Genomic DNA, 72,089 nt, shown 5'->3' with positions numbered 1-72,089 from the left:
GTTAAGTATCATACCATCATAACATATATGAGAAGATATACCTATATGGTTCCAAATTTGGGTTCCCCTTGGGCACTTATTTTTTCGCCAGTCTTTCGCCAAAACAATATGCTTTTCGCCACTTTATTACTTTTTTCGTTAAATAACATAACTATTTCTATTTTTTATTTTTTTTTCTACCACCCCACCCCTAACCCCTCAACCGTTAGTTTTCCCGTTTGAATTATTTTGAACTAGTTTGAGGGGCCCTTCATAGATTGTTGTACGGTGTGAGCCAAGGCCCCATGTTGAAGGCAGTACCATGGCCTATAATGGTTTACCTTTATAAATTGTTATTTTGAGGGAGAGTTATCTCATCAGCACATATACCACGTCTTCCTATATCTATCATATGGTCCGACCATACGCGTATAGTTTGACCATATGAAAATACGCATATGGTCGTGACCATACGCGTATGGTCCTACATTTGTTGTAATACTCATATGGTCCGGAACATAAGCATAGACAATTCGAATTGAGACGTACATGCATATATTGTATAAGATGAGATGTATGTTCTTAAAAGAGTATACATCTTAGTATGTATTATTTATTCTATTGTTTAAGAAATGGAAACCGAAAATGACTAGTAAATGCTACAACTGTGAGGAGGAGTCTGATTATACAAATATAATAATTAGTATACAGCAACTAAACACCATGATAACTCCCTTGTAATAAAAGAAAAGTGTCTTAAAAGTGGAAAATATGAATATTAATGAAGACATTAAAATGTTATTCCTGGTGTCGTTCGATGCACTGGACAATCTAGCTGGTGATAACATATGATATACACATTTTGTATTTGTCTATCATTGCTAAAGGATCATATTTAGGCTAATGATCTATAATTCATTTCATTGTTGATTTTATCTGAAATTTTATTCACATTTTATGTTCAATGGCAATAAAAATGGGAGGGATTAAGTGTGTGTGTTTTTTTATGTTTTTTTGTTAATAGGTGTCTTTTATTAATCTTCGGAGTTCATCACAAGACATATTATTAACTGTAAAATCAAAAGAAGCATGAAATGAAGTTTAAATGAATATGAGACCCCTGCATAATGTTCTAGACACTGTTTTGTTAAGGATCAAGTTATATCTAAATGAACACTGGAAAGTAGTTGTATAACGCTCTCCAAACAGAATATTTGCATTAAATTAAAAAAAAAGATTCATTTTGATATGTTTTTGATGACTTATTGGGAAAATATGATATTGTCCTTCACTTAATTACAGTTATAAACTAGAAAAAGGTCATTTTTTAAAGTCTAGAATACCTTCAAATTTTCTGTAAAAAAAAACCGGACCATTTGTCTAAAAACCCGGACGAAATCACAGTTGCTCTCGAAAAAACCCGGACAATAACAAACATTGATTTATTAAAAAAAATACAAGGAAATTGAATTTCTTTGTTGATCAAAACATATATAGTATTCAATATAAGACGAATAGTAATGTAAAAAACTGTTGTAATTACGAAATATCCGTTAATTGAACTTATCGCATGTTTTATCACTCGAAAAAGCCCGAACTACACTCGAAAAAAATGGACCAAATCACTCGAAAAACCACGATCCTAGCCGGACACTATACCTACCGTGGTTATGTTGAAACAAACGTTTGTTATTTATTGCATATGATGCATTACAGTCTGTGCTGGCCCAATGTAAAAGTTATTGAATAAATATATAAGAAAGGCATATATCATGTACATATTAAATGATTTTTCCATGATTTACATCAGATAAAGAAATATAGGAAGCTTGATAATTATATAAACATTTCAAAACGGCAGGAGTTTTCCATTACCTTTATATGTTTCTGTAATACATATATGACGTGGCTCTGTTGTTATCATTTGTTATTGCACTATGGTAAATTTTTGTATTCTTGTCTTAACCGTTTGCTAAGATGCTTGGTCTATACGCCATGTTTTTTCCCCTATTTTGGACATTTTTACCTATAATGCCTGTTTGTTTTGTTCACACATCGTTGTAACTATATAATGGAGTTTAATATGACTGTCATACACGTGAGAGATTTACCTAGCTTTAAAATCAGGTTTAATCCACTATTTCTTTACAATTAGTATTCTTATTGTTCTTATTTTGATATGTTCATATATATTTTAGTATGGTTGTAAAATTATGTAAAGCAGTTTCACTAGGTAAAACTTAATTTTGGTTAAATACCGATTAAATGGTAAAATTTTAAAACAAAAGTCATGTCCCTTGTTTAGATTCTTGTTTTAAATTCTAAATCTAAAATAAGTGAGACTGCTGGTATTTTGTGTGTAAATTTGTTAACGTTTTTTATTACTTTTTTTCTTTTAAATAAACGTTTTTATGAACTCTATCTTTCTTCCTGCCTTACACAATGAGATAAAAGTCATCATACAGGGTAAATGAGTCAATACGACAAATAATAGGATGTTGTATGTGTACAAAGGTTAATGTGTATATGAACTTTTGTTCATTACAGGTCCTACATTTTCTGTGGGGGAGGGGGGGGGAGGTAAAGTTGGTTTTTTTTTTGCTTTTTTGTCACTAATCTGCTCCGTTAGCCACAAGTCCGCTGCCCTAGACTAGTAAACATTTATTTGGATTAAATTGTAAACAAAAAATGTTAAGCACACATAAGAATAATTACCGAATATTGGTCTTCGGACTTACAGTTGGAACAAAATTTAGAACAAGAGTTTATCTAAAAAGTAAACTCCCAAAAATCCAATAATCGATTCACATTAAATACAGGCCACAGTAGTATACCGCTTGTCGAAACTCATAAATCGATTGAGAAAAAAAAAAAAAAACAATTCTGGGTTACAAACTACAATTGAGGGAAACATATCAAATATAGGAGAACTACAACAAAACACAAAAAAGTAACGCACACAGAAACGAACTATAATAATATAACAATGGCTATGTTTATGACTTGGTACAGGGTATTTCAAGAAAAAAATGGTGGGTTGAATCTGGTTTTGTGGCTAGCTAAACCTTCCACTTTTATGGCAATGTTGAATATAATTAAAATGACAACATTACATGACAGGACTACAATACAAATTAATGGGAGAACATATAGGGCAGAGAAACACCAAAACAATAGCTATCAAAAGGTATCAGGTTTATAATTTAATACGCCAAACGCGCGTTTCGTCTACACAAGACTAATCAATGACGCTCAGATAAAAAAAGTTCGAAATCAGATTTTGTAATTTGTTATTACCTTGAAGTTCGTAATCACGTTTTTTTTTGTTATTTGTAAAATCTGATTAAAATTCATTATCACAGATTTTGAGGTCACTTGGCCAACCGGGATACATGATCTATTCTCCTCGTTTTGCATCCGTCGCTGTTCATTAACTTTAACGAAAATCTTTTTCACTGAGCATATTTCATTGAAACATGGTATCTTACAGGTTGATTCTTCGAAAAAATGTCCTATCGTTCTGAAATGAAATAATAGGTATATAAAACAACAAAAAATATCAATTCTTACCAAACACGAGTTTACACACATAATAGTTATCAAAAGTACCAGGATTATAATTTTATACGCCAGACGCGAGTTTCGTGCACATAAGACTCATCAGTGACGCTCAGATCAAAATAGTTAAAAAGCCAAAACAAATACAAAGTTGAAAAGCATTGAGGAGCCAAAATTCAAAAAAGTTGTGCCAAAAACGGCTAAGGTAATCTACTCCTGGGGTAAGAAAATCCTTAAAATTTTGTAGACAGAAAATTTATAAAAATGACCGTATAATTGATATTCATGTCAACACCGAAGTGCTGACTACTGGGCTGGTGATACCATAGGGGACAAAACGTCCACCAGCAGTGGCATCGACCCAGTGGTGTAAATAGTTATCAAAAGTACCAGGGTTATAATTTTATACGCCAGACGCGCGTTTCGTGTACATAAGACTCATCAGTGACGCTCAGATCAAAATAGTTAAAAAGCCAAAACAAATACAAAGTTGAATAGCATTGAGGACCCAAAATTCAAAAAAGTTGTGCCAAATACGGCAAATAACCCACATTTAAAAGTAGTACAGTGTATGAATCAACATTAAAGATAATAGTGATATCATTGAATTGAATAAAAAAATAATTATCTTACAAGAGAAGTAAATTGATAGAGGATACTGTAAAGAGGAAACATAATTAGTAATAAAAATGTTAAAAATGCAACGGATAAACAAAAAACCTAGTAAAGACCAACAGAACCAAAAGATTGTTCACGTACTCTCCATACAAAGTATAACCGAATGGTGAAATACCTGAATAAAATCATAAGAAAATATTGAAAACATTGGAACAATCTTCAAAAAGACAAACAGTACAGTGAACTTTTCTCCCAGGTTTCTATCATAGCATATAAAAGCAACTGTAGTTAATACTGTAATTACTAGCCTGTCAAACCTGAGTGGTGAGTTCGAATCTCGTTAACGCGGGTGCGCTCGATTCCAATCTACATTGACTATGATTGTCAGTTTACCTATCGAAGGTCGGTGGTTTTCTCCAGGCACTCCGGCTCCTTCCACCAATAAAAACTGGACGCCATGAAATGCTGTGCTTCAAAGTGGCCTTCAAACACAAAACAAAATCAAAACAAAATCAAATCAAACGCTAACATGACTAAGATACTCGTAGTTTACTGCTTTGTTTTTAATGAACATGTCTGTCGCTGATTGTCAAGCGGCACATGACTTGCACACATAAACATATAAGGTTGTGTCATTCTTGTTGAAATCATTGGTATACATTAGTTTTCTAGCCAATAACTTGAGCAGAAGGATAGTTAAAAATCCATTGAAAAATGTTCACATAGATAGTCATTGTATTATTCTTATGTATGTTATACATTGTTGTCCGTCTAAGTGTTTTTATCATTAGTTTTGTTTATACACTATAAGCAAATGCTTTGAGTTTATTATTTTTTTGACTCGTTCAATATGTTGTAATACTGTAGAATATCATAGCTACAATGGTATGATTTTATCTCATTGTTGAAGGTTGTTCGATAAAAATAGTTGGTAAGTTCCTTGTAAGTTGGTATTTTATTTTATTGTTAACTCTGTGGCAATTTCCTCAACTATATATAGAACTAGTCAATATATTACGGAGACTACAAAAAAAATCAAACCAACAATATACCACACGATGTCGCTACAAAAACGACAACAAAAATGGTTTTATTATTTCCAGTGTGTATAACAGTTGTATCCGTAAAACTAAGTATAGTTTTAATAAACACACACACACATACGGTCCGAGACCACAATTGTCGTCCCTTGATTTTCGTTGTTCACGAATATAGTCCCTATTGTTAACAGTGGGTTACTTGCCAATAATTTTTAAACCCCTTCCAAATTTATTTCTCCATGTTTAATGCCTCAAATTGTAAGTAGTGGGGTGAAATTACACTGTAAAAAAATTTGGGTCCAGAATTTTACAGGAAAGTAGTGATTTGGTCCAGCTGAAAAAGGTTAAAAATTAGCACTTCGGAAGCTGTCAAAAGATTTCAAGACACCCTAAACACAAAATTGTCCATATTTTGAGTTAGAGGCGATGAAGTTTTCTATAATTTTGATATAACTTGTCCCAAAAGTAGTACAACACACTGTAAAAATTTCATTGAGAAAGCGCAGGTGGGATTTTTTTAATTTTCATTTATGTTCTAAAAGAAATGCACTACGAATTAATTGTGTTCTCGGACCTAAGAGGTGAAGTCTGTAAATATAGAATCTGTACTTTGGCAACTTCCCTAAATGATTTGGTGGTGTCAATTTGTCAAATAGCATGAAACTAAAGGATTTAAACTTTTATTTTATAGAATTTCTTCAAAAATGACAAATTTTAGCATTTTATGGTCAAAATAGGCATTTTAAGGCTTTTTCAATATTGATGCAAACATGGCATCCTGACTTTCTATCTGAAAGGTTTTCATGTGTCAATACTTGTGTTTCTATGCCTTTATCTAGTTCTTTTACTTGTTTATGAACTCAGAATCTACAGAAAAGAAGATTATCTCAGACAATATGTACAAAATGTGTTGTATAAATGACCCTTGTCTAACGCCCTGTTTGGATGAAGTCAAAAGTGGGGTTCTTGGTACATAAAATTTGAAGTCCACAATCAAGAGCTCACTAAATTTGTATCAAAAGCACTTTACAATGTCTATTGTACCTGTTCCATCTCACATAATATCTTTCTTTTCTTCTGTAGGATAGCAAGTGGTTTAAATATAAGCCTGTTGAGACTAAAATTGCATTCAAGTTTTTCATTAAAAAGGCAAAATTCTTTGTATCAGACCATACTGTCTGTAAGAAAAGTTAATTGCAAGAGTCTTTCTGTGCTCAGATTTGTTGTATCATGTCACATGAGTATAGAAATGATAAAAAAGACACAATTTTTTATTTCTTATAGCCTCAATATGCATTTTTTAATGTAAATATGTGGCACGGCCTAAATTGACCCTTATTTTTTTCCAGTCTTACTTGGCTTAAGACCCTTTTAAACTAATATGATGTGTTATTTGTGACTTTTCTTTCCATTTAAAGTACATTCAATACATATGTAAGGATTATTTATAACCAAAAAGCTTCACAAATTTAAAATTGCTGGAAAAAATTACATCTTCATGTAAGGCCCCCTTTCATTGAAAAACCTCAATTTTTAGGCCCAGGCTGATATAAATTTGACTTTTGAATAATTATGCTAAGTCTGATAAATCAAATGAGTACTCTATTGCTTTAAGTACATAATAAATGATATATTAGAGCATTTAAAAAGTATTTTTTGGCAATATTTTAATTTTCAAAGCCCAAAATGTTGATAGTTGAAATTATTCAATTTTAACGTCAAAATTTAACACGCAAAGATGAGTATAGAATTTAACATATTGTCTATAATATATATCCTATTGTTATGAAACTTTGCAAGCAGTGTTATAATTTATTAAGCTTTGGTCATACCAAGTTTTTTTCAGATTTGTCAACTCTTTCTATCCTATTAGGTCCGAGACCACAATTGTCGTCCCTTGATTTTCGTTGTTCACGAATATAGTCCCTATTGTTAACAGTGGGTTACTTGCCAATAATTTTTAAACCCCTTCCAAATTTATTTCTCCATGTTTAATGCCTCAAATTGTAAGTAGTGGGGTGAAATTACACTGTAAAAAAATTTGGGTCCAGAATTTTACAGGAAAGTAGTGATTTGGTCCAGCTGAAAAAGGTTAAAAATTAGCACTTCGGAAGCTGTCAAAAGATTTCAAGACACCCTAAACACAAAATTGTCCATATTTTGAGTTAGAGGCGATGAAGTTTTCTATAATTTTGATATAACTTGTCCCAAAAGTAGTACAACACACTGTAAAAATTTCATTGAGAAAGCGCAGGTGGGATTTTTTTAATTTTCATTTATGTTCTAAAAGAAATGCACTACGAATTAATTGTGTTCTCGGACCATACTCCTGCTTGTTTTTGTAATAGTTATTACGGATAATAATCCTTTTTGAAATCTGGATGCTACATATAAAAAAAACATTAAACTTGTTTGAGAACGGCAAAAAAATTAAAATTTGCATAAATCAAATACTGTCACAGTCTGTTGAATCTTGAGCCCTATGACCCCCTGATTTTAACACAAATACATAAATTTAGATCTGTAAAGGTCATTTTAGTCTTTTAGTCAATTTTCAGATTTATCTAATGATGTGAATTCAATACTTTGAAGTAAGTCAATTCAGATCTATCCAGGCTATGTTCAAATTGTTCTGTAGTCGCTATTTAACTGTACACATCAACAAAATACTGAACCGTCTTGAAAACTGTAAACTGAATTGACTGCATGACAATGATCAGCATAATTGACTGTTAAATTTGTTTCATTAGGTTAAGATTAAAATGACTGTTTAAGTCTAAAAGAGGGAGATTGATACCAAGGGGACAGTCAAACATTTGTCAAACTCGTGTTGATATACAAGTACTAGTGACTGTGTTACTTTTTTTTTTTAGGTTAAGATTAAAATGACCGTTTAAGATCTGAATTTATCTATTTGTGGTAATGTACTTGAACTATTGACTGTGTTACTTATTTTTTGCATCACCCATAAATTAGAAATGATTCATGCTTTGACGTACAGATCATTGTAACGTGTGCTACGAAAAAGAGATGATTGGTTTATTATTGAGCCTCCTCATGGGGTTTTTGATTATGTGATTATTTGATTACCAGACCCAATATTTATGATCATTGATTACTTGTTAATTTCAGATTGAATTTTTGATTATCTTATTTAAAAAAAAAACTAAATGATTATGTGGTTACATTGGCAACTATTTGTGGTTATGTGATCACTTGGACATCTCCATGTTGACATCATTAACGCAGGACGCAAAAACCATTATGCGTCTAATAAAAGTAAAAACGGAAATGAGAGAATCATTTTTATGTTATAGTCGACGTAATGGTGAGATATATACATGTTTGTCTTTAAATCTTGTGATTTTGTTGTTAAACTTTTGTTTTAAAGTAGAATACTATAGATCTTAATCTTATACATATATTCATTTCAGATATATGACTGTTAGGGTTTTATACCTTCAGGTATTCAAGGAGAACAACAGGAAAAAAGTTTTTTTCTTTACCATTTCAAAACACTTTTTGTTGAACCATGAAAATAACTAAATATGGCGAAAAGATAATCAAAACAATACAAGCCAAAGACTTAGTAAGAAAAAACTTCACAAAAAAAACCGAGGTAATCTTTGAAACTTTGAAGGATTATATTTACTTAGATCTTTAAAACATGTAATACCAGTAAGATTACGCAAAGTAACTGTGCCACTATTCTACGATGCTGTGAGGATATTCAACACGGAATAATTTTGGGAAAAAACCCTCAAAATGTAAGAATAAAAAGATGTGGAAAGATTGCCAATTAAACAACTACCTACCATATCAAATGATGTAGATTTCATATTTATGTCAGTGTTCAGTCTTCAGCTATGAACATAACCCATACTAAATTGTAAGTTATATTTTGTTCTAACATAAGCGCCATACCGCTTTTGATATCATGTGGTGTTGTAGTGCGAACATGTTATTTGTTGTTCTGCGGTTTGCATGTTGTTCACATGTTAACTATTATTTTTGTTTAGTATGATTTTCTGTAATGAATGTTCATTATCATTTTAGCGATATATTATTTCACATTGTTATAAATCGGCAGGATTGGCTATCCATTAAACCAGTTTCAACCCACCATGTTCTTTAAATGTCCTGTACCAAATCAAGAATGTGGGAGTTGTTATCAAATAGTTCGTTTATATGAATGTCAGAGGTTTGAGTATTGTGTTTTTGTACTTAAGTGTTCCTGTAGCTCATTTGTTTTCCTTTTATTGTTAATGTGTTTCACTCGGTTTGAGTTTGTAACCCGGATATATTTCTTTTCAATCTATTAATGAATTTTGAACACCAGTATACTTCTGTCGCCGTTAATCATAAAAGGCCCCGATATGATAAAGCGTTGAACAGTTCATACAAGAAAACCGACGGCCTGATAAACGTTAAAAAAGATAAACGAAAAACAAATAAACAGTAACCAACGACAATATCTTAAAAAGACATATAAATTATGTACAAATAATATCAACTATTCTCTGGAAACCAAATATAATTAATGGATTCAAATAAAGAAATGTATATATCTACTGCTCACAAAACTGCATGACAAAGATGTTGATGTGTTTGCCCCTGGATAATTAATAAATAATATAAACATTTCACCATTCTTTAAACATAAAGGTCACGTTTTCAATAAAATATTAAATTGTATATTGATTGAGGAAAATAATTCGTGTTCACTTTGTACACGTCTTTTGTTAAAAATAAACATCGTAATTAATGACGCAAAGCCGGTTTATTTAAGTTAATTATCGTTTTGGGATTAATAACGCAGTATATAAACAGTGTCACATTGAATGAGTTCATTCGGTAATTCTCGGATGAATCCGCTACTCTTTATCTGCAGGTACGGAATCGACCGAGTTGAAACGGTTGAGAATGTGTTAAAAGCGTTAGATTTTATTTCTAGCTGATAATCATACACTAACTATGGATGTTTTTACAGTAGTGGTATTTCTCTATAATGTTGGAGTTGCATATCTTCAGGAATGCACCGTCAGAACATTACGTGTAGATGCAGATAAGACTGGGGCTAGAGTAAACGGATATACCTATATCACTTTCTCTAACATTGGCCCGAATGCATGTTACAATGAATGTATCCGAAGAACAAAATGCCGCTCATTTAACTACAACAGTATAACACGAAGATGTGACATTAACAAAATGACTAGTAGCTCAGAAACAGAATTTGTGGACGAAACAAATTGTGTATATGTTGATATGACACAATACAGAGGGGTGAGTAAGATTGTTACTAACAGATTTATGCTCAGGGCATTGATATGGACTATCGTAGAGTTTCAGTAACTTAGGTTATTCTTTATTCTTCGTTTTGTATATTTGTGGTTTTTACTTTTGATTGCATTTGTATGTTTTTTAGTAATTCTTTTTTATTGATGTTCTTTTATTGGGAGGGGTGTTGGTGATTTGCCTTTTTGAGCATGTTTTTGTTTTGTTTAATTGTATCTGTTGTTTAATTGTTCAGTAGATTTTTTCTTGTTTTGGATAAAATTCAAAGATAATATGGATTTACTCAATATGAAATGATTACTTCACCAGAGGGTATCAGCAGCCCAGTAGTCAACACTTCGTTGTTGACATGATTATCAATTATGTGGTCATTTCTATAAATTTCCTATTACAACTAATTTGATCTGAGCGTCAATGATTCTTATGTAGACGAAATGCGCGTCTGGTGTATACAATTATTACCCTGGTACCTTTGATAACTATTGGTAACAATTCTTTGGAAACAATTCACCTTCCTATAACTAATAATGCTAGATTTGTATGACTAAGGTAAAAAAATGTATTTTGACATTTTTTTGCTGCATATTTTATCAAAATAATAAAAGAAAAATATTATTATGTTTCATAAATTGGCACATTAAATAATCTGCATACATAATCAAGTCATGTATGAAAAGAGAGGTCCATGAACATTTGACTGAACTTATTTGTTATAACGACTTTGTATATTTAACTAATTATCACAACTAAGCCAAGTAGCAAACTCTTTAAACCCTTACATAACTCGGGTGAAGCAATATTTCATTATCTGAATTGAAGCATGCCAACAATTGTTCAATATATTTTTATTTTTCAATTTCGTTAAAAGTACATAGTTTGATGGGACTATAGACAACCCAACAACTATAGTATCTGCTGTGTGTAGTGGACTGTGGGCTTTCGATGGATGGTAAACACTTTTTGTTTCTTATATCAGAGTATACATAGTGGCTAATCCTACATAGATGCTTATGCAAGCTAGTATTCTTTTTGGTTTCTTTTGCTGACCAGTTAAATTCACTGATTGTTTTCTTTTTTAGAATAAGAATCACCATAAGTAAATTATACTTTTTTGCATCCTTCATTCGTTCCTGATCTGCTACTGATAAAACAAACAAAACAAAAGAGGTCTTCTGTAATGTATCTCTTCCTTTTGAAGAATTCATCTAATACAATTAGAAAATGTAGATTCATCAGTAAAACTGACAAGTTATAAAGTATTTCAATTTCTTTTTTCTTTTTTACAGTTTTATGTCTTTCAACTTCTCTTTCATCAATTTGCACTTGTAGTCGAAATTTAGAAATCTATAACATGTATAAGAAGACAATAAAAAAGTAAGCTAAGTTGATATAAAGAGCCAGACACTCTACATCGTTTTAAGAACGAATTAGCTAAGTGGTTTAAACGAGTAAACTAATTTGTTTAATAGAGTTGGCCACGTCGTTAATACAACTTTAAGATAAAACATAACCCTGAATCTAGCCGGCGTTCGTACTACGTCCTTTCAGTTTCGTTGTAGTGATAAATTTTACAATATTTCAACCAATAATCTTTTTTTAAAAAAATAATACATCTTAAATCAACTTTATCCAAATCTAGTGATTAGTATAATAACATGGGAGATTGAGGATAACAGAGGGATATCAAACTTCAACATATAGGTGTTAAAAGGCTAATTTTAGTATTATTTGTGTAATAGACATTACAAGAACTTTAACTGTGACACCTGTTAACCGTTAAATAGTAATATTTTCTTAGCAACTGAATGAACTCTCTAGAACTATCGCAATTAATTAGTGCTATTTATCTATGGCCATAAAGTTGCCACTGAAGGACATTTAAAGTTTCTGGTTATTCTAATGTGTTTAACATTCAAAGATAAAGACAGAGTTAATGTATTTTCTGGTCAGTTTTAAGGTTGTTGCTCGATGTGAAAAGTTGGTTACATGTTTGCAATATATAAATATTGTATAAGAACTCGATGTTGTCTTTTGAATTCATATTGAGGTGTAACAATAGGTCAAAATCAAACTAACGACAAAAATACAACGTACGTCATGTTGTGTCCTAAAATATTGTGGGTTCATACATACTACCGATTCCACTTCAACATAAAATATTCTGAATTGCCTTTCTCGTCGATTATATCATTATATAGCGTTGTAGTTTATATCAATTATGATAATAATTTGTTTAGAAATCGGCTTTATGTGCAAAAGCATGGGTTACTGACACTGATTATTTTCTTTGTTTATACTATTTATAGGACTCCTATTATGATCCATGTCCCGGCAGCGATGCTTGTGTTGAGGGAGAATTCTGCCAGACTCTGAAAGATAACATAAATATATGTAATATAGATGTGAAAGGTAAGGTAAATTTTTTTTTATATAGCTATCATTAAAGCTATCATTGCAGTTAAATTATCTATATCATTAAAGTACACTATGGTCGGGTTGTTGTCTCTTTGGCACATTCCCCATTTCCATTCTCAATTTTATTCATTGTTCCTTTTAACGTGTTTTTCGTTCTGTCTTTTGTATATATGTTAGCGGCAATAAGTGAAATTCGGCATTAAGCTTAAATCTTAGGCAATAAGCTAACGCCTAGGCATTAAGTTATTGCCTGAAATTTTCAGGCATTAAGCTTATTTCCTGAAATTTGATGATGATTATTCATCCTATTGCCGAACATAATTTTAGGCAATAAGTGAACTCTGGAATTTATGCATATTTGCCATTATTTGGTGATTTATTATCGATATAAAGTAGTTTCTTATTTATATTTCTAATATTACATGCATAAATATGAATTCATTTGACAGATCTTCAAATTTAGTAAGTTTATTTAGTAATTTTAGCAGTTAAAACATGCTTTTGTAGTATTATAAAGATTTTAAAACAGTGATTGTTTCCAATTAAAAAAGTGGGGAGATTCTTTAGAATAGTTATAATATCTATTTGAATTTTTTTACACTTCACAAGTCGAACTGGTTTGAACCGGTCGAAAGTAGACAAAATTAAGATATGATTTTTGTGCTCACACCATTTTCAAATCTTAAGCTTTTTTATTTGATAAGTATTATCTTTGTTAACAGTTACAAAACTTGTGATAGCAAATTGACACAAATTTCTACCAAGTTTCATATTATTGAATTATTATTTGAAGCGTCTTAATATAAATAACATATTTTTAGTGATTTATTTCTGGTCTCTTGTGGAGAATTGACTCATTGGCAATCATACCACATCTTCTTTTTTAAATTTAGGATGAAACTGTGCCATATAGTATGGTATCATTAAAATTCGAATTTCTTTTCTTTCTTATATTCACACGTATGTTATTCACAGTAATAAAGCGAAGTAGTTGAAGTACTCAGCATTTATATGAAAGATGCACGAGATTTGCCCTCGAACTTGTAAGTATGAAACTGTGACACTTCAAATTCACCTCCCTCAAAGCATTTAATGATTTTACCGATTATATATTCAATTTTATTTGTTTACAATTAGTTTGTTCAATTCTGATATAAAACGTAGTTATATTTTCTTGACGTATGTTTTGTTTCATAGAGTTTTAATGTATAATATTAAAATTATTCATTACCTTTAATTCAAAACTAATAATTATTTTCTAATAAATAATCACTTTATAAATCAAAGTTGTTGGTTAAATTTGATACAATGTTTTCTCATTTGCTATTTTCTTTTACGCGCGGTTAGGACATCCTAGCTAAGCTAATCCTAAGATATCTTCGATGTGCATGCATGGACATGTCGTAAGTCGGTCCTAACTTTATCATTAAATTCTATCCTCAGAATATAGTATTAAAAGACCGATCTTAGGACAGTTTCTATAAACAGGCCCCAGTTCTCATAATGTTATTGTGTAACAAAAATATTTGTATTTAATTGAATACATTTCTTTTATTTACTTGTATTTATATTTTAGGCATTAAGCTTAATGCCTGCACACATTTTTCAGGATTTAAGACTAATGCCGAACAATCATTTAAGCAATAGACTTACTGCCTAGGCGTTAGCTTATTGCCTAGGATTTAACATTAATGCCTAATTTCACTTATTGCCGCTAACATATATATATATTTATCTTAGAAATCTGCAAGTGAAATTGCTTTTACAATGTATGTTGTGATAGAATATGTAGGTGTGGTATGATAACCAAGGAGAAACCCATCAAACAGAATTTAAAAATACAATGAACCAATTCCAAGAAAGTTAAATCACAAAAATACTAAACTTAGAGGAAAATCAATTCGAAAAATCCATAATTACCGTTTATTCAATTGTGAAAGTGTTGAACAAATCAAACGAAAAGTCAACGTCTTGATTTATGACAACAACAAAAATGACGAATAGTACACATAACAGACATCGATAACGTCATTTAATGACTACCAAGCACCCGACTTTAGACAGCCACATTAATTTGTTGTGGGAATACACAGGTTTATGTTGTGTGTTCCGTTGTGTCGTTTGTTTTCTCCTATTTTTGAGTGTGAATTCACATTACTATAAGACGTGTCACGGTACTTTTCTATCCCAAATTCATGTATTTGGTTTTGATGTTATATTGGTTATTCTCATCGGATGTTGTCTAATGCTTAGTCCGTTGCTGTGTGTGTTACATTTTAATGTTGTGTCGTTGTTCTCCTCTAATATTTAATGCGTTTCCTCAGTTTTAGTTTGTTACCCCGATTTTGTTTTTTGTCCATAGATTTATGAGTTTTGAACAGTGGTATACTACTGTTGCCTTTATTTATGAGCGCGCAACTGCTCTGCTCGCCTGTAACAATGGTTCAACGGCACATCCAAAGACGAAACTGTAGAAATAAGTTGGGAATGGTCTTTATCATTAGATTGGTCCAAAAGAAAGAAAAACTTATATAATGAATAGCAAAACACAAAATATCGTTTGGTTTAAAAAATAAGGCGATGTGGTATGATTGCCAATGAGACAGTTATCCACCAAAGTTTAAACGAAGAAGATGTAAACAGTTGCATTTAATTACAAGCATATTAACCGAGATATTGGACAAGAGATAAAGTGTTTTAGATTGTAGAATTATTTCTCGTTACAATAATGAAGATTCACAGTGATAACTTTATTAAACAAGTTATTACTATTACATTATATTGTTCCAACTGAAAAAACTGTTATTGCAGTGGAAAGTAACTAAGACAGATAAGTGTAGTTTTTGTAAGCAAGAAGAATATTATGCTCACTATATTCTGAAGTGTAGATATTTGAATAAATTTTGGCAAAAAATCTATGAACTCTTTAAAAGATGTAAAATAGATTTTGATATTAAATTGCAACATCTGGTATTTGCATATAAAATCACAGATAGTAAATATTATTTTTTGAATTATATACTAACAGTATAAAGTTTTTTTCTATTTATTAGTCATGCTATGTATTCGAGCAGAGAACAAAAACTGTTGATGTCTTTAGTATTTTTGAAAATGAATTTAATAAAGGAATAGATGCATATAAATCAAGATGTCCAATGTTATTGTCAATTAGAAAGAATTTTTAGCATTGATAAATCTCTGCATAAGAAAATTATACATCCTTTATATTATTTTTTAAAAGTTAATAAGTTGGATCAGCTGTTTATTTCCCTGGACAATCAGTGGAGTATAACAGGGTAAATCAAGATAAGCTTGGACTCTTGGTGAAATTTGTAACAAGCAAGATTAGAGGAATAAATATTATTATGTTGTTAAAAAAAGTTTATCAAGCTAGTTATAACTAACATTTTAATTGTCTTGATTTTATTGCTTTTTGTAATTAAATATGTATAATGTCATATATACAATTCAAAACTCATAAACTGTTGGCTTTTATTTAATCAAATTTAAAATAATCGATGTCTTTACGTTTTGTTTATCCTGTTACCAATCAATAGAGAATCTTTTGTTTTGATAAGAATAATAAATGTACCGTACGGTTATATATCCGTACACACAGCAGTAATATTTGGCAAAAATATCTTTAACACATTTTTACAATTGCTATCGCCAACAAAACTAAAATAAAATGCAGAATAGACAAATTTAAACGGGAAATTTCTTAAACGATATTCCCTAAGTGTAGGAGGAGGAAAATCCGATTTGCGGGAGGGAAATGATATCTTCCTGTGGACAAAAAAGTTTCCGTCCAAAATTAAATTTATAAATCTTGTCAAAAAGTGCCTTTTTTCTTGAATAAGTATAATTGATATTTGACGAATGCCTATTCAAATTATGTGAAATTTGTCGTATGCATGCATGGTTTTAAACTTAATCTTTGCACTACAAAAGCCTGGAAAGATAATTATTTGCAAAACAAACCCCAGTTATTCGAAATTCTCCAAAAGTATGACTATCTTGACAATTTCTCATTTGTATTTAAGTATGAAGTTTACTCGAAAAATCCTCGACATTCTGAATATGGTCTTAAAAATTCTAGATAAGTTCTTGATATTTGAATACTGTCTTGAAATTTCTCGACTGGATTGACATCTTCTGAATATTTTGAATGATGTTTTTTTTACATGACAATTCTGAGTTTTACAATTCTTGTCCAATATACATAATATAATTTTATCTTCATTTCTCTTTATAAAACGTATTGTTGTTTCAAGTTACACTTGTTACAATTTTTTTTAGATATAAATATGTCTATGACTATCTTGACAATTTCTCATTTGTATTTAAGTATGAAGTTTACTCGAAAAATCCTCGACATTCTGAATATGGTCTTAAAATTTCTAGATAAGTTCTTGATATTTGAATACTGTCTTGAAATTTCTCGACTGGATTGACAACTGATGAATATTTTGAATGATGTTTTTTACATGACAATTCTGAGTTTTACAAATCTTGTCCAATATACATGATATACATAATATAATTTTATCTTTATTTCTCTTTATAACACGTATTGTTGTTTCAACTTACACTTGTTACATTTGTTTTAGATAAAAAATATGTCTATGAAATTTAAAGTTTTAGCAATACAAATGTTAGTATGTTGATATAAACCAATCTAAATGTGGGTTTGTGAATAATTACAAATGGGGATCCCTAAATCTTATAAATAATTGCTTAATGATTTTTACCAATCAAACTGTAGTCATATTTTATTCTACATGCATAATATTCAATGTATGCTAAATAAACAATTATTGAACATGTAACAAAATGTATTTTTATACATAGTAAAAGGATAGTTATTGTATCCTTATTCTTCCAAGATTTAGTATAGTCCTACTAACTATACAAATCCTTGATTTAACAGAAGAAAATGTGTGCAATGTCATCCGTTGGAATATATATTAAATATTACACATAAACAGGATTTTCCCCATGGAAAAAAAATGAATTTTCTTCATCAAAGTTATGATGTGAAATAATTTAGCATAAAAACGAATTGGTCAATTTCCAAAAGGTTAAAAGAAAATTATTATCTACTCTAGGAAAATTTGAAAACTGTATTTATCATGTTTATAGAGGGTCCAAAAATTATTTCTCTAAAATGTATACTGTTGTGATAGTGTAAAGACATCTTTAAGATCACCAAGAATGTGTCTAGATATACCTGTATTCAGACAACTTAAAGACTTTCAAGTATGTGTCAAGCACAATTCAGACATTACTAAGACTGTCAAGAATATGTGAAGACATATTCAGACATTTTATAGAATGCAAAGAATATGTCAAGACTGATCGAGACAAATTTAGGACAGTCAAGAATTGGTCTATACTAATCATATGTGTTACATATTTGTTTTTTGTAACGTTTTTTTTTTAACTTAATAAGGCCGTAAGTTTTCTCATTTGAATTGTTTTACATTGTCATTTCGGGGCATTTTTTAGCTGACTATGCGGTATGAGCTTTGCTCATTGTTGAAGGCCGTACGGGCACCTATTAATGTTAATTTCTGTGTCATTTTGGTCTCTGGAAGATAGTGGTCGCATTGGCAATCATACCACATCTTTTTTTTATAATCAAGACTCTTATCAGATGATGCAGATAGTGTCGAGAAATGTTTAGACAATATTTATATACTGTCAAGACACAGAAAAATCAAGTACCTTATTAAACAAATTCATACTATGTTAAGAATTTAAAAATCATACAGACAAAGAAAGAATGTCGAGAAAAAAATGAAACTTCAGATAAAAATTAGTCATTTCAGTCTTTTTGACCTTTGTAGTGTTGCGAAAATTTGTTTCCAAAGTTCAGAGCTGTCTTCTAATTTGACCTTACTGACCTTACAAGTTATCTGTGACGATCATAGTGATGAACTGATAGAGCGTCTGGATGGGGTTTACAGAATAGATGATAATAGGATAAACGCGCTGAAAAAAAACGAAATAAAAAAATAGAGAAAAATTAAAGTAAAATCTCAAAAATAGTGAACTCCAAGGAAAATTCAAAAAGGAAAGTCCTTAATCAAATGGCAAAATCAAAAGCTCAAACACATCTAACGAATGGGTAATAACTATCATATTCCCGACTTGGAAATGAAAATGGTGGAATAAATCTGGTTGTATAGCTAGCTAGACCTCCTTCTAGTATGACAGTCTCATACTATTCAATTATATAGACCATTGAAAATTAAACTAATAAGAAATAAGGAACAAACAATGATTTTAGAAAAGGGAGAAGGTTTGGTACCAGTAAAACTTTGAATCCCGCTGCATTTGTTTGCACCTGTCCTAAGTCAGGAATCTGATCTTCTGTTGTTGTCGTCTGTTTATATGGTTCACAATTGTTTCTCGTTTCTTGTTTTCATATAGATTAGACCGTTGGTTATCTCGTTTGAATTGGTTTACACAAGTATTTGTTGGGCTGTTAATAGCTTGCTGTTCGGTGTGAGCCAACGTTCCGTGTTAAAGGCCGTACTTTGACTCTACTTTAATAAACTGGTACTTGGAAGGAGAGTTGTCTCTTTGGCACTCATACCACATCTTCCTTTATAAACTAAATAATAGGGTGCTAAAATTTAAAGAATTGATTATAATCGGATTCTAAAACAAAAACAAAAAATAGATAATAATTGTCAAAATACATAAATGATTAAAAACATGGTGTAAACAATTAAAGAATGCAAAAATGAGAAACCCCATCTTGACCCTAGTAAATCTAAATTGAATAGCATAAATATTCTCAAAGACCAAACAGCCTATTAATTTCTACCTGTGATTTTTTCTTACACTTTTGACGAAAGATATTTCATATTTTTAGGAATAAAATATGAGAAAAAACTTGGGGTTACCGACTTTGTTTTGTCACCATGGCAATCCCAGTTTTGTGTGTTTCTGCAATATGTACAATTTTAGGTTGTTGTTTATATTTTCAAATAATTCAATAACACCGAACCTACAAGCATAATTCTTTTCTACATTGAACTGTAGATTTGTATCTATCGATTTTAGATTGTAGAGTTAAAGATTCTTGGTGGTTACATTCTAAAAGTAAACATACGAATGAAAAATGTTTCCATTATTAACTACCAATAATTTCTTCTAAACAGTTCAACAAAGAAAGTCATTTCTGTTATCTTTTAAATAAAGTCACTAAAACGTTATGTCACTGACCTTTTAAAAATGTTATGAGTAATTTTCATGTTTTTTTCATGTTTTTTTCATTTGTTTTTTTTTTTTAGAAAAAGAGTTTGTTTTTCTATAGAACACTGAATCTGACATCAAAGTACAAGTTTCCAGTAATTTTCGCAAATTAGTATTACATGACCTTTGAAACATATTTAAACTATTGTAATAGCTGTCACTGCAGCAATATAGATCTATTCTATTATCTATAGGATAACATGTATACATAATACAAGAAAACGCATGTATGCATCAGTTTTTGTCATTTTATAAACCGAGCATCTCAGCTTCCGGGAACACCTTCCTTGAAACGTCATATTTTTTGAAATCTCCTTTTACTCCGCTTTAAAAATTATTTGTTATTTCTCCTCCTTCTCTTTGAAAATATTGAAAGTAAAAAAATGAAAATGGCAGATGACACTGCCACTGCTATTGTGTATACGGTAACCTTCTGTGTCATTTGGTCTCGGGTGGATAGTTGTCTCATTGGCAATCATATCACATCTTCTTATTAGAATTTAAGACTATGTAGTGTTTAAGGACGGAGTAGTTTATACCATGCAACTTTCTGACTTAGTCGGGCGTGTAAAAGCTATTCCATCTCATTTGTAGATGCATAATTTTTAGATATAAAAAATCGAATGAAGTTGAAATGAAAGGTAGACATAGACAATTAATTTTTAAATGTTACATGTTAATGGCAATTTTATTAAAAGCGATTTAACGGGCCTTGAATACAGTAAACACATAGAACAAATCAACAGGAACAGACGTCTACAGGTCTATATTTACAATTTAACAATTTTCATTTGAACTGAAAGAAATAATCTTCCATCGCAAACAAAAAGTATTTCTCAGAAGAGCATGAATGTAAAAGATTACAGTTTTATGAATGGGGGAAAAAAACAACATATCGAAAAAAAAAATTCAATCTTTCCGGTCTTTGTAGCTTCTTGTCTTTTGCGTTTAGTTTTTTCAATTTCTACTGAATATTTATAGCAACGGTATCTCATTTTAACTTTACCTAAGTTATTTTGACGCGTGCATCATATTAGAATCCATAAAATATACGAAATGGGACGTTCGTATCTGCCACATTTTACCGATCTCGACAAAACACCATAATCCAGTTGCATTAGCTTATGTGCATATACAAATGTCATATTAGTATGTTTCTTTATTTTTTTGTCTTTCTTGTACCCATTTTACCCAGGTAGACAAATCATCATAGAGCTTTCATAACATAATCAAGTTGCTTTAGCTTATGCACATAAACAAACGTCATATAAGTATTTTCCTTTACTTTTTGTCTTTCTGTGCCATAAAATGATCATTATTGATATTCTTATTCTTAAATCAATTCACTGATATATCAATTCTACATTACATTTTACAACATGCATTTCAATTTACAGAATGCTTGAATGATTGGATATCATTTTCGAATCACTGTTATTTGTTTGTGTATACGAAGATGTCTTGGGAAAATGCAAAGGTAATTAATAACAATATAAAATTATGGCTCGCTGTAGAGGTACATATCTAAAATGATGTACCCGAGTAAGGGTTATATAAAATGAAAACATAGTTTACAGGAATAACACGGTAGGTATCGCTAAATCAAAAACAAAGTTCAGGTCATATTCGAGTTTTTATAATTTTGTTACGTGTCATGCTGCTTATGACATGTGACAAAATTTGGCAATACTTAACATTAATTTGTAGTAATTGATATCATTGGGTTTTATTGTTGGTCACAACCGTATAGATATGTTGAAGGTTGTTCCTAAAATACGTGTTTTGAGCATAGAAACATACAGGTTGTTTTACTACAACTGTGTCGATACGCTGCTCAGTCCACATATGATACAGTGCTTTTGTATTCGCCGTTTCAAAATCCAAAGGATCATGGTTAATGTCAAAGATATTGACCCGAAAATATCGTCACTTCATTGGCTAAATTTGTATTGTTTACTACGCTATTATACAAAAAACACGTTTTGATAAACGCTTTTGAAAAATATTACCCATAATAAATTTGGTAACGTAGCTTTTTAATTGCGCAAAACTAATATTTTAATTCTAAGTCAAATCTGACATTTGATTTAGCAGTTACGTTTCAGTTGTTTTGATTTCTTATATGCTCTCTGTATTGGCCTGTTAAAATTGTGGTCATTAGTGAAATTGATATCAATAATCCTAGAAATACTACTCCTATGTTTGGTTGAACTGCTGTTCTGTCTTATCCTTGTTTTTTGTATCCGTTTTTTGACAATGATTTTGTCAATTTCTCTCCGACTTATAGGTATCTCCTGTAACTTTTATCATAAATAGTAAACAAGTTTTTTTTTCCGAAAGTTTTAAATAATCCGATTTCTTATAACGTATTACCAATGTTATTTCAACTGATCGGGCGGAGCTTACGTTTAATTTGCATAAGAACAGGCTATTAGAAAATGTGTGTGATTAGGATCATTGTGGTTGTAAATATCACTGATTTATAATCACCTATCAGTGTCATCAAACATTTGTGTCAAAGGAATTAAAAAAAATAATGACTGGACATTTCATTGATGAGTTTATCCTAAAACACCTATCTATAGATAGACTGGTTTATTTTTAAGCGAACCGGACAAACTCCGCCCAGTCAAGTGAAATAAATTGAGTACTTTTGTGTCCGACAATTGTATATCTGTGTTTGTAATATACACTTCTCATTCATGACGAGAACAAGTTATCAATAAATGCAATGCATATGTTGTACAAAGTAGATCAGCAACACATACAAGAGAGATGTAGCTGTAATATTAACTGAACTTTTAAATAGTGTTCTATTGTAAGGGTGTATTTGGCTACTTGAGGATAAAAAAAAGTTTTTTCAAACTGATTTATATTCAATAAAAGTGTGGTTCAATTTATTTTTAAATTTTTATATTTTTGTCGAAGGATCAAGGTAATTTTTTTGTCTATTTTTTCCTAAATTACACGAGCAAAACTAATGTACGTAAAAGTGTCTGCTACTACCTAAAGTGTTAAACAAAGGCAGCAGTAGTATACCGCTGATCAATAGCCATAATTTGATTAAGCAAAAACAAATCCGGGTTACAAACTGAAACAAATCAACTATTAGAGGAACATTACAGAAAAACACATTCACTGAACTGGAACTAAAGTAAACTTCAACACAAATAGAAACTGATTGTGTAATAACAACTGTTATATTCATGACTTGGAACGTGACATTTTATGAAAAAATGGTACATAAAATTGTAACATCCAATATTAGTACATGTATTAAATTATTATATGATATAGAAAAATAACTAAAAAATGACCTATGTTAAATTGATATGAGTAGCCAACTGGATAATGAATATAGAATACAATTCAACAAACCGAGGGTTGTTATTGTGGGAAGGGATTTTTTTTTACTTTATTTAAGCAGTGACTATCAATATTACAATCGGTCGCCAATTTTAATGGCAGCAATATATCTAAGTGTTATCGTTATGACAGAGATCTTATATCATGCATAATCGTTACAGATCTTACTAGTGTAATGTGATTCCAGATCAGCTATGACAGAGAAATGTTAACATATGTTAATGTTTGTTGTAGGTTCAATGCCAGACAGGAGAGGGGTACTTGGTGAAAATTGAAAATAGTGAGGAGAACACATGGATTAAGTCAATAGTTAAAGGTATATCTTGTAATTATCATATAATGAACCAGAACTGACATATTTCTGTCTCGTTGACATATCTGTTCATTTCATTTTATTCAAATAACCAACACTAATGTCGGAACCCATTTAAAGGTAAGAAAATAGCACCAGATCTAATATCAAGCTTACTACTAGACGTATAAATAAGGTAAAGTAACAAAAATACTGAACTCCGAGGAAAATTCAAAACGGAAAGTTCCTAATCAAATGGCAAAATCAAATATATGTTACCATTTGCGAGTATAGTCTTCAGGAACCGAGGATAGACCGTCGGAAAGAGACAATAAATGGCTGACCCGTGCTAGCAAAAGACACTCTTGTAGATGTCGAAAAAAGAGTAGGCTTATGCCGCTACAAGGCAATACTCGCACCCACAACTTGAAAGGGATTACTTGTTTCCCAATCCACTTTAAAAAAATATGTTTAAAACTAAACTAATGTATGTTGAGTGTTCAGCGCGAGAAACATGTCATTTAGAATTTATTCAAACCACACCATAGCCCTCTTCCTCTTTCACTCTTACCCATGTCAACATTCAGAATTTTTTCATCTTTCAAGTCTTTAAGATGTCAGTTGAAGCGAGATGATTTCAGCTTCCCAATTGTGAACTTTTCATTTCTATGTAGTGCCTGCATACGGAGTATATATCTGCCAATTGATATGATATTCCCGCGCTTTTATTTTCTAGCTCGATTTCCTTGATGAGGATTGATGCTCACAAGGAAGCTATCAAACCAAGAGTTCCAAATGGTGAAATTGAAAACATCCCTTCGTAAATTTTACGGATGCCATCACGAGTTGGTTGACCGTTATGGAATAACCGTTTCACAGATGATACGTTTCTTACGTCGTAACTACAATCCCCTCCCTTTTTCATGAATGTGACCTACCGAATAAGACTTTTAACCGGGTTTGTAATAACATGAGCAACACAACGGGTGCCACATGTGGAGCAGAATCTGCTAACACTTCCAGAGCACCTGAGATCACCCCAGTTTTTGGTGGGGTTCGTGTGGCTCATTCTTTAGTTTTCTAGTTGTCAGTTTATTTTCGAGTTATCTTTGAGGGTATCTTTGGCCCTTCTTTTGAAATGATTAAAATTCTTGTTCTATTATGTTATTCAATGAGCGGGAAATCCGGGATTACCAATGTAGAGTATTTGAATAAAAGGTTTAATTAAACAAAAACAGCTGAAGAGCTTTATATCACAAAGGACCTCGCAAAACAGCCAAATCAATCAATTGCTTGCTTAAGGTATTAATTAGCCGTCCCTTTTTGCTCACCTTTCCAAAAGGGTCAAGTGTAATTTTGTAATCTTTTTGCAACCGCCGTTCATTGTCGTCCGTCGTCGTCTGTAGTCTGTCGATGTTTATTGTCGTCGTCCGTCGTTAATCTTTACAAAAATCTTCTTCTCTGAAACTTAGTCTCAGACAAATATAACTAAATTTGGTCACAATCATCATTAGGGTATCTAGTTTTAGAAAGATGTCTGATTACACCGTTCGCCAACAAACTATTCAAAATGTCTATCATTAAACGCATTTTGTTGCTTATATTTCTGATTTTTCCACGGTAAAATAACGTATTTAACATTCTTTGAAAATTTCAGAGAAATTTCAGAGAAATCAGACAACCTGCTGTCCCTGAACTGCTAAATTTTGCAGTTTTTGGTTCTTATAAAAATATTTTTATACATAGAGATTAACTAAATACAGCAACAATATTCACATGGTTCAGCAAATTACAAATTACAAATAAGATAGTTCGACCAAAACTGTCAATTGACCCCTTATTGAGCTATTGCCCTTTATAGTAATTTTTAAACAATTTTTCTTAAATTGTTGTAATTTCTAGACAAAGTTTTCTCCACTAAAACTACTGGGCCAATTAGAATAACAATTGGTTTGCAGTAGACCATATATCCTGATTGAATGTATTCGATAACTCTGCCATTTAACCATCATAGCTAACATTGGTAAACATAGAACATATGGGTTTACTATAGAAGTTTATGAATAAATTAAAAAAAATAAACCATTTTTAATGGTCAAGACATGAAAAATAATTTGAATAATGATAAAGGGTCTTCAGTAACTATTGTAAATAGTTATTAGAAGATGTGGTATGAGTGCCAATGAGACAACTGTCCATCCAAGTCACACTGTGTAAAAGTAAACTATTATAGGTCAAGATAATGTCTTCAACACGGAGCCATGGCTCACACCTAACAGCAATAATTAAGAGGCCCAGCAATTAAAACAATTCCAACGGGAAAACCAACGGGTTAGTTTATATAAAAAACAAGAACCACATGAACAAATGACAGCCACTGAACATTAAGTTCCTGGCTGACTAAAATAGAATGACCTGCTTTTAATTTAATTTCAGACCAAATTAAACCAAACTTTGTCTCAATCATGACTATGGTATCTAATGCTATTTATTATGATAATTTAATCTTATTTTAAATGATTTCCTTAACCACTGTAAATACAGGTGCGCAATACAGGCTCTTGAGAGCCTCTAGTATTAGATAGGGGAAGGGGTAGCATGTTTTTCTTTTTTTCTAAAATGGCTTTTTTCTAAGTTTAAAAAAAATGGTTGAATTTTGTATTGTTGATTGACAGAATACCCCCTCCCTAAAAAAGATAAAAAAAAATAATGGTTTGTGCTTTGCTAAATGATAGAACATTCTCATTCAGTTTTTATGATATGCTTTGCTTGTTAGATGTGAGACAATTAAGTGCATGGTTTAATGTAAAGGCAAACATATGCTAAATGTTTCTAATAACATGAAAGTGATATTATGTAATTATGCATAGCATTGCTTAAAAATGAATGAATAGAGACGTGGATATTATGAACAAATAAACCCAACTACTTAAAACAAAAATAAATTTAAATATTGTGATATTATGTAGACACGTTTCTAAGATTATTAAAAATAGTTAAAGACCTATACATATTGGCTTCTAGATATACATGTGAACCTTTTTTATGACTCGGGAGCTTGAATTTTTCATTTTTCCTCCGTCCGGTCGTTCGTCTCATCTCCTTTTCCACACTCCTGCTTCATTTCGCTCGTATATGTAACAATGGTTTAGATTTTAAGGAGAGAAATTTATGTTTTTGCTGAAAAATTATTACACCAGGGTTTTCGATATAACAAACTAGTCAAAACATTTACTAAATTTTATCATCGGTATAAGGACGTCATTCGTAAATATAGCTCCACATGCAGACTTCCTATACGTTCAGGTATTTCACATTCATTTTTTATGGAAATATTCTTTATAAAGCACCAAAATGTCAGTATTCACCTCATAGCTAACAAATTCTTTAAATAGACTTATTGAGAAGCGATATAGTTACGATACTGTTGTCAGGTCATTAAAGACTGCATATTTTGGCGTTAATAGTGATTCACTTGTAGGGTCTTTGCATCAGAACTAAACACATTTATTTAAAATCAGTTGTTGGCATGACACGGGTTATGTTCTTCCCATTTATGTTATAATGGTATGATACTAAACCCCTAACGGGAAGAGTTATGTCTCATATTCATATGATGAAGACATAATCTTTCAATCAGTTCAATTGTCTGGAGCTGGCATGTTAGTTAACTGCTAGTAGTCTGTTGTTATTTATGTATTATTGTCATTTTGTTTATTTTGTTTAATGTCTTTGGTTACATCTTCTGACATCAGACTCGGACTTCTCTTGAACTGAATTTTAATTTGCGTATTGTTATGCGTTTACTTTTGTACATTGGTTAGAGGTATAGGGGAGGGTTGAGATCTCCTAAACATGTTTAACTCGGCCGCATTGTTGCGCCTGTCCAAAGTCAGGAGCCTTTGGCCTTTGTTAGTCTTGTATTTTTTTTAATTTTAGTTTCTTGTGTACAATTTGGAGTTTAGTATGACGTTCATTATCACTGAACTAGTATATATATTTGTTTACGGGCCAATTGAAGGACGCCTCCGGGTGCGGGAATTTATCGCTGCATTAAAGACCTGTTGGTGACCTTCTGCTGTCTGTTCTATGGTCGGGTTGTTGTCTCTTTGACACATTCCCCATTTCCATTCTAAATTTTATTAATGACAATTATACGCAATGCTGAGTACCACAACACACGAACAGAGTTCGAATTTGGGTTTTGAGTCATTTACTTTTCTACAGTTATGTACCTTTTAATCAATTTGAAAATTTAAACCTCTAAATTGCATAAAGTCTCCTGCAGCTCGAATCAATTTTATAAAATTTTGTGAAACATTTCTCATAAAATGATAGAGATGTTATGTGCAGGTTTGCATCTGTTAAAAAATAAATAGAGATGTGGGTATTATGAAAAATCCGACAACACAAAAAAAAGCCTGGAGATTTTCATAGAATAAAAACATGTTTCTCTAATTCTCCGTCAACTTTTCCCTTTCTGTACCCATTGTATAAGAAAATTAAATCAACGTGTGGTTCGTTTGATCTCATTTCTTCATTGGTTAAAATCAAAGTATGACGTTGAATTTTCTTGCTTTTCTCCGAATTTCTATTGTGAGGGCATGAAAAAGGTGACCACGTCTGATGACGTCACATAGAAAGGACAAATCTTTTTTGCCGAAAATTCGAAAAGAAAGGATAAATATCCACCACCAAATCTTGTGTAATACGATATTTATCCACTCTCGAAAGTTAAATTTTAATTATTTAAAACGCTCGACGAGCCTCGCGTTTTATTTTAAATATGTAACTGTTTCGAGTCGATAAATATCGTATTACACTCGATGCAGTGGTAGAATCCAAATGTCTCATTTTGTTTAAGACCTCTATATATATTTTTTCTTGACATATAATGTTTTTACCTTTTTAATTTTACTTATTGGGTTGTTGTCGCATTGACATATATTACCTATAATCATTTTTTATGCTACTAACTTTTTTTTTAGATGAAATATGGATAGGATTGAATGATCGTCAAACAGAAGGACATTGGGTTTGGGATTCTGATAATTCAACACTCACGTATAACGATTGGTCCCCTTCTGAACCAAATGGTGGAGAAATAGAAAGCTGTTGTATGTTTTGTAATGCATCATGCTCGTTAAGTAGTTACAGATGGAATGATGCTCGTTGTTATTATGAATATGGATATGTGTGTGAGAAACTGTTGTAAAGAAAGGTATTTCATTTAGCCTCAACATTTCGTAACCGTCCATTTTGGACTCTTTCCGTCCATTGTAAGTCAGTTTATTACATTAGTAAATAACTGTATAAGATGTTCTCCCCACTGTTTCAAATTACCACCTTTTTAAAAAAACTGTTATAAATTGATTATAAGCAAATAAGGGAATTTAAAAATGATACATTATAGATTTTGTGCCCTTATTTTCTGACGCATTTAATTGAAAATGTGTAGGGAAGGGATTCTCTCTTATTTCATACATTTAAAACAGGCATCTTTTTTAATTTTAAAAACTATAAAGAAAGAAAAACGTCATTTTGTGAGATTTGTTCACCTATGACTTTTTTTTTTAAAATATATGCAAAATAATCAATAAAAAAAATCAGCGGGCAATTGTGGATTTTTAAAGTATATCCAAATATTTCTTTATTTCCTATTTATTGATAAAAATCTAGAAAATACCAGATTTCTGACAAAAATTCATAACAAGTGTAGTATAACTTCTTAAGAACATGTGTGAAATGTCATTTTAATTTTAAAACAGATATGTTCTTTAAAGATTCCTATGGTCATTCAAGAATTTAAGAATCATTAGGCTTTACCATTTGAGTTTGAAAATTCAAGAAGAGTCGGAACCACCATAGTCATTGAGTTTTTATTTAATTTCTACAAATACACGCACTTGTTATATACAGTTATTCATGTGTTATGGTAAAGAAAATAAATCACCGCCTTCATTTATTAGATTTGATTTTGGTAAACGTAATCTGTACGATGTTTTACGTTTGAAGTTAGATTCAAAACAAACCGGAGATAGCTATATAATATAGTTGATTGCTACCTTAGTTTGCTATTAATAAGTATTGAAATGTGCATTGTTATTAAATGTAATATCAGTATTTAGTTCAAATATAATCATAAATCAGTCCTAGCTCTATCTTATTCATTCAAATGTGACGTCATTTTTCATTTTTTGATGATCTGTTTTACAAATTCAAATGTGGCGTCATTTTTTGTCATTTTTTTCAATTTCAAATATGACGTCACTTGGCGTTGAGGTTTGGACTCATTCGGATGTGTCTATTTTTTGTGTTGCATTTTGTCGGGTTATGTAATGTATTTCGGTTGTTTCCTGTAATTACATTGTGTAGTTAATACTTACAGTTTTGTCATGTATATCTTTTGTATAGTCATTTTATAAAATTTACTGTTTGTAAAGGTATAAATTATTCTTAATAATAGGTCAATCTGGTACCTAACTGAAAACCCTGACCGTTTTTGGCACAACTTTTTTGAACTTTTGGTTCTCGATGCTGTTCAACTTTGTACTTGTTTCGGCTTTCAAACTTGTGTATCTGGGCGTCAGTTGTAAGTCTTGTGTTGACAAAATGCACTTCTTGCGTATTAAAATTTTAAACTTGTTGCCTTTTGTTAGCTTTATTCGTGTATTTCTATGTCAATTGTGTTCTCCTATTTATTTATATTGTAGTCCTGCAATGTTGTGTTGTCATTTTAATGTTATATTTCACATGGCCATAAAAGAGGGAGGTTTGGCATGCCACAAAACCAAGTTCAACCCATCATTTTTTCCTTTAAAAATGTCCTATATTATAGTTCGTTTCTATGTGTGTTACATTTTAACGTTGTGTTTCCGTTGTGTCGTTTGTTTTCTCTTATTTTTGAGTTTGAATTCACGGTACTTATCTATCCCAAATTCATGTATTTGGTTTTGATGTTATATTTGTTATTCTCATAGGATTTTGTCTAATGCTTAGTCCGTTTGTGTTACATTTTAATGTTGTGTCGTTGTTCTCCTCTCATTTTTAATGCGTTTCCCTCCGTTATAGTTTGTTACCCCGATTTTGTTTTTTGTCCATGAATTTATGAGTTTTGAACAGCGGTATACTACTGTTGCCTTTATATATGGGAAAATTTTATGGGGAGACAAAAGCCCGTGTCTTTGAAGTATCTATCTATATTGAAATCATATGTGAACATATGAAAAAAGAAGTCTTTACTCGACGACTTGTGTAAAGAGAGAGCAACATGCTACTCATGTTTGGTGGAATCATCGCAGACCTGTTGCATGGCTAACCCGTCCCTATCCAGGTTTTAAAAGGGTTTACTTTTTGTTTGTTCTCATCCTGGAATTGCAGGTGCAGGTTGCTTTTGGCAATGTATATATAACCACATATAACGTATATATATATAACAACATAAAACATAAAAACAGTCAAAGTTATATCAGCATGAAGTAACAAATTAGAATCTCATATAGAGCATGCAAAGAAAGAAAAATAGAAGCAAAACTAACAGGCAGTAAATTATTTTTCTATTAAATATAACTGACGTCATTAAAAGTTTAAAAATATAAAGATTGAAATATGGTTACTATTTAAATCAATAGATTTCTTTTATGGGAATTAACTCAAAAGTTTTGAACTCTGATATATACTTGGTGATCTAGATATATCAAGGGAAAAAATATTTTCAACAAGTATTGATTTACCTCATTTCTGGAAAAGATTTGTAAAAACATATATCACTTTTCTACGTCTACTTTCTGTTTTTGTTTGATGTATTTATATGTGTATTCATCTAAAGCATGTAACGAGTATGAAGTCTATTGCAACTGATTTATATTTAGTTCGTTACTATGTTTTTCTAAAATGTTTAACATTTCACAGCGGTTTTAAACTTTTACCTAAATTATTCATCACTTATTTTTATTAATAATGTATTTACAAATACACAGATCAAATTTACTCGTTCATTGTGTGTTAATTTGTGTTACTATATTTTTTTTATGAGTTAAGCCATTCCAATCGATATTGATTTGATAGTGTGTCGTTCTTATTGAAAGAATGGCAGCAGCCTTATAGTATTACAGTTTTGAAGTTTATTCTGCATATGCACTTCGTTAATACGTGTTTTTTTTTATTTTACCCTTCCACAAATGAACTGTTTTATAACTCGTGTAAACATTCCATTCGTGTTAATTTCACCTTCAATGATAGAATTGTAATGCTTTATGATATTTAATGTTTATTTATTTAGTTTATATTTCGTTTCTCTGTTTTTTTTTAAATATATAAGCTTCGATAAGAGTTTGGTTTAACTATAAATGTTCATTTCTGTTCTCGTACTATGAGTAACAAAATTATTTATTTTATAAAAAAAACCGTTCTCCATTACTGTATATCTTTTAACAAAATTATTTTCATTTACCAGTGTAAATTATTTTGTTGTACGTGGCATTGTGCTTAAGATTTTGGTTAACTCTCTGAAATTGTTTAACATCAAACCTCTTACTGTATTGAGTTTGTATCTACATTGTGTCATTGGTCGAATTTATTTGTTCGATGTGTGTTCACTTGTTTATTGTATTATGTCTTTTGATTGAGTTAAGCCCTTTTAATTGATATTTTATAGTGTGTCTTTCTATGTTGTACTGTAACACGACTATTGTTTTGTTGGGTAAGGGTAAAGGTTTGTACCTATCAAAACGTTCAAATCCGTTGCATGTTTGCACCTGTCTTAATAGTTATCAAAGGTACAAGGCTTATAATTTAATACGCTAGACGCCCATTTCGTCTTCATAAGACTCATCAGTGATGCTCAGATCAAAATAGTTATAAAGCCAAACAAGTATTAAGTTGAAGAGCATGGGGGACCCAAAATTCTAAAATGTTGTGCCAACAACAGCTAAGTCAGGAACCTGATGTTTAGTGGTTGTCGTTTGTTGATGTGTTTCCTAAGTATTTCTCGTTTCTCGATGATTTTTATACGGATTCGACCGTTGGTATTCCCATTTCAATGATTTTACACTAGTATTTTTTGAGACAATTTACAGCTTGCTGTTCGGTGTGAGGTCCGTGCTGAGGATCGTACTATAACCTATTATTGGTAAACTTTCACAAATTGTGACTTGGAGAGAGAGACCTGTCCATTGTTCTTTCATATCATAGCTTCTTATTTCTATTATAACAAAATCCATTAAGAGATTATTACAATGATAAATAACGAGAAAATAAAATATCAAAAAGCATAGTTTATTGACGTTGTTTTTTAAACACGCAGTTTAATGAGGTATCAAATGTAATAATACTTGATGCATGCTATTGTAGTTATTTCTTTTGTAAATACTTTTCTTAAGTTTTCATATTCAAAGTTTCCAAAGATTCTAAATGTGTACTTGTTGTTTTCTGTTTTCTTCATTTTTTTGTTGTTTTTGCTTTGACATATTCCCCATATCCGTTCTAAATTTTATTGGCAATTAAGATAATAAGTAATATGCATTCTATGTTTTTATTTACTTTTAGGTTTCAATAAATAGTGAGTATTTTAGATAACACATGAAATTTGGGATTTATTGCAATAGTTATATCCAAGTTAATATTCTGGACCTTCCCGTTCCTATCCTAAAAGTACAATTTCAAATTACAAAATCGTGTTTTCAAATATTGGTAGATTGATTGCATTTGTGATTTATGTGATTAAATATTTAAAAGCGACAGTAGTTTCTATGATTTCAGTTTGTTTACACAACACAAAAAGAATTAATTCTTTCTATTAGTTCAAGGGCCCTCTTTTGTTACATTGATCTGTTTTTCATACAAAGTCGATTTTAATTTGTAACAAGCATTTGTTAATTGTTGCATACGATGCATTACAGTAGTGGCTGGCCCAAGTCTAAAAGTTATTGAATAAATATAATAACAGAAGCATAATATCATGTATATATTGAATGATTTTTTCATGATTTACATCAGATAAAGAAATATAGGAAGCATGATAATTATATAAACATTTCAAAGCGACCGTAGTTGTCCATTGCCTTTTTGTGTTTCTTTAATACATGTATGACGTGGCTCTATAGTTATTATTCGGTATTGCACTATGGTATATTTGTGTATTCTTGTCCTAATTGTTTGCTAAGATGCTTAGTATATACTCCATTTTAAGCTTCTTTGTTACATATTTGTTTGTTTTTAGAGTGATTGAGATTATAACACAATGATTGCGATATCCCTATTTTTGACATTTTCACCTGTTATATCTGTTTGTTTTGTTCACACATCGTTGCCAATATAATGGAATTTAATATGACTATCATACAGGGAGAGATTAAAGCTAGCTTTTAAACCAGGTTTAATCCACCATTTTCTCCATAAGAAAATGCCTGTACCAAGTAAGGAATATGACAGTTTGAGATTTTGCTGCTTTTTTCATTTGATTAGGAACTTTCCTTTTTGATTTTTCCGGAGTTCAGTATTTTTGTGATTTTACTTTTTGCATATATACCTGCAATGTAAAACAAAAATGTTTTTAAAAAATCATTGTATATTGTTTTCTGTGTGTAAATGTCATGCCATGCATCAAGAGTCCTTAATCGGGATAATTAGTATTCCTATATTTCTTATTTTGATATGTTTATATATATTGTAGTATGGTTGTAAAATTATGTAAAGCAGTTTCACTAGGTAAAACTTAAGTTTGGTCAAATACCGATTAAATGGTAAAATTATAAAAAAAAATATGTCCTTTTTTATATTCCTAAATAAGTGAAACTGCTGGTATTTTGTGTGTGAATTTGTTTAACATTTTTTATTACTTTTTTTTTTCTTTTAAATAAACGTTTTAATGAACTACAAGTTTCTTTCTGCCTTACGCAATGAGATAAAAGTCATCATCCGCTGGCCAAGACAAGTACACATTTATTTGGATTAAAGTATATGTAAAACATATTAAGACATATAAAAAATTTTTTCGGACTAACAGTTGGACAAAAAATTAAAACAAGAGTTTAATATCTAATAAACAGCTGCGCCATGAGCGCATGATACGCCAGACGTCTTGTTTGGAAGTTTTATGCAATAATCATCAATAGTTTCTGAGAAAGTTTTAAGCAAAAACAATTTTTGAGACACGGCGGGACATGTGAACCCCCCCCCCCACCACCCTGTTTTTTTTTTACAAAAAAATAAATATCACTGAAATATAATTTTGAATCAAACCAAAAAGTATACAGATCTTTAGATTAATATAACATAGAAGTGTGTACAGTTTCAAGCAATAATCATAAATTGTTTTTGAGATACGGCGCGACATGTAAAAAAAGCCATCCCCTTTTTTACAAAATACTCAATAACTCAAAAATAAAATTTTGAGTCATCACCAAAAAGTATACAGATGTTTAAATAAATATATCAAAGAAGTGTGTAAAGTTTTATATGCAATAATCCTAAATCGTTTTTGAGATACGGCGCGACATGTAAAAACTCCCTCCCCCTTTTTTACAAAATACTCAATAACTCAAAAATGAAATTTTGAATCATCACCAAAAAGTATACAGATCTTTAAATTAATATAACAAAGAAGTGTGTAAAGTTTTAAGCAGTAATCATAAATCGTTTTTGAGATACAGCGCGACATGTCAAAAAACCCTCCTCCTTTTTTACAAAATACTCAATAACTCAAAAATGAAATTTTGAATCATCACCAAAAAGTATACAGATATTAAGATTAATATAACTAATAAGTGTGTAAAGTTTAAAGCAATAATCAAGAATTGTTTTTGAGATACGGTGCGACATGTGAAAAAAAAACACACCCCTGTTTAGTTACAAAGTGCCGTAACTCAAAAAGTTTAAATCTGATTTTCACCAAAAAGTATACAGATCATTTGACCATTATAAGAAACAACTATATTAAGTGTCATGAAATTTGGATAAGTCATTCTCAAGTTACGGTGCGACATGTTTACGGACAGACGGACAGACGGACAGACAGACGGACGGACACCGGGCATTTGTATACCATAATACGTCCCGTTAAAATTTTGACGGGCGAATAAAAACTCCTTCCACAAAAATCCAATAATCGACTCACATTAAATACAGGCCACAGTAGTATACCGCTTATTGAAATTCATAAATCATATGAGAAAAACACCCAAATCCGGGTTACAAACTAAAACTGTGGGAAACCCATCAAATATAAGAGATCTACGACAAAACACTTAAAAAAACACACACAGAAACGAACTATAATATATCAATGGCCATGATTCTGACTTGGTTCAGGACATATTAAGAAAAAATGGTGGGTTGAACCTGGTTTTGTGGCTAGCCAAACCTCTCGCTTTTATAGCAATGTTAAATATAATAAAAAACTACAACATTACACATGACAAAACTACAATACAAATAAATGGGAGAACATATAGGACAGGCTACATCCAAATTATAGCTATCATAAGGTACCAAGGTTATAATTTAACTAGAACACACCCGCGAAATCGCGGGCGTTCAGAGCGTAGTTTAAAGTATGTAAAGTGAAAGAATTTTGTAAAATATTGAATGACTGGAGAATTTCAGCAAAAGTATCATAAGTCATATACAGGTTATTTGGGACAGGAAAATGTGTGTTTTTTTTTATCCCTCCTCCTTTATTTCCAAAATTCCCAATTTTTGGTTTTCTATCAATTTCAATATGAACATAGTTTTCATTTAGTATGTTATGAACATTTAAGTAAGGAGCCTGTAATTCAGTGGTTGTCGTTTGTTTAAGTGTTACATATTTGTTTTTCGTTCACTTTTTGTTCAGAAATAAGGCCGCTAGTTTTCTGGTTTGAATTGTTTTACATTGTTAGTTCGGGGCCTTTTGAAGCTGAGTATGCGGTATGGGCTTTGCTCGTTGTTGAAGGTCGTACGGTGACCTATAGTTGTTAATTTCTGTGATATATTGGTCTCTTGTGGAGAGTTGTCTCAACATGGCAACCATACCACATCTTCTTTTTTTGTAATCAATGAATTTTGTAAAAGATTTAATGACTGGAGAATTTCAGAAAAGGTATCAAAAGTTCACATGAATATTTTTAGCGCTTATCTGTATATTATGAACAATCATTACTATATAAATATAGTGTATTTACTTTCAATTCTAAGTTTGCTAATCGATCCATGGTGGTCATTGACATGGTATACAGACCCTCTCTCTTTAATAAACTCTGTGACCGCCGTGGATAGTAAACTTGAAAATGATAGCAGATAGAATTCTGAAAATACACTTTATTCTTTGTATATGTATGTTCAAAGTATACAGAAAAACGCAAACCGGAAGTCTAATCTGACTTAAAATTTTGTCCAATGACGGGACAATATCCGGATGCTTTTTTTCTCGTTTTTCTCCCAAAATAACTCAATCTGAATAATCATATGAATGGATGACAAATGCGACTATGCACTGTACCTATAGGACACAGAGGGGTGTTGATTAATTTATTGTGGAAAGGAGAGAAGCGACACCAAAAATGAGGTCTTCTCGTTTAATAGTATAGATACGCCTGACGCACTTTTCGTCAAGACTAATCATTGAAGCTCATATCAAAAAGTTCGGATGCCAAAACAAGTGCGAAAATGTGAAGAGCATTAAGTAAGAACCCAAAGTTAAAAAAAAAAACTGTGCCTAATAAGGCTAAGGCTATCTGCTTATCTTGACATCCTTAGTATTAAGAATAATTCATACTTTTGCAAACAGTAAATCTATAAAGACCATCACTGCATGAAATGATGCATTTAATTGGATATCTAATCCGTATCAAAGCTAATATAATTTTCAAATTTCAAAATTGTATATTAATTTAAACAATTTGTAAATATATAATTTACACTACATTTACCTTTGATTTAATTTAACCAATAAATTCCTGAATTTTAAACCCAATTTAAAGAAGTCTTTAAATTTGCTAAAATCTCAAATTTATTTATTTTTTTAAACTTCAGGAAATGTCTTGGAATTTAAAATTTAAATTGCAATTTCTTTTGATTAAATTAGAAATTTAAAGCCTAAAATAAATTCTTTAATTTTCTGATTTAAACATTTCATTATAAATAAAATTTCACGTTTACAAATATAATGATCTATATAAATTTCTGATTTTCTAAATTTGGAAATTTTTGTTACATTTGAAATTTAAACACTGATAATTTCTAAATAAATCACATTTATACTGATTTGTAAGCCACAATAAATTGTGATATTGTTTCGATTTAATTCGTTGCAATTAATTTCCATTTGATATATTCATTCTTCGTTGTTGATTTTTGTTTGGCTTTTCGTTCGTTCGTGTGTTGTTATTTTGTTATCTTTTATTGCTATTTGTTTGAGAGGGGAGGGAAAAGGATGCTTATACTTGTTAAAGGCCGTACAGTGACCTATAATTGTCAATTTCTGTTTCATTTGGTCTCTTGTGGAGGGTTCTCATTGGCAATCGCACCTCATCTTCTTTTTTTATATATAAAATGTATTAATGGTTTGATGTTGTACAGATCTATGAAAACGAGATTGTTTATGTTGTTGATAGTAACTTCATACAGCTGCCGAAACGACAGTCTGGTCATGGTCTCACCATCAAGGTCGCTGTAACCTCAACTTATAAAGTTTCAAGCCTTTAGTTCGACCAATTGGACATTGGTACCTATATATAGGTACATTATGATTTATGTCATTATTTGTTACAGCTTCCCTCAACAGGTCAAATAAAAGCTGCATTTTGTTAAACAAATTTATATTAATTTAAAAAGATACCGACACATAAACCTCTGCAAAGCAATTAAATCAACAAGAAGACTAATGATTATGATCCTAAAAAAGGGACGAAAGATGTCAAAGGGACAGTCAAAATAGGTCTGTAAAGATGCGACTAAAACATTTTGATCAAATGAACCAGAATGAGCAAACAAGATCACCAAGTTACAACGATAATCGCCATCAAGATGTAAAACTGCACCATAGTGCCGGTACTTTACAAATCTGTTTTGCAATCTAAAACATTTTTATTTATTTACTTGGGAAAGGAACTAGCAATTCCGTAGACCTTTATACATGCAGAAAAAATAATGTAACATAAATATAATATTTTATGTGGTTCTACTTTATTCAATCACAGTTATATTAGTTATATGTAAGTAGTGTTACATATTTGTATTCACGTTCTTATCTCAATAAAACAGAATATAATATGTATTTGTATGCGACACAATATCAAACAGAACAAAAACAAACTATATTATATACATTGGACAAAATGAAACTAATTCTTTGTAAAAAAGTTAAAACATGGCTTTAAACTGACGTTTATCTGAAATGATTAATTGCCGTATTTTGATATTAACTTAAGAGCACAAGATACAATTAACTATTTAATTGAATGGGAAAATATAACTTTTTTGCGTGCAAATTGTCGTAAAAAATCCCCGTTGGTTAAAAATTGTATAAATGGCCTTAAGCAAACATCCATTCCGATCCCTTTGGTGTTTTTTTGGGCACATTCTGATAGATGACTCTCCAAATGTCCGTTTTGATTTCAACCGTTTCCCCTGAGCATTAAGCATTCTGTAATACTTCTTGTCTAATTTTTGAATGAGGTGCCTAAATTCTGAAGATACCTACCACAGAGGACGTGTGACAAAAACTGAGTCCTCCGAATCGGAATCTTCTGACGACATATTCTCTATTAGTAACGTCTTCATGATCCGTTCCTCCTCTTTTGGGTCAATCTTTTTTTCTTTCACGGTTTTTCTTCTGTTGACAAGTTTCTAAAAAAAACACACAATAAAAATGTACATGTACATTATATGTTGTACTCGATAGGAAGGTTAAATAATGGAATAAATGATTCATGATTTGACGTACAGATCATTGTAACGTGTGTTTGGGAAAAGAGATGATTGGTGTATCAATGAGTCTTCTAATGGTTTTTTTTTAATTATTTGAGTACTTGGTCGTTTTTATAGTGATTGTTTGATTACCAGACCCAATATTTCATGATTATTGATTACTTGTTTATTTTGGATTGAATTTTTGATTATCTCATTAAAAAAAAATAATTAATGATTATGTGGTTACATTGGCAAACATTTGTGATTATGTTATTACTTGGACACCCCCATGATGGGCCTCATTAATGCAGGACGCAAGAACCAACATGCGTCTAATAAAAGTTAAAACGGAAAGATAGAATCATTTTAATGTAATAGACGACATAATGATCAGATATATATATATATATATATATATATATATATATATATATATATATATATATATATATATATATATATATATATATATATGCTTGTCTTGCTTTGAATCTTGTGATGTTTTGTTAAACTTTTGTTTTAAAGTAGAATACTACAGATCTTATAGTCTTCTATTCTTACATTTATTCATTTTAGATATATGATTTTCATTTTTTAATACATTAATATAAGGTATACGATGTGAATAATAGGAAACAAATTATTTTCTTTACCCTTTTGAAACCCTTTTTAGTCGTACAATGAGAATAACTAAAAATGACGAACAGACAACAAAACATTAAATAGAAGGCCAGACACTTAGTACGACAGACTTCATCCCAAAAGCCGAGGTAATCTTTGAAACCGTGAAAGGATTATATCTACTTAGATCCTCTTAATAGTTATCAAAGGTACCAGGATTTTAATTTAATATGCCAGACGCGCGTTTAGTCTACATGAGACTCATTAGTGACGCTCAGATCAAAATAGTTATAAGGCCAATCAAGTACAAAGTTGAAGAGCATTGAGGACCAAAAATTCCAAAAAGTTGTGCCAAATACGACTAAGGTAATCTATGCCTGGGATAAGAAAAAATTTTAAAAAGTTTTATAAACAGGAAATTTATAAAAATGACCATATAATTGATATTCATGTCAACACATTAGTGCTGATACCTGGACTGGTGATACCCTCGGGGACGAAATGTCCATCAGCAGTGGCATCGATCCAGTTGTGTAATAGTTATAAACATGTACATACCAGTAAAATTACACAATAACGCAAAGTAGTTGTGATATTATTCTACGATGCTATGGGCACCTATTTTGGAAAAAAAAGCTAATAATAAAAGAATAAAAAGATGTGGAAGGGTTGCCAATCAAACAACTACCTACCAGAGATTAAATGGTGTATATATAAATAACTATTTACCATGTATATAAACAAACTCATCATAGATACCAGGACTTAATTTTATATATACGCCAGACGCGAGTTTCGTCTACAAAAGACTCATCAGTGACGCTCAAATCCAAAAAAGTTAAAAAAAAAAAAAAAAAAAAAGGCCAAATAAAGTACGAAGTTGAAGAACATTGAGGACCAAAATTCCTTAAAGTTTTGCCAAATTCAGCTAAGGTAATCTATGCCTGAGGTAGAAAAGCCTTAGTATTTCTAAAATTCAAAAATTTTGTAAACAGTTAATTTATAAATGTAACCATATCAATGATAATTCATGTCAGCACAAAAAGTGCTGACTTCAGGGCTGGTGATACCCTCGGGTAAATAAATCTCCACCAGCGGTGGTATCGACCCAGTGGTTGTAAATAAACTCATCATAGATACCAGGACTAATTTTTATATATACGCCGGACGCGCGTTTCGTCTACAAAAGACTCATATATATCACTGTTCGGTGTTCAGCAATGCACACTGCCCATGCTGTATTGTAAGTTATATTTTGTAAGTTACGTAACGCGTCACAGGTTTTGTTATCCTGTGATGTTTAATTTGTCGTTGATGGAATATGTTCGTTGATGTTACGCATGTGGTATCGACTATTATACTATTTATTTGTGTGTTTCTCTGTAATGAATATTCTTGCGTGTGTTTGTGTTGTGTTTCTGCCACGTAGTATTGTCATTTTATCAATATATTATTTAACATTGTTATAAAGCGGAGGGTTGGCTAGCCATTAAACCAGTTTCAACCCCCATGTTCTTTAAATGTACAAAATGAAGAATATGGCAGTTGTTGACAAAAGTTCGTTTCTATGAATGTTATCGGGTTTTTTGTGTGGTTTTTTTTTTGCACTTCAGTGTTCCTGTAGTTCCTTATCCTCTTATAGTTTATGTGTTTTTCTCGGTTTTAGTGTGTAACCCGGATATATTTTCTTTCAATCAAGTTATGACATTTGGACACCGGTATACTTCTCTTGCCTTTAATCACAAGAGGCCCCGACATGTTAAAGCGTTAAACAATTCATAAAAGAAAACCGAAGGCCTGATTAATGATAGAAAATGTACGAAAGAAATAAACAGTAACCAACGACAACATTTTAAAAATAAATATAAATTATGTAGAAATATTATCAACTATTATCTGGAAACCAAATACAATTGATGGATTCTAATAATGAAATGCATATACCAACCGCGAACAAAACTGCATGACAAAGATGTTAATGTGTTTGCCCGTTGATAATCAATAAATATGACAAACGTTTAAACATAACAGTAACATTTTCGATAAAATATTAAATAAGCATTGTTATCAATGACGCAAAACCAGTTTATTTAATGCAAGTTATCGTTTTGGGGATAATAGATAGATAGTGTATTCTCATAAAACCATGCAAGTACAAATGTTACAGAGAAGTTAAAGAAATAATATACATAATAACAAAAATAAAATGCATTAAAAATAATTAATAACGCCGTATATATACAGTGTCACATTGAATGTGTTCATTCGGTAATTTTGGGATCAATTAGGTAGTAGTCTACTCTTTATTTTAAGGTACGGAATCGACCGAGTTGAAACGAATGTGTTAAAAACGATAGATTTGATTTCAAGCTGATAATCATACACTAACTATGGATGTCTTTACAGTAGTGGTATTTCTCTATAATGTTGGAGTTGCATATTTTCAGCAATGCACCGTCAAAACATTACGTGTAGATGCAGATAAGACTGGGGCTAGGTTAAAAGGATATACCTATATCACTTTCTCTAATATTGGTCCGAATGCATGTTACAATGAATGTATCCGAAGAACAAAATGCCGCTCATTTAACTACAACAGTATAACACGAAGATGTGACATTAACAAAATGACTAGTAGCTCAGAAACAGAATTTGTGGACGAAACAAATTGTGTGTATGTTGATATGACACAATACAGAGGGGTGAGTAAGATTGTTACTACAGATTTATGCTCAGGGCATTGATATGGACTATCGTAGAGTTTCAGTAACTTAGGTTATTCTTTATGTTTCGTTTTGTATATTTGTGGTTTTTACTTTTGATTACATTTGTATGTTTTTTTAGTAATTCTTTTTTATTGGTGTTCTTTTATTGGGAGGGGTGTTGGTGATTTGCCTTTTTGAGCATGTTTTGTTTTGTTTTATAATGGCATCTATTGTTTTATTGTTCAGTAGGTTTTTTCTTGTTTTGGATAAAATTCACAGATAATATGGATTTACTTAATATGAATTGATTACTTCACCAGAGGGTATCACCAGCCCAGTAGTCAACACTTCGTTGTTGACATGATTGTCAATTATATGGTCATTGCTATAAATTTCCTATTACAACTAATTTGGTCTGAGCGTCACTAATTCTTATGTAGACGAAATGCGCGTCTGGCGTATAAAATTATTATACTGGTACCTTTGATAACTATTGGTAACACATTTTTATTAACAATTCATCTTCCTATATCTAATAATGCTACATTTGTATGACATAGGTAAAAAAAAACATTTTTTACATTTTTTGCTGCATATTTTATCAAAATAAAAAGAAAAAATATATTATTATGTTTCATAAAAATTGGCATAAATAATCTGCATACATAATCAAGTCATGTATGAAAAGAGAGGTCCATGAACATTTGACTGAACTTATTTGTTATAGCGACTTTGTTTATTTAACTCGTTATCACAACTAAGCCAAGTAGCAAACTCTTTAAACCTTTAAATAACTCGGGTGAAGCAATCTTTCATTATCTGAATTGAAGCATGCCAACAATTTTTCAATATATTTTTATTTTTCAATATCTTAAAAAGTACATAAATGCTTATGCAATCTAGTATTCTTTTTGATTTCTTTAGCTGACCAGTTAAATTCACTGATTGTTTTCTTTTTTAGAATAAGTATCACCATAAGTGAAATATACTTTGTTGAATCCTTCATTCGTTCCTGATCTGCTACTGATAAAACAAACAAAACAAAAGAGGTCTTCTGTAATGTATCTCTTCCGTTTGAATCAAAAAATGTAGATTCATCAGTAAAACTGACAAGTTATAAATTATTTCAATTTCTTTTTTCTTTTTTACAGTTTTATGTCTTTCAACTTCTCTTTCACCTTGCACTTGTAGTCGCTATTTAGAAATCTATAACATGTATAAGAATACAATAAAAAAGTAAGCTAAGTTGATATAAAGAGCCAGACAATCTACATCGTTTGAACGAATTAGCTAAGTGGTTTAAACGAGTAAACTAATTTGTTTAATAGAGTTGGCCACGTCGTTAATACAACTTTAAGATAAAACATAACCCTGAATCTAACCGGCGTTCGTACTACGTCCTTTCAGTTTCGTTGTAGTGATAAATTTTACAATATTTCAACCAATAATCTTTTTTTTAGAAAATAATATATCTTAAATCAATGTTATCCAAATCTAGTGATTAGTATAATAACATGGGAGATTGAGGATAACAGAGGGATATCAAACTTCAACATATAGGTCAAAATCAAACTAATAACATTACGACAAAACGAAAGGCGCAAAACAACAAAAACACAACGTACGTCATGTTGTGTCCTAAAATATTGTGGGTTCATACATACTACCGATTCCACTTCAACATAAAATATTCTGAATTGCCTTTCTCGTCGATTATATCATTATATAGCGTTGTAGTTTATATCAATTATGATAATAATTTGTTTAGAAATCGGCTTTATGTGCAAAAGCATGGGTTACTGACACTGATTATTTTCTTTGTTTATACTATTTATAGGACTCCTATTATGATCCATGTCCCGGCAGCGATGCTTGTGTTGAGGGAGAATTCTGCCAGACTCTGAAAGATAACATAAATATATGTAATATAGATGTGAAAGGTAAGGTAAAATTGGTTTTTTATATAGCTATCATTAAAGCTATCATTGCAGTTAAATTATCTATATCATTAAAGTACACTATGATCGGGTTGTTGTCTCCTTGGCACATTCCCAATTTCCATTCTCAATTTTATTCATTGTTCCTTTTAACGTGTTTTTCGTTCTATCTTTTGTATATATATATTTGTCTTAGAAATCTGCAAGTGAAATTGCTTTTACAATGTATGTTGTGATAGAATATGTAGGTGTGGTATGATAACCAAGGAGAAACCCATCAAACAGAATTTAAAAATACAATGAACCAATTCCAAAAAAGTAAAATCACAAAAATACTAAACGTTGAGGAAAATCAATTCGAAAAGTCCATAATTACCGTTTATTCAATTGTAAAAGTGTTGAACAATTCAAACGAAAAGTCAACGTCTTGATTTATGACAACAACAAAAATGACGAATATTACACATAACAGACATCGATAACGTATTTAATGACTACCAAGCACCTGACTTAAGACAGTCACATTAATTTGTTGTAGGAATACACAGGTTTATGAGCGCGCATCTTCTCTGCTCGCCTGTAACAATGGTTTAACGGCTCATCCGAAGACGGAACTGTAGAAATAAGTTAGGAATGATCTTAATCATTAGATTGGTTAAAAAGAGAGAAAAAAAAACTTATACAAAGAATAGAAAAACACAAAGAACAGTTTGGTTTAAAAATAAGGCGATGTGGTATGATTGCCAATGAGACAGTTATCCACCAAAGTTTAAACGAAGAGGATGTAAACAGTTGCATTTAATTACAAGCATATTAACCGAGATATTGGACAAGAGATAAAGTGTTTTAGATTGTAGAATTATTTCTCGTTACAATAATGAAGATTCACAGTAATACGTTTATTAAGAAAGTTATTAATATTACATTATATTGTTCCAACTAAAAAAACCTGTTATTGCAGTATAAAGTAACTAAGACAGATAAGTGTAGTTTTTGTAAGCAAGAAGAAGATTATGCTCACTATATTCTGAAGTGTAGATATTTGAATAAATTTTGGCAAAAAATCTATGAACTCTTTAAAAGAAGTAAAATAGATTTTGATATTAAATTGCAACATCCGGTATTTGGATATAAAATCACAGATTTTTTTGAATTATATACTAACAGTATTAAGTTTTTTCTATTTATTAGTAATTCTATGTATCCGAGCAGAGAACAAACACTGTTCATGTCTTTAGTATTTTTGAAAATGAATTTAATAAAGGAATAGATGCATATAAATCAAGATGTCCAATGTAATTGTCAATTAGAAAGAATTTTTAGCATTGATAAATCTCTGCATAAGAAAATTATACATCCTTTATATTATTTTGTATAAGTTAATAGTTGGATCAGCTGTTTATTTCCCTGGACAATCAGTGGAGTATAACAGGGTAAATCAAGATAAGCTTGGACTCTTGGTGAAATTTGTAACAAGCAAGATTAGAGGAATAAATATTATTATGTTGTTAAAAAAAGTTTATCAAGCTAGTTATAACTAACATTTGAATTGTCTTGATTTTATTGCTTTTTGTAATTAAATATGTATAATGTCATATATACAATTTAAAACTCATAAACTGTTGGCTATTATTTAATCATATTTAAAATCATTGATGTTTTCACGTTTTGTTTATCCTGTTACCAATCAATAGAAGATTAAATAACAAAACCTTTTGTTTTGATAAGAATAATAAATGTACCGTACGGTTATATATCCGTACACACAACACTAATATCTTTAACACATTTTTTCAATTGCGATCGCCTACAAGACTAAAATAAAATGCAGAATAGACAAATTTAAACGGAAAATTTCTTAAACGATATTCCCTAAGTGTAGGAGGAGGAAAATCTCATTTGCGGGAGGGAAATGATATCTTCCTGTGGACAAAAAAGTTTCCGTCCAAAATTGAATTTATGAATCTTGTCAAAAAGTGCCTTTTTTTCTGGAATAAGTATAATATGATATTTGACGAAAGCATATTCAAATTATGTGAAGTTTGCCGTATGCATGCATGGTTTTAAACTTAATCTTTGCACTACAAAAGCTCAAAAGTCTGAAAAATCAATTTTTGACTTTATTTGCAAAACAAACCCCAGTTATTCGACATTCTCCAAAAATATGACTTGACACTTTTTCATTTGAATATAAGTATGAAGTTTACTCGAAAAATCCTCGACATTCTGAATATGGTCTTAAAATGTCTTGATAAGTTCTTGATATTTGAATACTGTCTTGAAATTTCTCGACGGGATTGACATCTTCTGAATATTTTGAATGATGTTGTAAATTTACTTGGCAATTCTGAGTTTTACAAATCTTGTCCAATATACATGATATAACTTTATCTTTATTTTTCTTTATAAAATGTATTGTTGTTTCAAGTTACACTTGTTACAATTTTTTTTAGATGCAAATATGTCTTTGCAATTTAAAGTTTTAGCAATACAAATATTAGTATGTTGATATAAACTAATTTAAATGTGGGTTTGTGAATAATTACAAATAGTGATCCCTAAATCTTATAAATAATTGCTAAATGATTTTTACCAATCAAACTGTAGTCATATTTTTATTGTATCTCCCTCATGCAAAGCTCTGATTCCTGTCACGGATTTGGCTATACTTTTTGGAACTTTTGGATTATAGCTCTACATCTTTTATATAAGCTTTGGATTTTACATATTTTGGCCACGAGCATCACTGAAGAGACATTATTTGTCGAAATGCACATCTGGTGCAGAAAAATTGGTACCGGTAATGTTATCACTACCACTGGGTCGATGCCTCTGTTGGTGGACTATTAGTCCCCGAGGGTATCACCAGCCCAGTAGCCAGTACTCCGGAACTGGCATGAAAATACGGATTTTTTTGTGTTAATAAAGGAGTAGGGGCTTGAATGGCCTAAAATGGCCCCAGATTTACAAGATAATAAAAATTCTAACAGAGCAGATTTTTCTCCATAAATTATTAGAATATGAGTAAATGATTTAAAAAAAATGTTTTTGTTTAACTAAAAAATGTTCAATGACGTCACAATGGTAGGTGCAAATGACGTCATTATTGGGAAAATAAGCAAAAATACCAAAAATTTGATGGTTTTTCTAAATTTTGACCACCGCACCATGCTTGCACCAATTAGAAATTTTAACATTTTGACAAGTTCATACATATCAAACTTCGGATTAAAAATCTTTTTGGTGCAAGGTTGGTGCGATAGTTTATTTTATATTTTTCATAGCCAAGCGGAGCAATAAAAAGCTGAAATTTGCCGTCCAAATTGGACCTTTTCATCTTACAAAGTTTAGTTTATACATTCTTATGCCTATAGAAACTTATTTTTTTGGTTTATGAATGAAAAGTGTATTCCTGATTATATTTCCGTAAGTTTATCTAGTTGAATTTCTTTAAAAAATCGGACAGCAATGAACTTCATGTGTAAGGCAGTCACTAACAACTTTGAGGACATTTTTTTTAATTATGAAATTTTAGATAGACCTTAAATATAACAAAATCTGTACATTTCTGATGTTTTTGCTAATTATAAATTCAAAATTTGTTGTTTGAATGGGGCAATCTTCTCTCTCTGGTATTAGGGTCAGATCCATGATTTATGTAGCAAAAAAGGGGGGGGGGGTTATTTTACTTAAATTTCCATATTTGGCGAGAAACACGAGATTTATTTCGAAAATGAAACTATCTATATTCCAATTAGATGTGTCTTTGTGGGTAATGTGCATAGAGAACAAGTTCTATAAAATTTGATGGTAAAAAACGGAAACGGCATAAGGTAGACTATCCATATATTCGTATAAACATGTATATATAATTATATAAGAACGCCTGAGCCTGTGACAACTCTACAACAGATTTATCCATTGTATCACCAGCAGTGATGGTGATACATGGCTGTGTACATTCTGTATATACAACTCGTCTAAACATCAACCCAACAATGTAAGATCTGTAAATTTGCAAATGTATATATATATATATGGTTGTGTACTATCCATGCATAGAAACAAGAGCCTGAAGTCTGTAAGCATACTACACGTCTGTTACCTTTTTAAAGGTTATGTTTTGAATAGTATTATAATCATGCGTAAAAAGGAAGTGTGAATTTTTAAATGTGACCCGGCTTTGTTGTTAATCCCCATTTGTGGGCATTATGTTTTCTGTTCTATGCATCTGTTCGTCCGTGCGTATGTCAGTCTGTTCGTTCGATTGTCCTTGTGTCTTGCTTCAGGTTTAAGTGTTTGGTCAAGGTAGTTGAATCTGACATCTGACTCAGACTTTTTTTGAAGTATATTTTACTGTGTGTATTGTGTGTTTGATTTTTTTCTACTTTGCCTAGAGGTAAAGGGAGAGGGGGTTTGAGATCGCAAAAAAAACATGTTTAAATCTGCCGATTTTTTGGGCCTGTCCTAACCTAGGATTTCCTGGCCATTGTTAGTCTTGCCATTTGGGCTTCCATGAACTAAAGACACATTCTTGTTTTCAATAAATTTGACGAATATATAATGAATATTGTCATGATGATCAAAGACCAAGTCATACGACACTAAGATTAGTAAAGGCGAAAAGTAAACTAGTCACATTGACAAAAACTATAATAAAACAAATAATGTATATATACATATAATGAATATAGAAAAAATCTAAGAATACAGATTAATTTGATATTATAGCATGTTCCATTTTGTAATTCTATAGAATGATACGGTTATAAGTCTGGACGACTGAAATAGATAATAAGAATAAGATGAATTTCGAAAAGACAACCCTAACGATCCCTTTACATAAGTCTAGAGGGGGTGTACTTCAATACGTAATTGATGGGGGTGCCGCTGTTTTGTCACCTTACCCAGTTTTACATTTTAAAAATATATACCTTTTCATAAATTGCGTAGGAAAAAAAGTTATATCATATATATCTGATAGTTTTCTTAACTTTTCACTTATTCAAGCTTAAAAAGGTGTAAATAGAAGTGCCTCCCTTCAACTCCAATCCCTTCCGGAAACATAACTACTGTCATGGAAATCCACTGACTTTTGAAGACACGCTTTAATGCATGTGTCTGTATCTATTTATTTAAGATAATCAATATTAAGATTTCTTAGAGCTAAATGTGTCTTTTCTTTATATTATTCTTCTTGTCGCTGATAAGTGAGACCCAACCCAGCATCAGATGCACAATCTGTATTTATCAGCAATACCCGGTGTTTTGTTTTGTTTGTTGGTGTTTCAATATTGCTTTCCCCCTTAATATTTACCTTTGAGTTCGTTTCTTTTTACGATTTACAACTTAAATTGCCTTTCTGTTTCAATATATTTAAAATTAAATCTTGTAAATAGAAAACAAATCGCGGTTGTCATGGGCACAGATATGTTGCTAGGGAGAAGCAACAGTGAATTTGGAAAAAATGTAATATTTAAATAGTGTACAAGTGTGAAGCTCACTACATGCGAAACAGGTTCCATTTCAAATATAGATATATTAAAGCTGTATAATAATCATATTTGATGAGTTTAACGCCGCCATTTTAGTGGTTGCTAGGCAACAAGATAAACGAGCTAGACCCAAAATTCGATTATTTTCAGAAGGTCTATGGTATAGACTTACAACATGACAAATTAAATGAAATTTGGGGGTGGGGCCAAAAATGGCCCTTATAGCCCCTAGTCCTTTGCTGTTACAAAATGTTAAAAATCATTATGAATTAAGGAATGTATCTCCCTCATGCAAAGCTCTAATTCCTTTCACGGATTTGGCTATACTTTTTGGAACTTTTGAATTATAGCTCTACATCTTTTATATAAGCTTTGGATTTTACATATTTTGGCCACGAGCATCACTGAAGAGACATTATTTGTCGAAATGCGCATCTGGTGCAGAAAAATTGGTACCGTTAATGTTATTATTCTACATGCATAATATTCAATGTTAGTATGTATGCTAAATAAACAATTATTGTACATGTAACAAAATGCATTTTTATACAAAGTAAAGGATAGTTATTGTATCCTTATTCTTCCAAGAATTAGTATAGTCCTACTAACTATACAAATCCTTGATTTAACAGAAGAAAATGTGTGCATTGTCATCAATATATATTAAATATTACACATAGACAGGATTTTCCCCATGGAAAAAAATGAATTTTCTTCATCGAAGTTATGATGTGAAATAATTTAGCATAAAAAAAATTGGTCAATTTCCCAAAGGTTAACAGAAAATTATTATCTACTCTGGGAAAATTTGAAAACTGTATTTATAGAGGGTCCAAAAAATTATTTCTCTAAAAATGTATACTGTTGTGATAGTGTAAAGACATCTTTAAGACCATAAAGAATGTGTCTAGGTATACCTGTATTCAGACAATTTAAAGACTTTCAAGTATGTGTCAAGCACAATTCAGACATTACTAAGAATGTCAAGAATATGTCAAGACATATTCAGACATTTTATAGAATGCAAAGAATATGTCAAGACTGATCGAGACAAATCTAGGACAGTCAAGAATTGGTCTAGACTAATCATATGTGTTACATATTTGTTTTTCGTAACGTTTTTTTTTTTCTTAACTTAATAAGGCCGTTAGTTTTCTCGTTTAAATTGTTTTACATTGTCATTTCGGGGCATTTTTTAGCTGACTATGCGGTATGTGCTTTGCTCATTGTTGAAGGCCGTACAGGGACCTATTAATTGTAATTTATGTGTCATTTTGGTCTCTGGAAGATAGTTGTCGCATTGGCAATCATACCACATCTTTTTTTTTATAATCAAGACACTTATAAGATGATGCAGATAGTGTCGAGAAATGTTTAGACAATATTTATACTGTCAAGACACAGAAAAATCAAGAACCTTATTAAACAAATTCATACTATGTTAAGAATTTTAAAAATAATACAGACAAAGAAAGAATGTCGAGTAAAAAAAAATGAAACTTCAGATAAAAATTAGTCATTTCAGTCTTTTTGACTTTTGTAGTGTTGCGAAAAGTTCAGAACTGTTTTCTAATTTAACCTTACGGTTCTTTCTCAAGTTATCGTAGTGATGAACTGATAGAGCGTCTGGATGGTGTTTATAGAATAGATGATAATAGGATAAACGCGCTGAAAAAAACGAAATAAAAAATAGAGAAAAAAAATTAAAGTAAAATCACAAAAATAGTGAACTCCAAGGAAAATTCAAAACGGAAAGTCCCTCATCAAATGGCAAAATCAAAAGCTCAAACACATCGAACGAATTGGTAATAACTATCATATTCCTGACTTGGAAATGAAAATGGTGGAATAAATCTGGTTTTATAGCTAGCTAGACCTCCTACTAATATGGCAGTCTCATACTATTCAATTATATAGAGCAATGAAAATAAAACAAATAAGAAATAAGGAACAGACAATAATTTTAGAAAAGGGAGAAGGTTTGGTACCAATAAAACTTTTAATCCCGCTGCAATTGTTTGCACCTGTCCTAAGTCAGGAATCTGATGTTCAGTGGTTGTCGTCTGTTTATATGGTTCATAAGTGTTTCTAGTTTCTTGTTTTCATATAGATTAGACCGTTGGTTATTCCGTTTGAATTGGTTTACAAAAGTAAGATTTGGGCTGTTAATAGCTTGCTGTTCGGTGTGAGTCAACGTTCCATGTTAAAGGCCGTACCTTGACCTATACTGGTTTACTTTAATAAACTAATACTTGGAAGGAGAGTTGTCTCATTGGCACTCATACCACATCTTCCTTTATAAACTAAATAATAGGGTGCTAAAATATAAAGAATTGATTATAATCGAATTATAAAACAAAACAAATAGACAATAATGCATAATTGATTTTAAAAATGGTGTAACAGATTAAAGAATACAAAAATGAGAAGCCCCATCTAGACCCTCTTAAATCTAAATTGAATAGCATAAATATTCTTAAAGACCAAACAGCCTATTCATTTCTACCTGTGATTTTTTCTTAGACTTTTGACGGAAGATATTTCATATTTTTAGGAATAAAATATGAGAAAAAAACTTGGGGTTACCGACTTTGTTTTGTCACTATGGCAATCCCAGTTTTGTGTGTTTCTGCAATATGTACAATATTAGGTTGTTGTTTATAATTTCAAATAATTCAATAATACCAAACCTACAAGCATAATTCTTTACCACATTGAACTGTAAATTTCTATCTATCGATTTTAGATTGTAGAGTTAAAGGTGCTTGGTGGTTACATTCTAAAAGTAAACATACGAATGAAAAATGTTTCCATTATTAACTACCAATGATTTCTTCTAAACAGTTCAACAAAGAAAGTCATTTCTGTTATCTTTTAAATAAAGTCACTAAAACTTTATGTCACCGACCTTTTAAAAAAGTTATGAGTAATTTTCATGTTTTTTTCATGTTTTTTTCATTTGTTTTTTTTTTAGAAAAAGAGTTTGTTTTTCTATAGAACACTGAATCTGACATCAAAGTACAAGTTTCCAGTAATTTTCGCAAATTAGTATTACATGACGTTTGAAACATATTTAAACTATTGTAATAGTTGTCGCTACAGCAATATAGATCTATTCTATTATCTATAGGATAACATGTATAATACAAGAAAACGCATGTATGCATCAGTTTTTGTCATTTTATAAACCGAGCATCTCAGGTTTCGGGAAAACCTTCCTTGAAACGTCATATTTTTTTAAATCTCCTTTTACTCCGCTTTAGAAATTATTTGTTATTTCTCCTCCTTCTCTTTGAAAAAAAATTTTGAAAGTAAAAAAATGAAAATGGCAGATGACACTGCCACTGCCATTGTGTATACGGTAACCTTCTGTTTCATTTGGTCTCGGGTGGATAGTTGTCTCATTGACAATCATATCACATCTTCTTATTATAATTTAAGACTATATAGTGTTTAAGGACGGAGTAGTTTATACCATGCAACTTTCTGACTTAGTCAGGCGTGTAAAAGCTATTCCATCTCATTTGTAGATGCATAATTTTTAGAAATAAAAAATCGAACGAAGTTGAAATGAAAGGTAGACATAGACAATTAATTTTTAAATGTTACATGTTAATGGCAATTTTATTAAGAGCGATTTAACGGGCCTTGAATATAGTAAACACATAGAACAAATCAACAGGAACAGACGTCTACAGGTCTATATTTAACAATTTAACAATTTTCATTTGAACTGAAAGAAATAATCTTCCATCGCAAACAAAAAGTATTTCTCAGAAGATCATGAATGTAAAAGATTACAGTTTTATGAATGGGGGAAAAAACAACATATCGAAAAAAAATTTCAATCTTTCCGGTCTTTGTAGCTTCTTGTCTTTTGCGTTTAGTTTTTTTCAATTTCTACTGAATATTTGTAGCAAGGTATCTCATTTTAACTTTACCTAACTTATTTTGACGCGTACATCATATCAGAGTCTATAAAATATACGAAATGGGACGTTCGTATCTGCCACAATTTACCGATCTCGACAAAACATCATAATCCAGTTGCATTAGCTTATGTGCATGTACAAATGTCATATTAGTATGTTTCTTTATTTTTTTGTCTTTCTTGTACCCATTTTACCCAGGTAGACCAATTATCATAGAGCTTTCATAACATAATCAAGTTGCTTTAGCTTATGCACATAAACAAACGTCAATATAAGTATTTTCCTTTACTTTTTGTCTTTCTGTGCCATAAAATGATCATTATTGATATTCTTATTCTTAAATCAATTCACTGATATATCAATTCTACATTACATTTTACAACATGTGTTTCAATTTACAGAATGCTTGAATGATTGGATATCGTTTTCGAATCACTGTTATTTGTTTGTGTATACGAAGATGTCTTGGGAAAATGCAAAGGTAATTAATAACAATATACAATTATGGCCCGCTGTAGAGGTAAATATCTAAAATGATGTACCCGAGTAAGGGTTATATAAAATGAAAACATAGTTTACAGGAATAACACGGTAGGTATCGCTAATCGACAGGAACTGCTGACAAATCAAAAACAAATCTCAGGTCATATTCGAGTTTTTATAATTTTGTTACGTGTCATGCTGCTTATGACATGTGACAAAATTTGGCAATACTTAACATTAATTTGCAGTAATTGATATCATTGGGTTTTATTGTTGGTCACAACCGTATAGATATGTTGAAGGTTGTTCCTAAAATACGTGTTTTGAGCATAGAAACATACAGGTTGTTTTACTACAACTGTGTCGATACGCTGCTCAGTCCACATATGATACAGTGCTTTTGTATTCGCCGTTTCAAAATCTAAAGGATCATGGTTAATGTCAATGATATTGACCCGAAAATATCGTCACTTCATTGACTAAATTTCTATTGTTTACTACGCTATTATACAAAAAACACGTTTTGATAAACGCTTTTGTAATATATTACCCATAATAAATTTGGTAACGTAGCTTTTTAATTGCGCAAAACTAATAGTTTAATTCTAAGTCAAATCTGAGATTTGATTTAACAGTTACGTTTCAGTTGTTTTGATTTCTTATATGCTCTCTATCTGTATTGGCCTGTTAAAATTGTGGTCATTAGTGAAATTGATATCAATAATCCTAGAAATACTACTCCTATGTTTGGTTGAACTGCTGTTCTGTCTTATCGTTGTTTTTTGTATCCGTTTTTTGACAATGATTTTGTCGATTTCTCTTCGACTTATAGGTATCTCCTGTAACGTTTATCATAAATAGTAAACAAGTTTTTTTTTTCGAAAGTTTAAAATAATTCGATTTCTTATAACGTATTACCAATGTTATTTCAACTGATCGGGCGGAGCTTACGTTTAATTTGCATAAGAACAGTCTATTTGAAAATGTGTGTGATAATTAGGATCATTGCGGTTATAATTATCACTGATTTATAATCACCTATCAGTGTCATCAAACATTTGTGTCAAAGGAATTAAAAAAAATAATGACTGGACATTTCATTGATGAGTTTATCCTAAAACACCTATCTATAGATAGACTGGTTTATTTTCAAGCGAACCGGACAAACTCCGCCCAGTCAAGTGAAATAAATTGAGAACTTGTGTGTCCCACAATTGTATATCTGTGTTTGTAATATACACTTCTCATTCATGACGAGAACAAGTTATCAATAAATGCAATGCATATGTTGTACAAAGTAGATCAGCAACACATACAAGAGAGATGTAGCTGTAATATTAACTGAACTTTTAAATAGTGTTCTATTTTAAGGGTGTATTTGGCTACTTGAGGATAAAAAAAAAGTTTTTTTCAAACTGATTTATATTCAATAAAAGTGTGGTTCAATTTATTTTTAAATTTTTATATTTTTGTCGAAGGATCAAGGTAATTTTTTTGTCTATTTTTTCCTAAATTACACGAGCAAAACTAATGTACGTAAAAGTGTCTGCTACTACCTAAAATGTTAAACAAAGGCAGCAGTAGTATACCGCTGTTCAATAGCCATAATTTGATTAAGCAAAATCAAATCCGGGTTACAAACTGAAACAAATCAACTATTAGAGGAACATTAAGGAAAAACATATTCACTGAACTGGAACTAAAGTAAACTTCAACACAAATAGAAACTGATTGTGTAATAACAACTGTTATATTCATGACTTGGAACATGACATTTTATGAAAAAATGGTAAATAAAATTGTAACATCCAATATTAGTACATGTATTAAATTATTATATGATATTTGGTCCTTAGAAAAATAACTAAAAAAAGACCTATGTTAAATTGATATGAGTAGCCAACTGGATAATGAATATAGAATACAATACAACAAACCGAGCGCTGTTATTGTGGGAAGGGATTTTTTTTTTACTTTATTTAAGCAGTGACTATCAATATTACAATCGGTCGCCAATTTTAATGGCAGCAATATATCTAAGTGTTATCGTTATGACAGAGATCTTATATCATGCATAATCGTTACAGATCTTACTAGTGTAATGTGATTCCAGATCAGCTATGACAGAGAAATGTTAACATATGTTAATGTTTGTTGTAGGTTCAATGCCAGACAGGAGAGGGGTACTTGGTGAAAATTGAAAATAGTGAGGAGAACACATGGATTAAGTCAATAGTTAAAGGTATATCTTGTAATTATCATATAATGAACCAGAACTGACATATTTCTGTCTCGTTGACATATCTGTTCATTTCATTTTATTCAAATAACCAACACTAATGTCGGAACCCATTTAAAGGAGAGAAAATAGCACCAGATCTAATATCAAGCTTACTACTAGAGGTATAAATAAGGTAAAGTAACAAAAATACTGAACTCCGAGGGAAATTCAAAACGGAAAGTTCCTAATCAAATGGCAAAATCAAATGTATGTTACCATTTGCGAGTATAGTCTTCAGGAACCGAGGATAGACCGTCGGAAAGAGACAATAAATGGCTGACCCGTGCTAGCAAAAGACACTCTTGTAGATGTCGAAAAAAGAGTAGGCTTATGCCGTTACAAGGCAATACTCGCACCCACAACTTGAAAGGGATTACTTGTTTCCCAATCCACTTTAAATGAATATGTTTAAAGCTAAACTAATGTACGTTGAGTATTCAGCGCGAGAAACATGTCATTTAGAATTTATTCAAACCACACCACGGCCCTCTTCCACTCTCACTCTAACCCATGTCAACATTCAGAATTTTTTCATCTTTCAAGTCTTTAATATGTAAGTTGAAGCGAGATGATTTCAGCTTCCCAATTGTGAACTTTTCATTTCTATGTAGTACCTGCATACGGAGTATATATCTCCCAATTGATACGATGTTCCCGCGCTTTTATTTCCTAGCAAGATTTCCTTGATAGAGGATTGCTGCTCACAAGGAAGCTATCAAAACAAGAGTTCCAAATGATGAAATTGAAAACATACCTTCGTAAATTTTACGGATGCTATCACAAGTTGGTTGACCGTTATGGAATAACCGTTTCACAGATGATATCAGATATGTTTCTTACGTATACAATCCCCTTCCCTTTTCATGAATATGACCTACCGAATAAGACTTTTAACCGGGTTTGTAATAACATGAGCAACACAATGGGTGCCACATGTGGAGCAGCATGCTTACACTTCCAGAGCATCTGAAATCACCCCCAGTTTGTGGTGGGACTCGTGTTGCTCATTCTTTAATTTTCTATGTTGTTTCTTGTGTACTTTTATCTGTCTATTTGTCTTTTTCATGGCGTTGACAGTTATTTTCGAGTTATGAGTTTGACTGTTTCTCTGGTATCTTTGGCCCCTCTTTTGAAATGATTAAAATCCTTGTATTATTATGTTATTCCATGAGCGGGATATCCGGAACTGTCAATGTAGAGTATTTGTACAAGAAGGTTCAATACACAAAAGGAAGATTAGAATTGAATTTGGGGTTATCGTACAACATTTTTGGAGTTGTTTTTTTTTTATATCAAAATTTTGTGTTTTTCTTAATTTACCATATTTACATGGACTATACTCATCTAGTATATATAGATGCAACAAATACTGATTTGGCAGGAGATGCACACAAAATAGGATGTTTTAATTATTTTATCTGTTTTTTGTGCATTTTTCCTATGATGTGTACTTCTTCATGATTTCGACATGAGTATCATGATAAAGAAAATATATTTGGTAAGTATATTCACAATTGACATGCGCCAGTGCGAGGAAAAAGGATCTTCTTTCCCTTTAATTCCCAAAATTGCACATGATTTTTTTTCTCTCACAGAAACACATGAGTTATTTGATAAATAAAACACTTGTCATTGTTTAAAACTTTCAGTAATAAAAATTACGTTTAGCCTTTTTGAATGTTTCACTGATTGTGTGAAAATTTTAACAGAAAATGTACAAAACACTAGTCTTGATGAAATTGCAGCAGCAATATCTGCAGAATTATTGATAACTTTCCTCACTATATATTCACAAGGATATAACTAACATATTGTCCATGCTATTCTGATCTGAGTTCTTATTCATACATATACTGGCATGGCTGGTGCTGTTCCAAGTTGTCTTCTTTTTCTGTTTCTTTTGAAGTATTTGTTTAACCTATTCAGTCACTATAAAGGGTTACAATTCTTATTTAGGCGCAACACATAAATAGTGACCAAAAAGGTACCGCTTTCACATGAGAGAAGCTAGGAAAAAAATAAATGTACACATTTTCAATATTTTTGTAGGACTTAATACTATCAATATCATATGAAATTAAGGAGATATGTAGTTAGAGACTTCTGCTGAATAGAAATGTTTGGGTTCACTTGATACCTGTTTTCAAATTAGTCCATATTGAAGTTTGAAGGGTCCCAAATTAAAATATGTTTGATTTCAACTTGATTGATTGACTTGATATGACAAATTCACATAAAAAAATTGGTGTTTTTTATATTCTTAATATACATTGTACATCTGTGGTCATATCAGGCTGTGCATGGTGAAGCATTTTATTGCCTTTAGGTTTGTACATTTTTTTTTGTCATGAAAATAAATTTGTAGTTCTGTTGTGAAGTCGTTAACATGAGAATACCCAAATTGCACCTATATTGTCAGTTTTGTTCACCAAGTTTTTTTATAACCAGACAAAAGTTTATTCTGTGCTTATTTTTTTTAGACTATCCTTGTTTACAATATAGTTGCACCAATTTAATTTTGAGTCCATGCAGTCATAGAAAAATGGGTTTGAACTGACCTCCAAACAATCCATGATTCTGTAATGAGGTCAGTACCCAAATTCCATACATCATTACATGTTATTTCAAATCCTTAAAACTGGAATATAAACAGATGTTTTGTTTAAATTCTTCAAATATTTCGAACAATTTGACATTATTCCATGCTTCAACTTTTATTTTTTGAAGAAAAGGATGCTAGTAACAAACTTAATTTGCTCATTTTAAAAGGATGATAATTAAATAACTGCACATGGTGAAAACAAAATTCTTAAATTTCCACAGCTTTTTTTTTTTGTTGAATAGGTGTAATTTTGGTTACTGGGTGCAGTTTTGGTACTGTGATGTTATATAACCATAAGTGTCACTGTGTGTATTGCTAAATAGGTTGAAATGTGAACCTGATATTGTGATAAGTACTCTGTAGGGTGAAAATGTTTTTTGGTCAGGTTTAAACTGATGCATAAAATATACAGGTGACTGTTGCAGCTTGAATTTTTTAGGATGTAGCCCACATACATGACATACTCCCAAGTAACATGCCCTGTACATGTATATACCTATCAAAGTCATGGTATTATCATGGGTTATCATATGAACTCCATCTTCCCATAAAATCCTTTTCTGGACAATATGGGAGCATACAATATATACAGTTTGTACTCAAATGTACTAGCCAGACTCAAGTCTCCAAGTCTCCTTTTATGATTAAACTTAGAGAGAGAAAACAAAACAGTTTCCATCTCCTGGGACCTTATCTGATAAAGTGATCTTGAGAAATAGCTTTTTTCTAAATTTAAAAAATGATTGAATTTTGTATTCTTGATTGACAAAATACCCCCTCCCCTAAAAAAGATAAAGAATAATGGGTTGTGCTTTGCTAAATGATAGAACTTTCTCATGCAGTTTTGATGATATTCTTTGTTTGTTACATGTGACACAATTTAGTGCATGGTTTAATGTAAAGGCATGTGTCCATTGTCTGAAAACAATGTTGACCTCTAAATCGCCTAAATACTATATATATTGCAAATAAATCAGGCAAACACATGCTAAATGTTTGTAATAAAATGAAAGTGATATTATGTAATTATGTAATTATGTATAGCATTGCTTAATAATGAATGAATAGAGACGTGGATATTATGAACAAATAAACCCAACTACTTAAAACAAAAATGAATTTAAATGTTGTAATATTATGTAGACACGTTTCTAAGATTATTAAAGATAGTTAAAGACCTATACATATTGGCTTCTAGATACACATGTTAACCTTATTTATGACTCGGGAGCTTTAATTTTTCATTTTTCATCCGTCCGTCGTAACAAACTAGTCAAAACATATATTAAATTTTATCATCGGTATAAGGACATCATTCGTAAATATAGCGCCACATGCAGACTTCTTATATGTTGAGATATTTCACATTCAATTTTTTATGGAAATATTCTTTATAAAGCACCAAAATGTCATTATGGACCTCATAGCTAACAAATTCTTTAAATAGACTTATTAAGAAGGGATATAGTTACGATACTGTTGTCAGGTCATTAAAGACTGCATGTTTTGGCGTTAATATTGATTCACTTGTAGGGTCCTTGCATCGGAACTAAACACATTTATTTAAAAACCAGTTGTTGGCATGACACGGGTTATGTTCTTATCATATATGTTATCATGGTATGATACTAAACCCCTAACGGGAAGGATTGTTTCTAATATTCATATGATGAAGACATAATCTTTCAATTAGCTTAATTGAAGTCTGGAGCTGGCATGTTAGTAAACTGCAAGTGCAAATGTAGTCTGTTGTTATTTATATATTATTGTCATTTTGTTTATTTTCTTTTGGTTACATCTTCTGACATCAGACTCGGACTTCTCTTGAACTGAATTTTGATTTGCGTATTGTTATACGTTTACTTTTCTACATTGGTTAGAGGTATAGGGGAGGGTTGATATCTCTTAAACATGTGTAACCCTGCCGCATTGTTGCGCCTGTCCCAAGTCAGGAGCCTCTGGCATTTGTTAGTCTTGTATTATTTTTAATTTTAGTTTCTTGTATACAATTTGGAGTTTAGTATGACGTTCATTATCACTGAACTAGTATATATAGTATATATATGTGTTTAGGAGCCAGCTGAAGAACGCCTCCGGGTGAGGGAATTTCTCGCTGTATTGAAGACCTGTTCGTGACCGTCTGCTGTTGTCTGTTCTATGGTCGGGTTGTTGTCTCTTTGACACATTCCCCATTTCCATTCTCAATTTTATTAATGATAATCATACACAATGCTGAAAACCACAACATACAGACATAGTTCGAATTTGGGTTTTGAGTCATTTACTGTTCTACAGTTATGTACCTTTTAATCAATTTGAAAATTTAGACCTCTAAATTGCCTAGAGTCTCCTCCAGCTCAAGTCAATTTTGTAAAATTTTGTGAAACATTTCTTATGAAATGATAAAGATCTTATGTACAGGTTTGCATCTGTTAAAAGATAAACAGAGATGTGGGTATTATGAAAAATCCGATTACACAAAAAAAAAGCCTAGAGATTTTCATAGAATAAAAACATGTTTCTCTTATTCTTCGTCAACTTTTCCCTTTCTACACCCATTGTATAAGAAAATTATATCAACGAGTGGTTCGATTGATCTCAGTTCTTCATTGGTTAAAATCCAAGTATAAAGTTGTATTATCCTGCTTTTCTTCCGAATTTCTATTGTGAAGGCATGAAAAAGGTGACCAAGTCTGATCACGTCACATAGAAAGAACACATTTTTTTTGCAGATAAATCGAAAAGAAGGGATAAATATCCATCACCAAATCTTGTGTAATACGATATTTATCCACTCTCGACAGTTAAATTTTAATTATTTAAGACGCTCGACAAGCCTCGCGTTTTATATTTGAAAATGTAACTGTCTGGAGTGGATAGATATCGTATTACACTCGATGTAGTGGTAGCCTCTAAATGTCTCATTTTGTTAAAGACCTCTATATATATTGGTTTCTTGACATATATATATACCTTTTTAATGTGACTTAATGAGTTGTTATCTCATTGACATATATTACCCATAATCATCTTTTTGTCTACTTTCTTTTCTTTTATAGATGGAATGTGGATAGGATTGAATGATCGTCAAACAGAAGCACATTGGGTTTGGGATTCTGATAATTCAACACTCACTTATAACGATTGGTCCCCTGTTGAACCAAACGGCGGAGAAACAGAAGGCTGTTGTGTGTTTTTTGACGCTAAATACACATGGAGTGATTGGCCTTGTGATACAAAATTTGGATATGTTTGTGAGAAACTGTTGTAAATAAAGGAATTACATTTAGCTACAACATTTTGAAACCTTCTATTTTGGACATCAGTAATAACCGTATATAATGTTCGCTTCTTTGTTTTAAATTACAATCTTTTAAAAAAACTGTTATAAATTGACAAAATACAAATAAGGGAACTTTAAAATGATAAATGATAAATAAAACTGTGCCTTTTTTTTAAAGAAGTATTCAATTAAAAATTTGGACGGAAATGATTTTATCTTATTTCATACAATTAAAACAGTCGTCATTTTTATTTGGAAAACTATAAAGAAAGAAAAACGGTATTTTGTTAGATTTGTTCATCTATGGCTTTTTTATAAAAGTATATGCAATATAATCAATAATAAAGAGTTTAGCAGGCAACCAGTTTTTTATTGCCACTTTATTGATAAAAATCTACAGAATACCGAATATCTGATAAAAAGTAATAACAAGGGAAGCACAACTTCTTAAGCACATGTGTGAAATGTTATTTGAATTTTAAAACAGATATTTTCTTTAAAGATCCCCTTTGGTCATACAAGTATTCAAGTATTTAAGAATCATTGGGCTTTAACTTTTGAGATTCAAAAAATTGCGTCGAAAGATCCATACTCATTGAGTATTTATTTAATACCTACAAAAACAGACACTTGTTATAAATCTATAGAGGTGAATATTTTATGGAGACAAGAGCCCGTGTCTTTGAAGTATCTATTTATATTGAAATCATATGTGAACATACGCAAAAATAAGTCTTTACTCGACCACTTGTGTAAAGAGAGTGCAACTATTTCTCCTCGGTAAAAGAACAATTGCAACAACTGTTTGATGGAATTATCGCAGACCTGTTGCACGGCTTAATTTTCGTCCTTATCCAATATATCGTTTTTGTATAAATTGATAGTTTGTTCACATCCTAGAATTGCATGTACAGGTTGCTTTTGGCAATAGATATAACCATACATATAATATAAAAACAGTCAACGTTTTATCAGCATGAAGTACCAAATCAGAATTTCACACAGAGCATGCAAAGAAAACAAATTAGAAGCAAATCTAACAGACAGTAAATTAGTTTTCTATCATATAATTCATCATTAAAAGTTTAGAAACAAATAGATTGAAATATGTTTACTATTTCAATCAATAGTTTTCTTTTATGAGAATTAAATAAAAAGTTTTGAACAATATATATACTTTGTGATCAAAATATTTCAAAGAACAAAATATTTTCAACAAGTATAGATTTACCTAATATTTGGAAAAATTTGTAAAAACATATATCACTTCTCTACGTCTAGTCTGTGTTTTTGTTTGTATTTTGTATATGTATTTCTATGTGTATTCATCTAAAACATGTAAAGAGTATGAAGCCTATTGCACCTGATTCATATACAGTTCGTTCCTATGTTTTTTTTTCTAAAATTGTTTAACATTTCACAGCGGTTTTATACTTTTACTTTAGTTATTCATCCCTTATTTTTATTATCTATGTATTTACATTGTATCACAGATCAAACTTACTTGTTCATTGTGTGTTAATTTGTGTTACTACATTTTTCTAGCTATTCTAATTGATATTGATTTTATAGTGTGTCTTTCTATGTTGTGATGTTATACTATTGTTTCAGAAAAGGGAGATGGTTTGGTACCATTAAAACGTTTAATTCCGCTGCGATTGTTTGCATCTGTCCTAAGTCAGGAAACGGATGTTCAATGGTTGTCGTCTGTTTATATGTTTCCTAAGTTTTCTATATAGATTAGACCGTTGGGTTTTACCGTTGAATGGTTTTACATTAGTAATTTTTAGGGCCCTTTATATCTTGCTGTTCGGTGTGAGCCTAGGCTCCGTGTTGAAAACCATACCTTGACCTATCATGGAATACTTTTACAAATTGTGACTTAGATTGAGAGTTTCTCCTTCGCACTCATACCACATCTTCCTATATCTCGCTAAAAACATTTTTCTGATTACTTCATTTATGCCAATTTCGTGGCGAGAAGATAGTTGAAAGACATGGTTGTTCTAGAGTCACTTGCCTTTTAAAAGCAGTTTTTACTGTAAAATGATTATATGATATTTACCACCATATTAAAAACTACCAATTTAATCTTATTTCATTTCGATGAGGTAACCACAATGTGTGAGTATTTATAAAGAAAGTTTGAAAAGATATCATGATCTTATTTGAACTTAAGCTCAACTGACCTTTCATTTTCATCCAATGTCAAAGATTATTGATTGTAAAAAATTATTTAGTTTAAATTTCTCTTAAAACTGCCGATATGATAGATGAACGCTTTTATATTGTCAAGTTGTAACATTAATATTTAATATTTACCCGCTTATTGAAAGAATGGCAGCATCCTTATAGTATTACAGTTTTGAACGTTTATTCTGCATATGCACTTCGTTAATACGGTTTTTTTTAAAATTTAACCTTACACAAATGAACTGCTTTATAACTCGTGTAAACATTCCATTCGTGTTTATTTGACCTTCAATGATACAATTGTAATGCTTTATGATATTTTTAAATATTTATTCATTTAATTTATATCTCGTTTCTTTGTTTTTTTAAATATATAAAAAGTTGGTTTGAGTTTGGTTTAACTATAAATGTTCATTTCTGTTCTCGTACTATGAGTAACAAAATTATTTATTTTATGAAAAAAAATCCGCTCTCCGTTACTGTATATCTTTTAACAAAATTATTTTCATTTACCAGTGTAAATTATTTTGTTGTAAGTGGCATTGTGTTTTAGATTTTGGTTAACTTTCTGAAATTGTTTAACGTCAAACCTCTTATTGTATTGAGTTTGTATCTATATTGTGTCATTGGTCAAATTTATTTGTTGGATGTGTGTTCACTTGTTTATTGTATTATGTCTTTTGATTGAGTTAAGGCCTTTGAATTGATATTTTATAGTGTGTCCTTCTATTTTGTACTGTAACACGACTATTGTTTTGTTTGGTAAGGGTAAAGGTTCAAATCCGTTGCATGTTTGCCCCTGTCTTAATACTTATCAAAGGTACAAGGCTTATAATTTAATACGCTAGACGCCCGTTTCGTCTTCATAAGACTCGTCAGTGATGCTCAGATCAAAATAGTTATAAAGCCAAACAAGTATTAAGTTGAAGAGCATTGGGGACCCAAAATTCTAAAATGTTGTGCCAACAACAGCTAAGTCAGGAACCTGATGTTTAGTGATAGTCGTTTGTTGATGTGTTTCCGAAGTATTTCTCGTTTCTCGATGATTTTTATACGGATTCGACCGTTGGTATTCCCATTTCAAAGATTTTACAATAGTAATTTTTGAGACAATTTACAGCTTGCTGTTCGGTGTGAGGTCCGTGCTGAGAATCGTTCTATAACCTATTATTGGTAAACTTTCACAAATTGTGACTTGGAGAGAGAGACCTGTCCAGTGTTCTTTCATACCATAGCTTCTTATTTCTATCATAACAAAATCCATTAAGAGATTATTACAATGATAAATAACGAGAGAATAAAATATCAAAAAGCATAGTTTATTGATGTTGTTTTTTTAAACACGCAGTTTAATGAGGTATCAAATGTAATAATACTTAATGCATGCTATTGTAGTTATTTCTTTTGTAAATACTTTTCTTAAGTTTTCATATTCATAGTTTCCAAAAGTAGATTTTTCCGGAGTTCTGTGTTTTTGTGATTTTACTTTTTGCATATATACCTGCAATGTGAAACAAAAATGTTTTTAAAAAATCAGTGTATATTGTTTTCTGTGTGTAAATGTCATGCCATGCATCAAGAGTCCTTAATCGGGATAATTAGTATTCTTATATTTCTTATTTTGATATGTTTATATATATTTTAGTATGGTTGTAAAATTATGTAAAGCAGTTTCACTAGGTAAAACTGAAGTTTAGTCAAATACCGATTAAATGGTAAAATTATAAAAAAAAAATATGTCCTTTTTTTATATTCTTAAAAAAGTGAAACTGCTGGTATTTTGTGTGTAAATTTGTTTAACATTTTTTTTACTTTTTTTCTTTTAAATAAACGTTTTAATGAACTATAAGTTTCTTTCTGCCTTACACAATGAGATAAAAGTCATCATCCGCTGGCCAAGACAAGTACACATTTATTTGGATTAAAGTATATGTAAAACATATTAAGACACATAAGAAATTTTTAGGACTAACAGTTGGACAAAAAATTAAAACAAGAGTTAAATATCTAATAAACAGCTGCGCCATGATCGCATGATACGCCCGACGTCTTGTTCGGAAGTTTTATGCAATAATCATCAATAGTTTCTGAGAAAGTTTTAAGCAATAACCATTTTTTAGACATGGCGGGACATGTGAAACACCCCCCCCCCCCCGGTCTTTTTTTTTTAACAAAAAACTAAATATCACTGAAATAAAATTTTGAATCAAACCAAAAAGTATACAGATCTTTAGATTAATATAACAAAGAAGTGTGTACAGTTTCAAGCAATAATCATAAATTGTTTTTAAGATACGGCGCGACATGTGAAAAAAGCCATCCCCTTTTTTACAAAATACTCAATAACTCAAAAATAAAAATTTGAGTCATCACCAAAACGTATACAGATGTTTAAATAAATATATCAAAGAAGTGTGTAAAGTTTTATGCAATAATCCTAAATCGTTTTTGAGATACGGTGCGACATGTAAAAACTCCCTCCCCCTTTTTTACAAAATACTCAATAACTCAAAAATGAAATTTTGAATCATCACCAAAAAGTATACAGATCTTTAGATTAATATGACAAAGAAGTGTGTTAAGTTTTAAGCAATAATCATAAATCGTTTTTGAGATACAGCGCGACATGTCAAAAAACCCTCCTCCTTTTTTACAAAATACTCAATAACTCAAAAATGAAATTTTGAATCATCACCAAAAGTATACAGATATTAAAAATTAATATAACTAAGAATTGTGTAAAGTTTAAAGCAATAATCAAGAATTGTATTGAGATACGGTGCGACATGTGGGAAAAAAAACACTACCCTGTTTTAGTTACAAAGTGCCGTAACTCAAAAAGTTTAAATCTGATTTTCACCAAAAAGTATACAGATCATTTGACCATTATAAGAAACAACTATATTAAGTTTCATGAAATTTGGATAAGTCTTTCTCAAGTTACGATGCGACATGTTTACGCCAGACAGACGAACAGACGGACAGGACAGACGGACAGACGGACAGACGGACAGACAGACGGACGGACACCGGACATTTGAACACCATAATACGTCAAATTTTGACGGGCGTATAAAAACTCCTTCCACAAAAATCCAATAATCGACTCACATTAAATACAGGCCACAGTAGTATACCGCTTTTTGAAATTCATAATCAATTAAATAAACACCCAAATCCGGGTTACAAACTAAAACTGTGGGAAACCCATCAAATAAAAGAGATCTACGACAAAACACTTAAAAATAACACACACAGAAACGAACTATAATATAACAATGGTCATGATTCTGACTTGGTTCAGGACATATTAAGAAAAAATGGTGGGTTGAACCTGGTTTTGTGGCTAGCCAAACCTCTCGCTTTTATGGCAATGTTAAATATAATAAAAAAAACTACAACATTACACATGACAAGACTACAATACAAATAAATGGGAGCACATATAGGACAGGCTACATCCAAATTATAGCTATCATAAGATACTAATTAGTTTATAATTTAATACGCCTGACGCGCTTTTCGTCAATACTAATCATTGAAGCTCAGATCAAAAAGTTCGGATGCCAGAACAAGTGCGAAAATGTGAAGAGCATTAAGTAAGAACCCAAAGTTAAAAATAAAACTGTGCCTAATACGGCTAAAGCTATCTGCTTATCTTGACATCCTTAGTATTAAGAATAATTCATACTTTTGCAAACAGTAAATCTATAAAAATGACCATCACTGTATGAAATGATGCATTTAATTGGATATTAACGCCGTATCAAAGCTAATATAATTTTCAAATTTCAAAATTTCATATTAATTTAAACAATTTGTAAATATATATTTTACACTACATTTACCTTTGATTTAATTTAACCAACAAATTCCTGAATTTTAAACCCAATTTAAAGAAGTCTTTAAATTTGCTAAAATCTCAAATTATTTATTTTTTAAACTTCAGGAAATGTCTTTAAATTTAAAATTTAAATGACAATTTCTTTTGATTAAATTAGAAATTTAAAGCCTAAAATAAATTCTTTAATTTTCTGATTTAAACATTTCATTATAAATAAAATTTCACGTTTACAAATATAATGATCTCTATAAATTTCTGATTTTCTAAATTTAATTTGGAAATTTTTGTTACATTTGAAATTTAAACACTGGTAATTTCTAAATAAATCACATTTATACTGATTTGTAAGCCACAATAAATTGTGATATTGTTTCGATTTAATATTCATTCTTCGTTGTTGTTGGTTTTTCGTTCGTTCGTGTGTTGTTATTTTGTTATCTTTTTTTGCTATTTGTGTGAGAGGGGAGGAAAAAAGATGCTTATACTTGTTAGAGGCCGTACAGTGACCTATAATTGTCAATTTCTGTTTCATTTGGTCTCTTGTTGAGGGTTCTCATTGGCAATCGCACCTCATCTTCTTTTTTATATACAAAATGTATTGATGGTTTGATGTTGCACAGATCTATGAAAACGAGATTATTTATGTTGTTGATAGTAACTTCATACAGCTGCCGAAACGACAGTCTGGTCATGGTCTCACCAACAAGGTCGCTGTCACCTCAACTTATAAAGTTTCAAGCCTTTAGTTCGACCAATTGGACATTGGTACCTATATATAGGTACATTATAATTTATGTCATTATTCGTTACAGCTTCCCTCAACAGGTCAAATAAAAGCTGCATTTTGTTAAACAAATTTATATTAATTTAAAAGATACCGACACATAGACCTCTGCAAAGCAATTAAATCAACCAGATGACTAATGATTATGATCCTAAAAGAGGGACGAAAGATACCAAAGGGACAGTCAAAGTAAGTCTGTAAAGATGCGACTAAAACATTTTGATCAAACGAACCAGAATGAGCAAACAAGATCACCAAGTTACAACGATAATCGCCATCAAGATGCAAAACTGCACCATAGTGCCGGTACTTTACAAATCTGTTTTGCAATCTAAAACATTTTTATTTATTTACTTTGGAAAGGAACTAGCAATTCCGTATACCTTTATACATGCAGAAAAAATAATGTAACGTAAATATAATATTTTATGTGGTTCTACTTTATTCAATCACAGTTATATTAGTTATATGTAAGTAGTGTTACATATTTGTATTCACTTTCTTATCTCAATAAAACAGAATATAATATGTATTTGTATGCAACACAATATCAAACAGAACAAAAACAAACTATATTATATACATTGGACAAAATGAAAATATTAAGAAAAAATGGTGGGTTGAAGCTGGTTTTGTGGCTAGCCAAACCTCTCGCTTTTATGGCAATGTTAAATATAATAAAAAACTACAACATTACACATGACAGGACTACAATACAAATAAATGGGAGAACATATAGGACAGGCTACATCCAAATTATAGCTATCATAAGGTACTAAGTTTATAATTTAATACGCCTGACGCGCTTTTCGTCAATACTAATCATTGAAGCTCAGATGAAAAAGTTCGGATGCCAGAACAAGTGCGAAAGTGTGAAGAGCATTAAGTAAGAACCCAAAAAAAAAAATTGTGCCTAATACGGCTAAAGCTAATACGGCTAAAGCTATCTGCTTATCTTGACATCCTTAGTATTAAAAGAATAATTCATACTTTTGCAAACAGTAAATCTATAAAAATGACCATCACTGCATGAAATGATGCATTTAATTGGATATTAACGCCGTATCAAAGCTAATATAATTTTCAAATTTCAAAATTTCATATTAATTTAAACAATTTGTTAATATATAATTTACACTACATTTACCTTTGATTTAATTTAACCAATAAATTCCTGAATTTTAAACCCAATTTAAAGAAGTCTTTAAATTTGCTAAAATCTCAAATTTATTTATTTTTTAAACTTCAGGAAATGTCTTTAAATTTAAAATTTAAATGACAATTTCTTTTGATTAAATTAGAAATTTAAAGCCTAAAATAAATTCTTTAATTTTCTGATTTAAACATTTCATTATAAATAAAATTTCACGTTTACAAATATAATGATCTCTATAAATTTCTGATTTTCTAAATTTAATTTGGAAATTTTTGTTACATTTGAAATTTAAACACTGGTAATTTCTAAATAAATCACATTTATACTGATTTGTAAGCCACAATAAATTATGATATTGTTTCGATTTAATATTCATTCTTCGTTGTTGTTGGTTTTTCGTTCGTTCGTGTGTTGTTATTTTGTTATCTTTTATTGCTATTTGTGTGAGAGGGGAGGGAAAAAGATGCTTATACTTGTTAAAGGCCGTACAGTGACCTATAATTGTCAATTTCTGTTTCATTTGGTCTCTTGTGGAGGGTTCTCATAGGGTTCTCATCTTCTTTTTTATATACAAAATGTATTGATGGTTTGATGTTGCACAGATCTATGAAAACGAGATTATTTATGTTGTTGATAGTAACTTCATACAGCTGCCGAAACGACAGTCTGGTCATGGTCTCACCAACAAGGTCGCTGTCACCTCAACTTATAAAGTTTCAAGCCTTTAGTTCGACCAATTGGACATTGGTACCTATATATAGGTACATTATAATTTATGTCATTATTCGTTACAGCTTCCCTCAACAGGTCAAATAAAAGCTGCATTTTGTTAAACAAATTTATATTAATTTAAAAGATACCGACACATAGACCTCTGCAAAGCAATTAAATCAACCAGATGACTAATGATTATGATCCTAAAAGAGTGACGAATGATACCAAAAGGACAGTCAAAGTAGGTCTGAAAAGATGCGACTAAAACATTTTGATCAAACGAACCAGAATGAGCAAACAAGATCACCAAGTTACAACGATAATCGCCATCAAGATGCA

At 30.9% G+C, this 72,089-nt stretch overlaps 1 protein-coding gene across 1 annotated transcript; it reads left to right on the top strand.

Moving 5' to 3' along the window:
- Positions 1–12,675: 12,675 nt before the first annotated feature.
- Positions 12,676–29,047, top strand: LOC143043770 (perlucin-like protein). Its single transcript, XM_076215947.1, has 4 exons — positions 12,676–12,902; positions 21,572–21,651; positions 23,775–23,856; positions 28,821–29,047. The coding sequence occupies exons 2-4, from the start codon at positions 21,631–21,633 to the stop codon at positions 29,045–29,047; spliced, it is 330 nt and encodes a 109-aa protein (XP_076072062.1). The 5' UTR covers positions 12,676–12,902; positions 21,572–21,630.
- The last annotated feature ends 43,042 nt before the right edge of the window (positions 29,048–72,089 follow it).

The sequence above is a fragment of the Mytilus galloprovincialis genome, chromosome 8 (assembly GCF_965363235.1).
Source record: "Mytilus galloprovincialis chromosome 8, xbMytGall1.hap1.1, whole genome shotgun sequence".
NCBI lineage: Eukaryota > Metazoa > Mollusca > Bivalvia > Mytilida > Mytilidae > Mytilus > Mytilus galloprovincialis.
The sequence above is the reverse complement of the archived record's forward strand: the minus strand, read 5'-3'. Positions and strand labels throughout refer to the sequence as shown.

Bases quoted from the DNA above. Each gene is read 5' to 3' on its own strand.
- LOC143043770 (XM_076215947.1), top strand. From the start codon at position 21,631: ATGTCTTGGGAAAATGCAAAG. The intron at 21,652-23,774 runs GTAATTAATAAC...TGTTTGTTGTAG, and splicing joins TGTCTTGGGAAAATGCAAAG to GTTCAATGCCAGACAGGAGA. The intron at 23,857-28,820 runs GTATATCTTGTA...CTTTTTTTTTAG, and splicing joins GATTAAGTCAATAGTTAAAG to ATGAAATATGGATAGGATTG.